The following is a 72,089-nucleotide window of genomic DNA, read 5'->3' as shown; positions in this document are numbered from 1 at the left end:
AAATAATTCTTCTGAAGTTTTGACTAAAAATAAGGATCTTGATGGCGATACAAAAAAACTAAAGAATTCAAAATTCTTTCTTTGGCCAAATTATTGAATATCAAAAACTTATTACGCGAAATCCCATTTTTTTTAGAACGGGTTGAAGGAGTGGGTGTTTTTGGTAGAGAGGAAGTTATAAATTGGGGGTTGTTAGGACCGATGCTTCGGGCTTTTCGGAATACAATGGGATTTACGTGAAGTTAATAATTATGATTGTTACGAGGAATTTGATTGGGAAGTTCAATGGAAAAAAGAAGGAGATTCATTAGCTTGTTATTTAGTTCGAATTGGTGAAATGGTGGAATCCATAAAAATTATTCAACGGGCTTTGGAAGGAATTCCAGGGGGGCCCTATGAAAATTTCGAAATTCGCTGCTTTGATAGAGAAAAGGAGCCAGAATGGAATGATTTTGAATATCGATTCACTGGTAAAAAATCGTCTCCTACTTTTGACTTGCCGAAACAAGAACTTTATGTGAGAATTGAGGCCCCCAAGGGAGAATTAGGATTTTTTTCTAATAGGAGATCAGAATGGTTTTCCTTGGAGATGGAAAATTCGTCCACCTGGTTTTATCAATTTGCAATTTCTTCCTCAATTAGTTAAAAGAATGAAATTGGTTGATATTATGACAATACTAGGTAGCATATATATCATTATGGGAGAAGTTGATCGTTGAAATGATAATTGATACAACGAAAGTCCAAGATATAAACTCCTTTTCCGGATTGGAATCTTTCAAAGAGGTCTATGGAATTCTATGGATACTTGTACCAATTTTGATTCTTGTCCTGGGAATCACACTAAGTGTACTAGCAATTGTATGGTTAGAAAGAGAAATATCTGCAGGGGTACAACAACGTATTGGACCTGAATATGCTGGTCCTTTTGGAATTCTTCAAGCTCTTGCAGACGGAACAAAACTACTATTCAAAGAGAATCTTATTCCATCTAGGGGAGATATTCATTTATTCAGTATCGGACCATCCCTATCAGTCATATCCATTCTAATAAGTTATTCAGTAATTCCCTTTGACTATAACTTTGTTTTATCTGATTTCAATATAGGTGTTTTTTATGGATTTCTATTTCGAGTATTGCTCCCATTGGACTTCTTATGTCAGGATATGGCTCAAATAATAAATATTCCTTTTTAGGTGGTCTACGAGCTGCTGCTCAATCGATTAGTTATGAAATACCATTAACTCTATGTGTCTTATCAATATCTCTACGTGCGATTCGTTGAAACCGAAAAAGCTATTCGATGCTATTACTATGCTCCTCTCTTTATAGTACTATATTTCTATATAGTACTATATAGGAAAGGAGGCTAATAAATTGAATAGAAACCTTCATTATCCTTATTTTCTTTTTCATAATTCTGATTGAAGAACTAAATTAGATAGTTATATGAGTGAAATAAAACAGCTTCGATTTAATCTAATTTCAGAATACTCTATTACTTCTAGTTAGTAGATAGTATGATGATTTGAATGAAAGGGCAGTAAAAATATGGAGTCTCATTTTCTATGTATAAGAATGAAATAAAATGATAAACAAAAGAGGCCATTTAACCCAAGATTGGATAATTTGTCATTCTGTTTTGAAGCGGTCTCAAAAGACCAACCTTATTGAGTTTTAGTTACCATTTTTATGAATTCTCATAGATATATAAAAATAAGGGGGATTAATAAAAAAGAGTGGATGGTTAGAAACACCAAGATACACAAATGATTAGTAACACAGATTTTGTAAATTATCTAAAAGAAAATTTACGCAGAATATAAAAAGAATACTAATTGGGGCTTTAAGTTGGTAGAAAAAAGAAAGCAGTACTCCCCACAACTCCGATCCAGAGTATGCTTCCATCCACTCACTAAATAAATTACTATCAGGAACGGAAAAATCCTTTAAAATTTTTACAAGTCCCTTTTTCATAGCGCAAAAAAGAAGAATAGGAAGAAAAATAATAAGAAATCAAAAAGGAAAAATAGATTTCTCTTTCGTTTTTGATTTATTATATCCATATTCATGGAGATCAAATTTAAGAATTAAGAAACGAATGTGTAATTATTTTTCGCCATTCAAAAACATGAGGATTATTGAGAATTATAAAAGAGTATTTTATTGAAGAATTCAGTTATTACTCAACAAAGTTTTTTTTTAGGGATGGGATCAATTCAGAAGTGCCGTAATTGGATCTTTTTATTAAAATAGATTTCTCTTTCTTATTTCGTTATTTGTAGAACAGACAGAATTGAATTGGTCTAATTTAGAACCGTTCGATAGATTTTAATCTTCTATATCTTAGGGATATATCAAGAGATAAATAATCGACTCGGTCCTTAGATTTACTTAAGGCTTTCCAGTAGCCGTATGAGGTGAAAATCTCATGTACGGTTCTGTAATAGAGATGGGAACAGTAATGTTATCACCGACTAGGATTATCTAACAGTTTAAGTACAGTTGATATAGTTGATGCGCAATCAAAATATGGTTTTTAGGGTTGGAATTTGTGGCGTCAACCTATGGGTTTCATTGTTTTTCTAATTTCTTGGCTAGCAGAATGTGAAAGATTACCTTTTGATTTACCAGAAGCAGAAGAAGAATTAGTAGCTGGTTATCAAACAGAATATTCAGGTATTCGATTTGGTTTATTTTACGTTGCTTCCTATTTAAACCTTTTAATTTCTTCATTATTTGTAACAGTTCTTTACTTGGGCGGTCCAAATATTTCTATTCCGTACATATTTGTTTCTGAATTTTTTGAAATAAATAAAACATACGGAGTTTTTGGAACTACAAGTGATCTCTTTATTACATTAGCTAAAAGCTATTTTTTCTTATTCATTTCTATCATAACAAGATGGTATTTGCCTAGGCTAAGAATGGATCAATTATTAAATCTTGGATGGAAATTTCTTTGACCGATTTCTGTAGGTAATCTATTATTAACAACTTCGTCTCAATTGTTTTCGCTGTAAAACAAAGATGGATCTTTTATATTCATTACTTGTCTCAAATAAGAGAAAGAAATCAAACAAAACGATACTATTCATAGATATTTACGATATGTTCCTTATGGTAACTGGGTTCATGAATTATGGTCAACAAACACTACGAGCTGCAAGGTACATTGGTCAAAGTTTCATGATTATCTTATCTCACGCAAATCGTTTACCTGTAACTATTCAATATCCTTATGAAAAATTAATGACATCAGAACGTTTCCGCGGTCGAATCCATTTTGAATTTGATAAATGCATTGCTTGTGAAGTATGTGTTCGTGTATGTCCTATAGATTTACCCGTTGTTGATTGGAAAATGGAAACGGATATTCGAAAGAAACGATTGCTAAATTACAGTATTGATTTCGGAATCTGTATTTTTTATGGTAATTGTATTGAGTACTGTCCAACAAATTGTTTATCAATGACTGAAGAATATGAACTTTCAACTTATGATCGTCATGAATTGAATTATAATCAAATTGCTTTGGGCGGTTTACCAATGTCAATAATTGATGATTATACAATTCGAACAATTCAAATAAAAAAAGACATTTTTTTATAATTAAATACAATTCTAAAAAAAAAGAATATTCTATATATAAATCGATAATATATAGAATATATAAATAGAATAATCGAAATAAAATATTTTCAAAAATTGTATAAAAAATGAATAATATAGTCGATATCAGATTAGAAATATTCTATAATTATTTCAATGTTATATATGTTATATCTACCTTTATACTTTAGTTTTAATATCGTTTCAAACTACTCTTTCGTATAAAGAGTGGAATGACATTGATTATATAATCCTAACTATATCAATTTACACTACTTAGGTTTTTAAATGCAAAGAAAAATTGAAGTATATAAAAAAAAATTCCTGGTCATATCAAAAAGGTCATGAAATTTATATTTCTTTGTCTTTTTTTACATATAATGGATCTGCCTAAAACGATGCACGATTTTCTTTTAGTCTTTCTGGGACCGGGTCTTCTATTAGGAAGTTTAGGAGTAGTACTACTTACCAACCCCATTTTTTCTGCTTTTTCGTTGGGACTGGTTCTGGTTTGTATATCTTTATTATATATTTTAGCAAACTCTCATTTTGTAGCTGCATCACAGCTACTTATTTACGTGGGAGCTATTAACATTTTAATCATATTTGTTGTGATGTTCATGAATAGTTCTGAATATTACCAAGATTTGAATCTTTGGACCGTAGGGGATGGAATGACTTTGATAGTTTGTACAAGTATTTTTGTTTCACTAATAACTATTATTTCAGATACATCATGGTACGGAATTATTTGGACTACAAGACCAAATCAGATTATTGAGCAAGATTTGATAAGTACTAGTCAACAAATTGGAATTCATTTATCAACAGATTTTTTTCTTCCATTTGAACTAATTTTAATAATTCTTTTAGTTTCTTTGATAGGTGCAATTGCCGTAGCTCGTTAGTAAGAAATCTTTATAGAACTAGTAATAGAAATCAAGATTCCACTCTTTCTTTGATGAATTCGAGTGGGTCCCGTTGAGTTCTTCATAATCAGAATATTTTTTGTAAGTCAGTCAATAGATAACTTTATTCTATGTTTCAAAAAATTCCAGATCCTGTTTTTAGGGTCTGAATGAAAACAAAATCTTACTAGAAATATATTTCTAATATAGACTCATGATTCAATTCTTTTTTTTTGAAGTAAATTAAGAAACTTGTATTTGGTGAATTCAATTCCCGCTCTTTTTTGTTTGTCCATTCCTTCACTACGTATCTATTTCGACATAAACAATAAGGAATCAGACTCTAGGAAAAGATAACTTATCCATCCTAGAATCCTATTTTCCCCTTTTCTATTTCTACTTTACTTAATATTCTGTACCTACCTATTTTTTAGGTTTAGTATCGAGTTAATTCTATTACAATAGAAATTCAAAGATTTCTATTCTAGAACATGAAAATCTGAAAACAGCGACATAATCATATGGTTCGAATTAATTCTATAGTCTTCTTCATAATATACATAATATAACTGACTAATTGTACGGTACAAGGAATTCCCTAAATATAGTATAAAAAAACTAGAAAGAACCAATGGTCTTTACAGAATTTATCAATAAAAATGGAGTTCTTTTTACCATCTTAATATGTTGATAAATTCACATTCCTAAAAATTCATTTCGGACAATTGAACCTTCTCAAATTGTTTCTTTTTAAGAACCAAAAAGATTTGTGCCAAAATAATAGATGCCAAGAAGAGCAAGAGACCTTGGACATGTAATGGATCTTGAAGCACTATTTCTGCATCCCCTGACCAAATCCACCCACATTAGGCTTACTCGTTAATGGTTGATCAAGTTTGATAGATTCACCCTCTGGAACAAGAAGTTCTGGTCCTGGCGGTTTAATATCAATCACTTCACGTCCATTTGATGCATCTACTATCGTTATTTCATATCCACCTTTTTCTTTTCGTATTATTTTGTTTACTACACCTGTTGTTGTAGCATTAGAAACATTATTATTACTCTTGCTTCCGTCGGGATAAATCTGACCCCTTCCCCTGATCCCGCCTACGTATAGAGGATATTTTAAGAAGTAAACATCTCTCTTAGTAGCAGGATCCGAAGAAAGAATAGGAAAAGTAATTTCACTATATTTTTTCCCAAGAACGGGGCCTATGACAAGAATATTTTTTTTGTGGGACGATAGCTTTGAAAAGACAAATTACCTATCTTTTCTTTAATCTGGGGCGAAAGACGATGAGGAGGGGCCAATTCAAAACCCTCTGGTAAAATAAGAACAACTCCTACATTAAAAGCCCCCTTTTTACCATTAGCAAGAACTTGTTTCACTTGCATATCATAAGGAATTCGAACAACTGCTTCAAATACAGTATCGGGATGTACCAATTGTGGAACCTCAATATCTACAGGCTTATTAGCTAAATGGCAATTAGCACATACAATCCGGCCGATAGCTTCTCGAGGATTTTCATAACCTTGTTGGGAAAAAATGGGATATGCATTTGAAATGGGTGCTCGAGTTATTATATAAATCATGAGCAATACGGAAATAGATCGAGTAATCTCTTTCTTTATCCAAGAAAAAGCATTTCTAGTTTGCATGGTACAATCCTTGATCCTGAAAATTTCTACAATAAGATTAGGTAGGTTACTCAGTTCCCTATCCATGATTATGCTATTTACTTGTATTCTTCCTATATTATAGGAAGAATACAAGTAAAACAAATAAGTGAAATTTGGAATGTTTAGCTTTTATATAAAAAAAAACAAATTTTAGAATTGGATCAGTGGGTCGTTTTTCCAATCATTCCTGGAATGGAATTGAATCATAAATCAATACAAGCGACGGAGATACACAATTTAAATAACGGAAAATCCAGTATTTAAAAATTGTATCTAAAATGGCTGGCAAAATAGAAACAAGAAAAGATATAATATGATCATTCTGAATAAATCCAAAATCTTAATACACATACCCAATCATTAGTTCCCAACCACCAATCGAATGGTATCCTACATAGAACTCAATTAAGAAAAGAGATAGAAAAAGCTTTGATTGTGTCACTTAAATTATATAGAAATTCTTGAACCCAAGAGTTAAGAATAATGAGTTCTTGATTACCCCTAATAGAATAAACACTTAGAATAAGGAAACATATTATATTTGTACAGAAATGCAAAATCATATGGATATGATCTTGGTTGTTCGTCTGGATCAATTGGATGGTCTCTTTGTAGATTTCGATACGAAGGTTTTGTAAACGTGTTTCCGGATATTCCTTTAGCATTTCATCCAAGAGGAACAGTTCCTCGAACTCTAGGAATTTCTTTAAAATACTTTTTTCTTGAATACTATTCAAGAAAATTTCGGATTCTTTCATATTGTACCAATTAGTAATCCAAGATTCCAGACTTTTCTTAAATGTAAAAGAGATGCACTAGGGAAAAAAGACTATAGATGTAAGACATAGAAGGGGAATGAATGCTTTCTTTTTTGCCATTTTTCGTCCTCAGTTTCATCTTATTTTTCAACTGTATATATAATAATAATCCATAAGTTCTATTACAAGTAAATACAAGTAATAGAGCAACTTAGCTTATAATATATCAATTTTTAATTTTTTCATATAAATTGATATATTATAGACTATTCTCGCTTTTTTATTCGTCCTTCGGTAGAACATTTTCTATTCGTCCACTCAATAATCTGGGCAACTCCACATTTTTTTAGACGGTTGCATGGAGGACTAGCATTAACAGAACTCAAGGGAATGGTCCCCTTTTCTCTTTCTCTGGTTTTCATAGAAAGGACATCATTACTATCTGGGTTAGTTTTTTCTATGAGGAACTGACTAGCATTCATAGGAACTCTGGGAATAATACAACGATCTCTTCCAGAAAAGCCGGAACGACAACTAAATCTCATTCGAGATAACGTTAGAAAGATCTTTACAATTGCATACAAAAGCAGCCTGACCCTTTCTTCTCGTGGCACACTGGACAACTTCATCTGAATGTAAGCGAAAAACTTCCTCCCAAATGAATGTAAGAATTTGAAAGAACCACATAAAATAGTGAAACTGTTTTGGGACCCTGCTACAAAGGCAATCCATGCGTCTTCTAAACGATATGCAGGAAGACCTTCTGCCCAACAAATTAATTTTCTAGCAAAAACAAGCGATAAAACAATTACTATAATAACCTCTACAGTCCCATCGTACAAAAATTGGACTACTATATATATTATATATATAGTAATCCTTCGAATATTCTGAGTTATCTTTTTCATATATTTAGTTGATTTTTTTTGTGGAAAATAAAAGTCTTTTCTCAACATGAAGAAATAAAGACGCCATTGCAACTGCCGAAAATAGTAGGCCTACTAAAGGAACAAAAAGGGATGGTAAGTTTATCATAAAATGGGATACCTCAATTTCATATTTTATTTATACCTATTATTTTTTATTCTTGTCTTATTACTTTACTCTTGTGTGTTCTAATTTTATTTTTGTATCATAGCCATAGCCTCTTATCTACTCGGATTGGATCTCGTCATCAAATTTGAAAAACATAAATAAAATGTTTGCATTAGTTTTCATTTTCAGTCCAATTTTAAGTCAAAGGAACGAAACCATGGAACTGAAATAACTCAGTTAAAAACTCCTTTAAAAGATGACATGGTATGACTTCATCCAATTAACCCTTGTCGAATAAAAGGTCAGCCGATTGGGAACCTTCAGGCACTTCCTTATTCAACAATTGTTCAATTACTCTTCCAAATTAAAAGTATATGTTCCCGCGCGGATCTCCGCAATTACTTGTTCTGATTTTACATATTGATCATTTTGAACTAATAGAAAACTTTTTGGTGGAATAATGATGTTATGTATAATATCGTCACTTTCAATAGTTACATACAAGTCTATATTACATATAAAAGCAGGATATCCATGACGTGTACGTGTAGGGTGAACTAAATCCTCATTCAATTTTATCTTTCCATTCGAGGGGGCTTGCACATATTCAACAGTACCCCCTGTGAATACTCCACCAGTATGAAAAGTTCTTTATATTAGTTGAGTTCCTGGTTCTCCAATAGATTGACCATCAATAATCCCTACAACTTCTCCCAATTCTACCAGGTCCCCATGAATAGGACTCCGCCCATAACACAATCGGCAGATCCAAGTATTTTCCTACAGGTAAAGGGAGTTCTAATAAATATTGGGTGTGTTTGAAAAGTTATGAATTGATTGATAAGTCCAATTCCAATATCTTGATTTCTAACAACAATGAACCGTGAACCTATATATATATATATTCTCGGCTACTACACGACCAATTAATGTTTGTATCAAAATTATTTTTGGCATCATTCCATTTCGGGTGTTTACAGAAATCTCACGGATGGTACCGTAATCTGTTCGCCGTACAACAATGTGTTGAACCACTTCAACAAGTCGACGTGTAAGATATCCAACATCTGATGTTCGTACAACATTATCTATAACCCCTTTACGGGCTCCGTAGCAAGAAATTATATATTCTGTTAAAGACAGCCCTTCACGTAAATTGCTTTGAATGGGTAAATCAATCATTTGTCCTTGTGGATCTGACATTAATCCTCTCATTTGACTAATTGGTGCACTTGAGATGCATTTCCTCTAGCTCCTGAAAAAGACATTATATGGAATGGATTAAAGGGGTCAGTCATCCGAAAATTGGGATTCATTTGTTGTCGCAAATATTCGCTTGTAGCATACCATATTTCAATGGATTGGCGTAATTTTCCTACCACATGGACATTCCCATAATGATTATGTTTTTCCAAAACGGAACTTTGTTGTTTAGCATCTTGGACTAGCCATCCTTTAGAAGGTATTGTTAAAAGATCATCAATTCCTAATGAAATAGATGTAGCAGTAGCTTGATGGAATCCTAGAGTCTTTACTTGATCCAGGATGTGTGATGTATATGCCATTCCGAAACGATCTATTAATCTCCTAATAAGTCCTTTAATGGAAGTTCCACCTATCACGTTATTGTGAAAGACTAGATTGGCCCGTTCTGCCATAAGTACCTCCCAGTGGTATTCGGTTCGACGACAATGGATTTGAGTGAATGATTGGAAAACTCCCATTTCTTTATGTTTAAGGACGTAGAAAATGGAAAAAATGCTAGTTGACCTGAATTTACACCAGTATCATAAATCATAAATTGACTTAGCGTGGATACCAACACTAACCATCTACATGATTAGATACTGTATGAATAGGCTCGAGAAAAACCTTGTATAGCCAAAAAGGGTTCTAAGGGGGGACCCCTGGTTTACCTATTTCAGTAAAGTCTATGATTGGTTCGAAGAACGTCTTGAGATTCAGGCCATTGCCGATGATATAACTAGTAAATATGTCCCTCATCATGTTAATATATTTTATTGTTTAGGAGGAATTACACTTACTTGTTTTTTAGTGCAAGTAGCGACGGGTTTTGCTATGACTTTTTATTATCGTCCAACCGTTACGGAGGCTTTTGCTTCTGTTCAATATATAATGACTGAGGCTAACTTTGGTTGGTTAATCCGATCAGTTCATCGATGGTCAGCAAGTATGATGGTCTTAATGATGATCTTGCACGTATTTCGCGTGTATCTCACTGGTGGTTTTAAAAAACCTCGTGAATTGACTTGGGTTACAGGTGTAGTTTTGGGTGTATTGATTGCATCCTTCGGTGTAACTGGTTATTCTTTACCTTGGGACCAAATTGGTTATTTGGTAGTCAAAATTGTAACAGGTGTACCCGACGCTATTCCTGTAATAGGATCCTCGGTGGTAGAGTTATTGCGCGACAATGCTAGTGTGGGACGATCTACCTTGACTCGTTTTTATAGTTTACATACTTTTGTATTACCTCTTCTTACTGCCGTATTCATGTTAATACACTTTCCAATGATACGTAAGCAAGGAGTTTCTGGTCCTTTATAGAGAATATGAATCATAGATATTTGTAATCAATCATTTTGGGGAGGAGTCATAGTATTTCATTGTTACAAATATGCATTTTTTTTAAATAAGACATGTATTTGGATATTTCCCTTCAACTTAACAGAATCAATTGGATTCTTTATTTGACATACACGAATAGTTGAAGGGAACTCTCGGAAAAAAGAATGGATTATGGGAGTGTGTGACTTGAACTATTGATTGGGCCATGCAGATATATGACTTAATCTTATCTGCCACATTTGAATTCACAATTAAATGTGTCTTTGTTCCAACCACCGCGCCAGTCCTCTACAGAGGATAGTTCGGTTCGCTTGAAGATAATCTTTTCTATGATCAGACTCGATCATATCCTGCATGAACAGGCTCCGTAATATCCAATAAAATAAGTAAGATGATATAATCAAGATTATGTCATATGTATTTCATTAAACTTAATAGTATGGAAGTGCATTCATTTCCTATGCATTGACTCAATTTATGATACTATCAAAGTTAAACAAGTAGATCTAAAGAAAAAGGGGGGTTGTATTATATTAGTAACAAGTAAATCCTTTCTATGTCAAAAATTCCGAAATTCTTTTTTTGAGGTATAACAGGCGAAAGGTTTGAGATCACCCAGAAAGAACTTTTTTTTTTTGAAAACTTACTTGGGTGAAAAGCATTTACTTAAAAATACGAACTGAATTTTTTGCATTTGCAATGGATAGTTGTAATTTCAAAAAAAAAAAAGAATTCAGTCCATTTTATTACATATTATTACATAGAATCATGATATATGAGTGACTAACATAGAAAGAATTTCTATGTATGCATTCAGTTCGTTTGATTCGTGCTCGAGCTGGATGATGAAAAATTATCATGTCCAGTTCTTTCGGAGGATGCATCTATAAGAATTCACCTATCCCAATAACAAAAAAACCTGACTTGACTGATCTTGTATTAAGAGCTAAATTGGCCAAAGGGATGGGTCATAATTATTATGGTGTACCCGCATGGCCTAACGATCTTTTATATATTTTTCCAGTAGTGATTCTGGGGACTATTGCCTATAACGTGGGCTTAGCGGTTCTCGAACCATCAATGATTGGGGAACCCGCGAATCCGTTTGCAACTCCTTTGGAAATATTGCCTGTAGTGATTCTGTGAATTCAAATGTGGCGGATAAGAATTAAGTCATATATCTGCATGGCCCAATCAATAGTTCAAGTCACACACTCCCATAATCCATTCTTTTTTCCGAGAGTTCCCTTCAACTATTCGTGTATGTCAAATAAAAATCCAATTGATTTTGTTAAGTTGAAGGGAAATATCCAAATACATGTCTTATTAAAAAAATGCATATTTGTAGCAATGAAATACTATGACTCCTCCCCAAAATGATTGATTACAAATATCTATGATTCATATTCTCTATAAAGGACCAAAAATTCCTTGCTTACGTATCATTGGAAAGTGCATTAACATGAATACGGCAGTAAGAAAAGGTAATACAAAAGTATGTAAACTATAAAAATGAGTCAAGGTAGATTGTCCCACATTAGCGCTGCCGCGCAATAACTCTACCACCGAGGATCCTATTACAGGAATAGTGTCGGGTACACCTGTTACAATTTTGACTTCCCAATAACCGATTTGGTCCCAAGGTAAAGAATAACCAGTTACATCGAAGGATGCAGTCAATACACCCAAAACTACACCTGTAACCCAAGTCAATTCACGAGGTTTTTTAAAACCACCAGTGAGATACACGTGAAATACGTGCAAGATCATCATTAAGACCATCATATTTGCTGACCAACGATGAACTGATCGGATTAACCCACCAAAGTTAGCCTCAGTCATTATATATTGAACATAAGCAAAAGCCTCAGTAACGGTTGGACGATAATAAAAAGTCATAGCAAAACCCGTCGCTACTTGCACTAAAAAACAAGTAAGTGTAATTCCTCCTAAACAATAAAATATATTGACATGAGGAGGGATATATTTACTAGTTATATCATCGGCAATGGCCTGAATCACAAGATGTTCTTGGAACCAATCATAGATATTATTGAGATAGGTAAACCAGGGGACCCCCCTTAGAACCGTATATGAAAATTTCATCTCGTACGGCTCAAACAAAAAGACTCAAATACTCGTTATTTGGAAAACAGATATGTGTAATAGAAAGTTTTACACTTCTTAACTTAATCCTATGATTCCAATATTTTTTGAAGATAAAAAAAAAATAGAAATCCAATCAATAGTCTTAGTGTTTATAATGCCAAAATTTCAAGTCGGCTCACTCGTCTTTTCTCTTGATCCTTATCGGCCTCGTGAATCTTCTATTATTTACTTCATTTTTTTTGTATTGTGTCTGTAATAAGATTTTACTGCTGTTTTATTTATTGTTATTATTGATAAGAATTTTCTTGTTAAGACCCTATAAGAATCAATTAAAAACCTGATATTCATACCAGAACCACGATGATTTCCAAAAAAACCTTTAATCGAAGTCCAAGAATTCCCTGAGTAAGAACTGTTGGATCATCATTTATTCAATTTCAAGAAATAGATATAATGAAAAAAAAATACAAAGAAATGGATAAGCGGCGGCGGTTTAAAGAATAAAATTCCGTTTCGTTTTCTAAATGAATTCTTCTAAGTCTTTCATTTTTTTCGTCTGGTTGAGAGGTCTAAATATAAAAATTAAGTATGAATCATAGTTCTAACACTTTAGAATCTATTTATTTTCTATATTCCGTGCTCTAGATACTAGAATAAATATAGGATGGGGTAACGTCATCTATCAAGATAAGATGACGTATCCATTTTATGTTATGTACTATCAATAGGATCCATTATAACAAGTCACACACTCATATTTCGGAAATACAGAAACAAAGAAGTTTCGCGGTCGAACTACCAAATAAATCAAAATGGAATGGGCTAAAAAGGAACGATCTAAATGGTAAACTTTACTTTTCTATTGAAAAGCTAGTTAGTTGGTTCTTGTGAATCGAATTCTCTAATTCATAGAAATTATGTCCAGTAAAATGGACGAATTATAAATATCTAAAATAATAGAGAGAAATACCGCAAATAGGGCCATTGTAATCCCCATCGAAGGGGTAGTTCCCCACCCCGGAGCTAATTTACCATATTCCGAATTCAATGGTTTCAATAAATCTCCTACAACAGTTCGTCTTGGACCAGATCTAGAACTACCCTCAACGGTTTGTGTAGCCATAAATCCTATTTTTTTGATTGAGATCTGTTGACTTTGTATACCATTCCGCTGTAGATAAATGATCTTACCCTATAGATCCATTGTAGTCTTGATATTATACAATCATGGAAACAGCAACCCTAATTGCCATCTCTATATCTTGTTTAATTGTAAGTTTTACTGGGTATGCCTTATATACTGCTTTTGGGCAACCCTCTCAACAACTAAGAGATCCATTCGAAGAACATGGGGACTAGTTGAAGTAATGAGCCCCCCATATTACGATATTGGAGGCTCATTACTTCAATTGAGATAATTTAAAATCATTACGTGTTTTTAGTTGGAACTTTAGGGGGTTCTCTAAAAAAAATAGCGAAAAAAATAATTCCTAAAGTCGAGACTAAGAGGAATATATAAACCAATGCTTCCATAGATTTGATCGTGGTTTACAATTATAACTTTCATACCTGTTTTGGGGTGGGGGGATTATCTCCTGGATAAAGAAAAAGAAAGAACAAGAGTAAAACAAAATGGAATGATTGAAATAAAGACTTGTCTAGTTCCCTATATCAAATTCAAATAACAACAAAAAAAGTCGAATCGAAAAGGAACAAACCTATTTCTATCAGACTCCCTGTTTTTTTGTAGTAGGATCTCCCAGTTTTTGGAATTCTCCAAATTCTACTTGCGCATCCAAATCTGGATCAATACCAGCAAAAACATCTCTGAACAAGGTTCTAGCACCATGCCAAATGTGCCCGAAAAAGAAGAGCAGAGCAAATGAAGCATGTCCAAAAGTAAACCAACCCCTTGGACTGCTACGAAAAACACCATCCGATTTTAAAGTAGCACGATCTAATTCAAAAATTTCACCCAATTGAGCACGCCGGGCATATTTTTTCACAGTAGCAGGATCACTATAACTGCCTCCATTGAGTACGCCACCATAGAATTGAACAATTACACCTACTTGTTCGACACTATACTTCAATTCTGCCCTTCGAAAAGGAACATCTTCTCGAACAATTCCGTCTCCGTCTACCAAAACAACCAGAAATGTTTCAAAAAAAGTAGGCATACGACGTACAAAAAGTTCACGCCCCTCTTTGTCTCTAAAGATAGGATGCCCTAACCAACCAACCGCTATTCCATCTCCATTGTCCATTGAGCCCGCTCTAAACAAACCCCCTTTTGCCGGATTATTACTGATGTAATCATAAAAAGCTAATTTTTCAGGAATTTTAGACCAAGCTTCTGATAAACTTTGATTTTCGACTAGCCCACCACCAACTCTTCGATATATTTCTTGCTGGAAGTATCCCTGATCCCATTGATAACGAGTAGGACCAAATAATTCAATCGGTGTAGTTGCTGAACCATACCACATAGTTCCAGCAACAACAAAAGCTGCAAAAAATACAGCAGCGATACTACTGGAAAGGAAGGTTTCAATATTTCCGCGATCAATACCGTCTTTGTTTTAGCATCATTTATAACTTGGTCTTTATTGATAACTTGAGTAAAGAGTAAACCTTTTTATTTTAGATTAGAGGTTTTCAAAAATTGGAAAGTGGAAACCCCTTTCTTTATCTTTAATTGTGTGTAAATACTTTAGCCGGATGAGAGGAAACCCTCATGTCCGATTTTCAAAGGGGGAGATCCATCTTATTGGATCCTAGCCAAATTTTACTTTTGCTAGGCCCGTAGTTAAAAAACCAACTTTCTTACGATTACGAGGTTCATTCAAATATGAAATCCAATCCTGGATATACAATATCCCACTCTTTTTTGCTACTCAAGGTTTCGATACATTTCGAAATAGAGAAATTTTTAGTGGAGCGGATGCTATACGCGAACAATTAGTTGATCTGGATTTAAGAATTATTATGGATTCTTCATTGCTAGAATGGAAAGAATTAGGAGAAGAGGGGTGTAGCGGGAAATTCATGATCATAAAGTTATTGACAAGCTAGAGATCAATTAATAAGAGTTGCCACCGCGCTTTTATTGTTTCCAAGGAAAAAGGGAAAAAGTACGAACAAAACCAAGAAGTAAGAAGTTTTCAAATAAAAACTAATAAAAGTCAGAGATCACAGGTAAGGGGGTTGGTTACACAGAGGGAAGGTGTTAGCACCCAAAGTGTCCTAGGTACTCCTAGGGAGCCCTTTTTGTGTGCATATGTATTTGGCATAAAGTGATGTTTACAAACAAATAGAATGAGGGGATGAGAAAAGAATTCATTGATTATATTTTTGTGTTTGACAAGACCTTCGGTCTTGTGCCTACGTTCCAACATATAAATGAGGGATCAAAACCTCGTAGTTCGTGCTATAAATTTCAAAATGAGTGTGTCGATTTTTAACAAAATTTAAGTTTGAAAGGCACTAAGGCCTGAAAATGGTTTGAATGAGTTAGTTCTTTTTGGCTTTTCTGGAAGTTTAAGTCAAGTATAGTTAAGTTTATTCACAAGTTTGATTTAAGAAAATAAGTTTGAAAATGCAATGGCATAAGGCCAAAGTTTCTTTCTTTTTTGCAAAATGGTCCAAGTTTAGAACAAAAGTAGTTCACTCAAAAAAGGTTTTGAAAATGGAGGGAGAGATTTTGAAATTAAAGAGATGGGGAGAAGATTAAGAGACTACCCTATGCACAAAAATTAAAAGTTTAAAGTTGAAAAGATCTGACGAAATGGGAGCAATCCAATAGACAAGTATGTCAATAGAAACCCAGAATTCCCTTGGACTTTTAGAATCAAGCAACACACAAATGCATAATTATATCAATCTTGAAGAGAAAAGGCATCAAATAAAGATGGCCTCATCCAATCTTGTCCACTTCATGATCTTGTTCAAAATAGCCTATGTAGCAGATGAATTCCATAAGTCACAGGTTCAACATAACAACTTAGCAAATGATCAATGTTGCTGATGAACTGGAGAAATCTTTAATGATGTATCAGATGAATTCAAATTGCATGCACTTGGTTCTTCAACAAATTGGCATTGGCCAAGTCCATTAGCAAAGGAATGTTGCCTAAATTCTAAGTCCAATTGGGCAAGATCAAACCAACAGTCCACTCAAAAGTCTTTTAGGGTTTTTGTTATTATTATGTGCATTAATGGTCAAAGACCACACAAACAAGCAAAGCAACGAAGTATATCACACAATATGGTCCAAGTGGACAAAGTGAAAATTACATTAACATAAACAATTAGAATGATATGTATAATGGCAAATGAGAATAAAGTGTTAAAAGTAAATTGAATAAGAGTAAAGACTTGAAATTAAAAGTTAATGGTTAGTAAGTTAGTAGTTAGTTTTGTTTTGCTTTTTGATTTCAAGACATTCTTTGGAGAACACTCAACCCACTTGCCACAAGCATGTATCCTTGAACCAAAACATCTTCTAAAGGAAGGAAATAAGGCCAAGTTTCTACACATACCATGGAAGAGGGGAGACTTACAATCTCACTAACTAGAATGCTTATGCCTTTTATGTCACAAATTTAGCGCTATGTTAAGTAATCATAATTGGACTTATATAGAAGTCACAACTATTTGAGACCGGGCAATAGACTTTTGGTGTTAATGCATGTTGAAGACATAGTATTATGAACTATGCTCATTTAAGCATACCACACACAAAAAATATGCAAAGGTGTGGCCTAATCTCATCCATACTCATGTTAATCTTTCAATCAACTAGCATTAGGACTTTGAGATGTCATTGGCCAATTGAAAATGAATGGATGAAGAAGGGGAATTAGATGAAGAGGGAAAGGGACGAATGAGATAACAAATTGGTCAAAGGAGGACTTTTACCAAATTAATATTATTCATTCATTTTGGGAGATGGAACGTACACTCCATCAATCCCCTAAATCCAATAATATTAACTTGACAAAGTCAAATCAACCTTGACCAAGACCCAACAACAAATAAGAAACTCAATTAAGTCAATCCAAATGGTCAACACAATTAAAATGGCATTTATTCAATTAAAAATAGTAAAGTAATGCATTAAATTTAAATATGTTTTGTCCAAATCCTAAAATCTCATAAAAACACCAAATAAATGGCCATGAGATTTATCATAGGTCAAACAAGGTCAAAAGACCTTGGAGGCAAAATTTCATAAATTTTGGACACTCAAAAATATTTTTAAACAATTAAAAACAAATGAAAAATCAATTAATTCATGAAAAATATTGATAATAATCCAAAAAATAATTTTAATTCAGAATATGAAAGAGAAAATATTTGAATTTTTTTGGTGAAAGTCCCATATTTTTTGGATCAATATTAAATTTATTATGAATTATTGAAGAAAATGGAATTAAAATGAAATTCAGAAAATTCAAAAATACGTGGACCATCAGATCTCCCTCATTAATTGAGGTGGCAGATATGATGATCCAAAACACATGTTCCATGTGTTCCTTAGCCAAACGCGTTGCAAACGTGGTATTCACAAGGGACGGCTAAGATTAAAACGTGGAAGTTGGATCCCATGGCTCAGACTCAAGACACATCATCTCCGGAGGCAGAGCTCCGGTTGTCTTCTCTGGTGAGCTTCATCGGACTGGTCAACATGAACCATCACCAAAATTCCAAACAGGGACATGATTTAAAAGAGAAAACATCACTGAGCACGAATATCACCTCCAATTCATCCAATTCCAACTATATTGAGAGATATGTGAAATTAAAAAATGAGGTTCATGATCTGAGTTGCTTCGATTTGACCTCAAAGCAACTCAATCTTCTTGCCTACATTGGTAGGACTTCAGACAACTCAAGAATCAATGGAATTGAGCAAGAATCAAGGAGAATCGAAGAGTTTAAAATTTCTGCAAATTACCTTCAATGGAGGTCTGAGCTTGCTAGATCTTGATCTGAATCATGCTTGGATTCACTTCAATTGCTTGCAGGAGAGGAATGGAAAGGCTTAGAAGCAATGGATTCCTAGAGAATTGAATTCCAAAACAGTGGAGATTCAAGCTGAAATTCAAATGAATTTATCAGGGTTATCCTCTTAGAGTGAAGGGTGTTTAATGGATATTCAAAGCTGGCGCAATGTGTGTGTTAATTCTGAGCATAAGGGCCTCAATTTATAGGGAAATCAAATGATATTTGCACACTCTCTCCACTTTCCAAATTTGGTAAAATGATGATCCCATGTTGCATGGGCGCGCATAGGCCCATGGAATGATGGTTTGCAAGTCTAAATGAATGATCAGATACTTTGAAGATGGATTAGATTGCAAGGTACATGTGCATTGCCACTGGAAGATTGATCCATGCCAAATGATATCAGTTTGTTTGAGCCATGCGCAACCTATGCATTTCTCATCCAAAATGCATGAATTTTAGCTCTTTGGAAAGGTGAGATTAAGAGGAACAAGTTTGATGTTGAACACTTTTGCATTTGGAGCTTGGAACTTGGATATATTTTAGGTGGGAGTTTGGGAAAATTTGACATATCAAAAATTTTCTAAGTGTCAAGCCATATGTCTCAATATTCCACCTTGCTTAACTTTTTATGGGAGCTTCAAATGAGAAACGTGTATTCATAAAATTTGTAGCTCTCTCAAAGACCTTAAAAATGGTCAAAAATTTCATGTCATTTAGATTTAAAATGATAGAGTTATTCATTTTTGAAGTTTGGAAAAATCACTTGATCAATGGTATAGATCAAAAGTGACCTATAATGTAGCCTCATATCACATGTTCAAAGAAGTTTAATTTGCTCCAAATACAAACATAAAAGTTGAAGTAGACACATTGAATTTGATTTTTCAACTTGGAAATCTTTCATCTCATAAAAATTGAGCAAGTTATGGCCTTGGGAAGTTGACTTTCAAATTAGGGTTTAGACAGAATGACCTATAATGTTTCAACATAGAAAATGATTTTCCAAGCAAAACTAGCTCTAGGTCTCAACATGAAAGTTGTTTATAATGTCATTTAGAGTAAGTTTTATCTTGGGATCATTTTCATATGGTGAAAATTATATGAGATAGGGTCTAGGGAGACCCAGTTTTAATCAGATTAATTCATCTGACCAACCACCATCAACCAACTTGCTAATTTCCAGTTCTCTTGACTTTATTGGCTCATGGTAGATCATATATGCATAAGATGATGAAATTTGAAGTGTACCTTGAGAAATTTGATCAATTGGTGAGATAGCTTGTTGGAGAAATTACTCAAGATACCCAGTCAAACTAGGGTTTCCAAGGCAAATCACCCTTAAACTCTTGAAGCAAACTTGATCAATATAACATGTAGAGAACATTGGGACTCCTCTATGATGCTCATAACCATTCTAGGATCAATTCTTGGTTGTGCTCTTTGTTCATGAGGGTCTTAAACCCTAGATGTGATCAATGAATCAAGGAGATCATGCCCTACCTACAAAAGAGTTAGATGGACACAAAGACATATTTTTGGTATTTTGGTTAGTAAAATGATAATATACAAGTATGATATAATCACAAAGTACTTGGTGATCTCTCCCAAAACAAACCCAATGAAAGAGGGGTAAGGAGGATGCAAAGGTATGATCCCAATGCTTATGTTAATGATGAAATTGCATGAGGGATCTTAGGATCAAAATTTGGGGTCTTACAGTTGCCCATATTTAAGGACATTCTAACTGAGGAGGCGAAGGTTAAAATCTTCATGTCGACTCAGTAGAATGGGCTTAAATAACAACAGATAAACAAATTTTGGTCCCTAAGAGACCTCATGATGCATATGATATGAATGCAAAAGTTAATGCTTTGTGGGGAAAATATTGCCACAAAGGAAAAGAAATCAGAGAGACAGCAAGTCCGCAGGAGCATAATGCATTCCATAAGGAAAACTCACTGGGGAGATAGAGACTCTGGGGGGGTAAAAAGGAGTTATGCGTAGGCCAGGCTACGACTTACAACTGCTAGGGGACTTTGAGGAAATCCATATGAAATGGAAAAACTCAACCGGGGAAACAAGCAACGCCTGCAGGGAATACGAATAAGTCAAGATAAAACTAAAATACCTGACTCGTGCAGGGGAACAACGATTTCACTAAGGAAATGCTCACTCAACTCAATTGGGGAGAACATAAAATTTCAACACAGGAGGAGCGGAAATCTATTATCTACTATCTGTTACTGGGTAAGGAGATAATAAAGATCTGACAGAGAAAACATTTGTCATCGGTTAGGATGAACATATCAAGGATGACTCGCTGAGGAAAAAGCCAGGAGGGAGTACTCATTACCGGTTATTGGGTAAGAATAACCTTGCTGGGGAAAACTGCAGGAAATAGGATTTACAACTACCAGTTACTAGGTAGAAAACCAAGGGGGTGAGAGTATCCGTCATCGATTAGGATGAACATATCAAGGATAAACTCAACAGGGAAGAAAATCCGTCACCGGTTAAGATGAACATATCAAGGATAGACTTTCCTGGGGATGTTAAGGGGGATACCCGTCATCGATTAGGATGAATATATCAAGGATATACCAGCTGAACAACAAAAGGGAAATTACATCTATCGAAAACTTGATAGAAAACCGTCAAAGAGAAAAATTTGTCATCGTTTAGGATGAACATATCAAGGATTCACTTTGCGAGGGGACACAACAGGATTTACAACTACCGGTTACTGGGTAGAAAACCATTCAAAGAGAAAATTCGTCACCGGTTAAAGTGAACATATCAAGGATAGACTCTGAAAAGGGGAACAAAAGTAGGGATTACATCTATCAGTTACTGGATAGAAGACCAATAAGGAGAAGAAAACCCGTCATCGATTAAGATGAATATATCAAGGATTAACTCTCGGAGGAACCAAAATAGGAATTAGAACTACCTTTTTACTGGGTAGAATACCAAAGAAGAGAATATGCGTCACTGATTAAAGTGAACATAGCAAGGATAGACTCCACAGGGGAAGAAAAGATATTCGTCACCGGTTAGGATGAACATATCAAGGATATGCTTTTCGAGGAAAAGATCCGCTAGGGATACTGCTGAGGAGAAAAAGGATACTTTTGCCGGGTATTGGGCAAAAAGTAATAAACCACAAGCTAAGAAGAATATTACCAGTTACTGGGTAATAGACTCTTAAGGGACCAAGATATCTATCTAGGTAAGAGCTAAAAAGAAAACGGTCAATCAAAACTCAACCCAATGAGGACATAACTCAAGGGGAGTAATTCCATCCAGAAAATTTGCTGGAGAGGAAACTGAAATAACAATCATCCACGAGGAAACAAACTCAGTGGGGAAACAGAGAAAGGTTAAAGTTTTTCTGCTTAGGGGCTGAAACTCTACAATTGAAAGAGGACAAACACCAGATTTGGTATGGGGATAAAGTACCACCATAACAGAGAATGAAAATTTCAAACAAATCAAATATCAAGATGCAGGATATGCAAATCATGAATTTATATGAATGTATATGCGTATGTATATATGGTGATTATGCTGACGAAACAATCACGAAGGATACAGAGGTGTTGCAAAGAAATTGAACCACCGGTACAATCCTCGGTTAATCCACAAAATCATGGAGACAAACTGCTGGAGAACAGAGAGATCAACATCCAAAAGGCTCAAACCTGGCTGGGGAAGGAGATCTGCTGAGGATAAAACATCCAAATTGTAGGGAATTTTTAGGCAAACACCATAAAAATGGGAGACAACCCTACTGGGGAAGAATCAAAAGCTGCTTAAGAACCAGGAGGAAACTTTGATTGGGAGCAATGATAGAACGATTGGTGGGGGACACCAAAGCGATCTACCAGGGAAAGATCAAACATCTCCGATGACGATCCACATGCTGAGGAAAAATGAACTCCACTGGGGAAGGCCGAAACTCTGTTGGGAACAAGGACACGCCACAACCAACTCAGCTGAGAAAAAGAAAGAAGCTCCTCTGGGGATCAAACACTTTTTCGAGGAACTGAATTAACATAAATGTCTAGGGATACCCGAAGAGTTAACTGCTTGAGGGAACCTCAGATGCTTCTCACTTAAGAACTTGCTTCTTACTGAAATGCTATTAATATTCTTTTTACATGCTTTGGAAATTTTTTTGCTTTTATATTTTAAAGAAAACTTGATTTTGATTTGAAAATTTAATTTTAAAATGATAATAATAAAATTTAAAACTATTGGCTGAAGTAAATAAGAGTAGAAACAATTAGATAAAAGCTCAACTTTATTTATTGGAATGGTAGTTTGTAAATGACAAGACTCCATAGATTTTACAAAGTTGAAAATGGTAATTTACATGGAAAAGGGGTACATTAAATACAAATGATCCTTAATCCTTCTACCAAATCTTGATATCCAGTGTGCTCTTGACCGCTGTTGGAGATGAACCGATATCAACCCTTGTGCTCAAACAAGTCTTCGAAAATTACTGAAGATCCGTATAATGCAGTTAGTTGCCATAATCCCTAATTTTTGCATAAGTTGCCCCAAGGCGGGGTACTCAACTTATCGGGAAATTCCTTTTTGTTTTATGTCTCTAATTTTTGCCTGGATCGCCCTTTCGGGTTTTCAATCCACCGAGACGCTCCTTTTTGCCTAAGCCGCCCTTTCGGGTTTTCAACTTAGCGAGTTGTTCTTTTATTTTTTTAGGCGAAATATTTCTTGACTACATCTGCGTTCACATGACGAGTGAACTCTTCACCATCCATAGTTGTAAGAATCAATGCACCGCCTGAAAAGGCTCTCTTGACAACATATGGGCCTTCATAATTGGGAGTCCATTTTCCTCTGGAATCTGGTTTGAACATCAAAATCTTCTTGAGCACAAGGTCACCTTCTCTGAATACCCGAGGCTTGACCTTCTTATCAAAAGCTTTCTTCATTCTCTGCTGATATAACTGACCATAACACATGGCAGTTAATCTCTTCTCTTCAATTAAATTCAACTGGTCAAACCTGGTCTGACACCATTCAGCTTCAGTCAACTCGGCTTCCATGAGCACACGCAACAAAGGAATCTCAACCTCTACGGGGAGTACTGCTTCCATGCCATAGACAAGAGAGAAAGGGGTTGCCCCTGTTGAAGTGTGGACGGATGCACGATACCCATGTAAAGCAAATGGGAGCATCTCATGCCAATCCTTGTACGTGACAACCATCTTCTGGATAATCTTCTTGATGTTCTTCTTCGCAGCTTCAACAGCCCCATTCATCTTGGGTCTATAGGGAGAAGAATTATGATGTACAATCTTGAAGTCTTTGCAAAGAGCTTCCACCATATTATTATTCAAGTTCGATCCATTGTCAGTAATGATCTTACTTGGCACACCATAACGACATATAATTTGATTCTTGATAAACCTTACAACAACTTGCTTGGTCACATTTGCATACGATGCCGCTTTAACACATTTTGTGAAGTAATCAATTGCCACCCAAATGAAACGGTGTACATTCGAAGCTTTGGGCTCAATCATCCCAATCATATCAATTCCCCACATGGAGAAGGGCGATGTGGAAGAGATAACATTCAAAAGTGTCGGAGGAACATGAATCTTATCATCATAAATTTGATATTTATGGCATTTCTTCACAAACTTGCAACAGTCAGATTCCATTGTCAGCCAATAGTAACCTGCTCGCAACATCTTCTTCGCCATTGTGTGTCCATTGGAATGAGTACCAAAGGAACCTTCATGCACTTCGATTATCAACAAGTCTGCCTCGTGTCTATCCACGCATTTGAGCATAACCATGTCAAAGTTTCTCTTGTACAGTATATCACCATTCAAGTAGAAATTACCGACTAATCTTCTCAAAGTCTTCTTATCTTTCAAAGATGCCCCAGGCGGGTAAATCTGATTTTGGAGGAAACACTACAACAAACAAGACCTTAGACAGCGCTTTTTTTAGCCTTAGACAGCGCTTTAAAGCGCTGTCTAAACCTCCGCTCCTAAAGGTTTAGACAGCGCTTTTTTAAATCTTAAAAGCGCTGTCTAAGCCCCCCCCCCTTAGACAGCGCTTTGGCCAAAAGCGCTTTATAAGACCCTCTTATTTTAAATTTTTTAGGTATACCTTAGACAGCGCTTTTGAAAAGCGCTGTCTAAGCCCCACCCCCTTAGACAGCGCTTTGGCCAAAAGCGCTTTCTAAGACCCTCCTATTTTAATTTTTTTAGGTATACCTTAGACGGCGCTTTTCAAAAAGCGCTGTCTAAGCCCCCCCATTAGACAGCGCTTTTGCCTAAAGCGCTTTCTAATCCCCCCCTTAGACAGCGCTTTTTACAAAAGCGCTGTCTAAGGTATACGAAATTTTTTGAAGCTTTTGTTTTAAACCACATTTTTTCCAGGTTTATAAACCAGAATTTCTACCTGTTTTCAACCAGATTTTGACAGACAATTATCACATTTTATATATGCCATTTTGGCCTTTTTTCTACCAATTTTTGGCTAACAAATATATATACCAATTCAAACCAATTTTGCCTTAAATGTATCAAAATATATACAAATTTATGTACACATTTACAAGTCATAACATATACTACAAATGTACACATTAATTACACAGCTTTATCATGAATTGACACCACTCCTCTTTGATTTCGTCCACTTGATCCTTTGTATAAAATGCACACTTGAATTCATCAAAGTACTACATAATAATATAACATATTTTGAATTAATTCCAACTATTTAATTATATGAGATATGTGTAAATATAAAAATAACTCATAAGTTAGAAATACATACATCGGTGGGAATCTTTAATCGGCCCAAAGCAAGAGTATCTCGCATAAACCTCAACATGAAATACCCGTAATCTATTTGATTACGTTGTTGAGGACACTACATATGAAAAAAAAAATATGGATTATAAATCCTAAGTTTTATCAAGTGTCATCACTAATATAATAAAAAATGTGGTAATTAAAAATATACCGCCACTTTAATCCATGTAATGGAGTTGGTGCCCCTCCTTGAGGTTTGGATATCTCGTTGGGCCCGAAAAGCTTGTAGGACGCTAATAAAATAAAAATGAAGCAATTAGAACAATTCACATAAACTAAGAAAAATTTTGAACATTCTCACTTACGTGTCAATTAGGACCTTCATATCCGGGTATGTTGTCCAATCATTTCCTAACGAGTCAAGATAATACACAATTTCTCGGATAGGATTGATTGCGAGCAACAACCAATGTCCACTGTAATGATTAGGAAAATGTTAGATGGTAACTTGGAAAATAATTATAATAGATGAATTTAGAATGAAATGCTAACCCGGTATTAAACGGTATAAAAAACAACTTCTCCGCATCTTTATTGTCCATGAGGATCCGAAGAACGTACTCCGTCACGGTATCCGGTCTACTTAAGATTAAACCTAAGTTGACGGTCGCGGGTGCTAAGAATCCGAATGACACGTCCAAACCATTGGGGCGCATCAATTTGTCATACAAAAACCTAATATAAAAACATCATTAACACCTCTTTTGAAACATAAAGTAAACCGGATTAACATAAAGTAAACATCATTAACATAAGTTGTTTAATTAATAAAACAAAGTAGACCGGATTTACCTAATATATGTATTGACAACGGTGACGCCGATTTCTTCATGACTAAAAACTTGCATGAAGTCTTCATTACCAATCATTTAGTCGTAATCAAAGCCGAAAATCCCTACCTCCATATGTACAGTCCGAACACCTCCGGTCGGTATATCGGTCATCTCTAGAAATATCCTGAGGCACGACCTATACTTGGTGGTAGGTTTTTTCCTAGCTACGGTCTTCTTAGCACCAGAACTTTTTACCCGTGCGGAGGCGTTACTAACCTCCTTTTTTTGTTGTGCGGAGGCATTGCTAACCTCATTTTCTTGAAGCTACATGTCATATAAATAGTTAGATCAAATTAAGAATGTAACAACTTCCATGAATATATGTCATATAATTGTATATTACCTCTTTTCTTGAAACCGTGGACTCGGTATGCCGTGGAATCGCATTATCTTTTGATTTGGATTTTGTGGGAGTCTATTTAACATAACCAAGGAAAATATGTAAGTAAAATTTTAAGCATAAATTTTAAACTTTGAATATACACATTAAAGTTAACATAAGTTTTAAGCATACCTCATATCCTACGCATATGAGGTTTGTCGGCCATGCAACAAACGAACCTACTGCTTCGTGCACCGTTGTTGCATCCGAATCATCGCTAGGATATGGTAATGCTGCATTTGGCTCAACTGCAATATCAACTGATACCTTCAAACATCTAGCAGGGAGCTCTCTAGTGTGGAGTAATACTCCGCTAACGTTATGCACTTTTCCCTTGCCAACCATCCGATAGTATGGTGACGACAAATACAGCTGACAATGGGAAATGCCCTAAAACCAATAATAACAAGAAATCGTTAATGTGTATATATGTCAAATACATAATTTAAGCAAATAGTTCAATTTAAGACAATTATATGTAATTACCTTTGGAATGTTCGGCTGAAAGGTACAGTTGATACTGTCTTTGTCCGAAGCATCTCTGTATACTGTTGAGGCGCTAGCCTCTCTTTCTCTCCTCAATGCATCAAGCTCAGCTTGCATGGCTTCCAATCTTGCATGAAGCTCCCGATTACTAGGAGCCTTTCCTTTTTTAATACTCAGGGAGGTCGGAGTGACTCCAAATCCCTTACCCCTCACCCGACCAGAATACTCAGGGACATCTAATGCCCGACTAAGTATGCCCTTAGTATCATCGGGAGATAAAGACTGAGATAGCTCCTCCTGAAAAATCAGATGAATACCGTATACTTGTCAAATATTTGTGTATAAAAATGTTATTCAATTAATGAAAAAATGTTATACTTACACATTTCTGGTATACGTGTAAAACTTCTTCTTGAGGAACTCCAGATTTGCCCACACGGGCTTCCTTCCACAAAACATGTGCAGGAAGAGATGTTTCTGAACTTTCCTCCTTCTGCAGCTACACATTAAGTCATACAATTTGATCAGATAAAACTAATATATGATGAACAAATTTGTTATCGCAATTTATAAATACTTACCATGGATTGTTCTAAGCGTCCATATCCGACACGTCCTTTTCGGTACGGATATGCGGCTTGATGCTCTTTCCCGATTTGTAGCACTTATTCTTTGAAAAACCGGGTCTTGTCTTTTGGATTTGAAAGCTTCCCATTCTTCAGCCGATATCAAACTTTCATATTTTTTAGGAAGCTCCGCATCCACAAAATTACCATCCGCATCCTTAAGGAACTTGGATGATAAAAATGTCCGAAACCCTCTTAGAAGCTTTCCGGCCAATTTCATACAAAAACCTCTTCTTTCTTCTTCGATGTTAAAACATCGCTAAGAAAAACATACAGATTGATAGTTAGTATCGGTAATTGAAAAAACATAATTGATACCGTATAATTAAGGGCCAAATGATTGTACCTTTATCTCACTCCAAATTTTTTCTTTGGACTCATTCAGCTCTTTGTTTCTCCAATCATCACATGTAATGGGAATTTCATTCCTTACTAGTGCACCGATAAAACTAGTTAAGGTATGCCCATTAGGTTCTATAAGCTGTCCCTGGTTGTTCCAACAGACATCTAGTATGATGCCTCGAGATCTTCCTTGGACCACCCTTCTCATTACTGTGATGCCTCTTCGAATTTCTTCTTCCGCGGATACTTTTTTACTAACTTCCTCATGTTGGTCATCAGCCATGTCTAACCTGTAATAAACCAAGGAAACCATCAAATATCAAATATAACTTATAATCAAAGCAATTGAAAACAAAAAAATAAAGAAATCATGCATTATCAGATATAACTTATAATCAAAGCAATTGAAAACAAAAATATAACGAAATCATGCATTATCAGATATAACTTATAATCAAAGCAATTGAAAACAAAAAAATAAAGAAATCATGCATTATCAGATATAACTTTCTCGTTAATTTTCTCACCATGAAATATCCAACACTGATAACTTTGATCAATTCCATGCCTCAGCAAATGCGATTTCAATCCATGTGCGTCAACCTTACCAATATAACAACAACGCAAGCAAGGACAATGCATTCGTCTGGGGTTTCAGCGTGTTGAACAGCATACTTAACGAATTCCAAAACCCCACTCTCGTACTCTTTGGTCATTCGATCGGCACAGATCCATGTTTTATCCATGGTTTTCCTACTTATTAAAGTAAACAATTAATCCAGACGAAAATACATAACTAAGGTAGTATCTTTGAATATCCTAACAATTATAAAGTTCAATTCATTTTAAACTTCAAAAACCTATACATAACCAATGTTAATATAAACTTCAATAACGTATCCGATACGCCAATATACCAACTTTAATTACCTCATCACTTTCATTTTTTATATTACAAGAATCAAACTTTTTCTATTACAATATACCTATAACTATACCTATAACTATATTAGAGTTCGTTCAATCATTTTATGGGAGAAATCTTGTTCCTTTAGAATGAAAGTGAGATGAACAACACTTTCACAGTTAAAAAGAAAAAAAACTACCTATTCAATCTTCAAGTATAATCACTAAGGAAACATGAAGTTTGAACAATATTGAACATCTAAATCCAAAATGATATTTAGAGTTTAAAGTCAAGTAGACACAGACACTGTAACAAAACAATGTATGAAATTTAATACTACCTACCTACCTTTTATTTCTCATTCAGTTAGGGTTGGCAATTGAGCATCAACAGTGTATTTTACAAACAAAAAGAGCAAGCATTGAACCAAACAAAATAACAGAGCATGAAAAATACTGATGAAGTTATTTACAAAGAATAATACACTAAACTCAGTCAACAAGATTATGCACATTCTCAACATTAGTAAACTACCGCAAGATTATAAACATTCTCAACAAGATTATAAACATTCTCAACATTCTCAACAAGATTATACAGTAGAAACGAAGAAATGAAGAAATATTGAAGAACATACCGCAAGAAATGAAGAACAGTAGAAACGAAAAACGAAGTCAACACCCAAATGTCGAGACACGTACGATTCTTCAAACACGTTCAATGATTGAAACCGAAAAATGGAAGTGTATTTGTGTTCGCTGTTATGGTTTTCGCCGTTAGGGTTTCAACGTTCGCAGGAGGGAAAACAAAAGAACAGAGAACGAAAATAGAAATGGAGTCTGAAATTTTATTTTAATTAGACCTTAGACAGCGCTTTTGTGGAAAGCGCTTTCTAAGGTATGCCTTAGACAGCGCTTTCCAAAAGCGCTTTCTATACCCCCCCTTAGACAGCGCTTTTGGTTTTAATTTTTTTTTTAATTTAAAGACTTTAGACAGCGCTTTATCAAAAGCGCTGACTAAGGTCTATATTTAAAAGCGCTTTCTAAAAGCGCTGTCTAAGGGGGGGTCTTAGACAGCGCTTTCATTATTTTTTTGGAACATTTTCCGTGTTTTATTTTAATTTTAACCTTAGACAGCGCTTTCTTTTAAAAGCGCTGTCTAAGATGCGCTGTTAAAAGTCATTTTTGGCGTAGTGAAACATTTGATGTCGTAACACCGCGACTTCTCATCTTTGATCTCTTCAACAGCAAACACATGAGTTGGCCTATCAAGACGCATCACAGATAAATTGGGGACTTCATTCCAATACTTCACTACGATCATTGATGTCAATGTTGCAAGAGCATCTGCCATCCGGTTCTCATCTCGAGGGATATGATGAAACTCAATCTTTGTAAAGAAAGTTGAAATCCTCCTTGCATAATCTCTATATGGTACTAAACCGGGTTGGTTTGTCTCCCATTCTCCTTTGATCTGATTCACAACCAAAGCGGAATCGCCGAAGACATCCAAATACTTAATTCTGAGATTCATGGCCTCTTCAAGCCCCATAATGCAAGCTTCATATTCTGCCATGTTGTTTGTACACTTGAAAGTCAATCTAGTTGTAAATGGTAGATGTGTTCCTTGAGGAGTAATAATCACTGCCCGAATGCCATTTTCATATTGATTAACAGCTCCATCAAATACCATGCCCCAACGGGAACTAGGTTCTAGCCCTTCTTCAAGCAATGGTTCATAACAATCTTTCATTTTCAAGTACAAAATCTCTTCATCTGGGAAATCAAACTTTACTGACTGATAATCTTCAATTGGTTGGTGAGCTAAATGGTCAGCCAAGATACTACCTTTGATCGCTTTCTGAGATCGGTATTCGATATCATACTCTGACAACAACATCTGCCAACGGGCAATTCTCCCAGTTAAAGCAGGCTTCTCAAATATATACTTGATTGGATCCATTTTGGATATCAACCAAGTGGTATGATTCAACATGTACTGACGTAGACGCTTGGCAGCCCAAGCCAATGCGCAACAAGTCTTCTCAAGAATTGAATACCGAGTCTCACAGTCGGTGAACTTCTTACTGAGGTAGTAAATTGCAAATTCTTTCTTCCCAAACTCATCTTGCTGACCAAGAACACAACCCATACTATCTTCAAGCACATACAAATACATGATCAATGGTCTTCCTTCAACAGGTGGAGACAAAATTGGAGGTTCAAGCAAATATTCTTTGATACTATCGAATGCTTTATGGCAGTCTTCAGTCCAATCACAAGATTGATCTTTTCGAAGAAGCTTTATATATGAGCACATGTGGCATTCATGTGGGAAATAAATCTGGAAATATAATTCAAGCGGCCGAGAAAACCTCTGACTTGCTTCTCAGTTTTGGGCACAGGCATCTCTTGTATTGCTTTGACTTGGCATGATCAACTTCAATACCCTTCTCGCTGACAATAATGCCCAACAACTTACAAGAACGAACACCAAAAGTACACTTATTGGGATTCAAGCGGAGTTTATACTTCCTCAAACGCTGGAATAGCTTCAACAAATGCTCAACATGTTCCTCTTCATCAATTGATTTAGTAATCATGTCATCGACATATACTTCAATCTCTTTATGCATCATATCATGAAAAAGAGTAGTCATTGCTCTCTGGTAAGTTGCACCAGCATTCTTTAAACCGAAAGGCATCACTCTATAACATAATTTTCCCTAGGGTGTAATGAATGTGGTCTTCTTCATATCCTCGGGTGCCATCTTAATCTGATTATATCCAAAAAAATCCATCCATAAACGAAAAGACTTTGAATTTAGCAGTATTGTCTACCAACATATCAATGTGTGGCGGAGGGAAATCATCTTTCGGACTGACTTTATTCAAATCTCTATAATCAACACACATGCGGAATTTTCCATCCTTCTTCGGCACTGGTACGATATTGGCCACCCATTGCGGATACTCAGCGGTCACAAGGAAACCGACATCAATCTGCTTATGGACTTCCTCTTTGATCTTCATAGCCATATCAGGATGCGTTCTTCTCAACTTCTGCTTGACTGGCGGGCATTCTGGCTTTAACGGAAATCTATGCTCCACAATATCAGAATCCAACCCAGGCATGTCTTGATAGGACAAAGCAAACACATCTGAATACTCTCAAAGAAGATCAATCAACCCCTTCTTAGCATCTAGACACAGTCGAGACCCAATCTTGACTTCCTTCAGATCATCTTCGGAACCTAAGTTGACTAGCTCAATCTGCTCTTCAAATGGCTAAATAATCTTCTCATCTTGCTAAAGAAGATGAGACAATTCATCACTCACTTCTACATCACTTTCCTCTTCGGCTTCAAACACAGGGAATTCAAAATTTGGAGAAGGAGAAGGATCATTGTATTCAATGGGGTTAGGAACCAACCTGCATAATGATTTGATATTTTGATTTTAGAGAAGTGAATTTGTGACCAAATATTATGCAGATGGACTTATATTGTTTATTTAGGTTATTTGTGATTACCATTTTCAGAATAAAGCAAAAAGTAAAAAAAACATCAAAGATGTGGATGAATAGAATTAATTTTATTGATGATCAATTGAAAATGCCCAAACAATGTTCACTTCTCCCTTAGGCATAGGAGAAGGATTTTAAAATATAAAAGCAATTACTTAGATCGATGCAAAATAACAGGAATATCAACAGCAATCCAATTGTTGCATGTCTGTCCATGCGTCACAAAGTTGGTTTAGTCTTCCTCTTCACTATCCTCTAGCACGGCAACTAAGTGTTGTTTGTTCCCATGAATGAAGCCTCTGCTACGGAAACTGAGTTGCATCCCTTCAGATCTAACGGTTGACGAGCCCTTCTGGAACCGCAAACCAAGTCTTCCTTTGTTGTCGGCGACCTCTACCACACGCCCCCACTGATCAATAGGACCTTCCTCAACAATCTTCTGCGCATCTTTCAGAGAGGACATATGTGCCCCAACTCTCTTATCAGCAGATAAGGCTTGGAATGGAGTTCCAACCTCATCCTCAGCTTCCACATACGAGAAAGATGACAGATGGCTGACTAACAACGCTTTCTCACCTACCACGATCACCAACTTGCCATTCTTGACAAATTTGAGCTTCTGATGTAGAGTGGAAGTAACAGCTCCTGCTTCATGAATCCATGGCCTTCCTAACAAACAGCTATAGGCCAGGTGAATATCCATTACCTGGAAAGTAATCTGAAAATCACTCGAACCTATCTTGACTGGAAGGTCCACTTCTCCAATAACTATCTAGCGCGAGCCATCAAAGGCTTTGATAATTACTCCACTATACCTCATGGAAGCTCCTTGATAAGATAACTTCGACAATGTTGACTTTGGAAGCACATTGAGCGAATACCCTGTGTCAACTAGCACATTTGACAAAGCATCTTCTTTGCAATTCATTGAAATATGCAAAGCCAGATTGTGATTTCTTCCCTCCTTAGGGAGTTCTTCATTGCAAAAGCTCAAATTCTTGCATGAAGTGATATTAGCCACTATATGATCAAATTGAGCCACAGTAACATCTTGCTCCATGTATGTCTGTTCAAGAACTCTCTGGAGTGCTTCTTTGTGCGCTTCAGAATTTAAAAGCAGAGACATCACGGAAATCTTTGAGGGAGTCTGGAGCAGCTGCTCAACCACGTTAAATTCAATCCTCTTGATCAGTCGGAGCACCTCATCATCATCACTATTGGCTTTCAAATTGCTGGATTCACCAGACTTATCTCTTGAACAACTAACGGAATCTACACTAGGCACCTCCGCCTTCTTACCAACAACTGTTTCTTCTCTATTCTCCGGGATCACCGGTCCAAAAACTCGACCATTGCGGGTCACCTTCGTAACATCTGCAATGCTTACCACTGAACTGGTTGTAGGCAATGGGACCTCTTGACCATTCTCCATCATCGTAGCATTGTATTGATACGGTACAACCTTATCAGATACACACGGGACTGGTCCCACTAACCATATTACCAACGACGAAACTGATTTATTGCTGACGTTCTGGTTACTACTGCTATCATACTGAATCACCAACCGCTCCGGTTGCTTCAAAATAGGCACTATGACATTAACATCGTCATCTACATGACGAGATTGGACAATCTGGATCGTGCCTTCATCCATCAGGCGCTGGATGTCCCTTTTCACTACAACACACCCCCTTGGGTTCACGCTACAAATATCACAACCATCGTGATCATGTTCACAGTCACTCACCAAACAGATATCTTTATGCATTTGCACCAAAGATCTTCGGATAAACATGACATCAAAAACTTTGAATTCACCTGGACAACCATCCACCATGTTCACTGAGGTATTCCCATGAGCGGGCAAAGGATTAGCTTTCACATTAGGCGCGTGGTCTTCAAAAGAGACCATGCCACTCTTCATAAGCTTTTGCACCTCATACTTCAGTGGATAACAGTTCTCAATATCGTGTCCAGGTGCACCCTGGTGAAAAGCACAGTGAAGTTCGGGTTTATACCACCAAGGAAGTGGTTCTGGGATCTGCGGTGGATTCCTCGGTTGAATCAAATTTTTGAGGACTAATGATGGGTACAGTTCTGCGTATGACATAGGAATCGGGTCAAAAGAGACCTTCTTCCTCTCAAAATTCTGTTGCTGGTGATGATTGTTGTTGGAATTGTTGTTGTTGTTGTAGGTGTTTGTTCTTTGTTGCGGTTGTTGTTGTTGACGTTGATGTTGATACTGATGTTGTTGTTGTTGAATTGGTGTTATTTGCTTATTTGAAAATACTGGAATGACGGAAGATACTTGATGATGATGATGTTGACGGGGTGGTGGATTTCTTCTTACTTAAGGCCTCCTCTGCCTCCCACTAGAAATTGCGTTTGCTTCACTATCCTTCATCTTGCTGAAACTACTCCCATACTTCTTGCTCGTCGACGCCTCCTCTTTTGACAATCATCCTTCACGGACCCCTTTTTCAAGTCTCATCCCCATGTTTACCATCTCGGTAAAATCACTGGGGGCACTGGCAATCATTCGTTCATAATAAAATGAACTCAGGGTTTTCAGAAAGATTTTTGTCATCTCTTTCTCTTCCAAAGGAGGAGTGATTTGGGCAGCCAACTCCCTCCAACGCTGGGCATACTCCTTGAACGTCTCCTTATCTTTCTGAGATATGGACCTCAGCTGGTCCCTATCTGGCGCCATATCCACGTTGTACTTGTACTGTTTCACAAAAGCCTCACCTAGGTCATTGAAAGTGCGGATGCTTGCACTGTCTAACCCCATATGCCAACAGAGTGCATCACCTGTCAGGCTATCCTGGAAATAGTGAATCAGCAACTGGTCATTATCTATTTAAGTTGACATCTTGCGGGCATACATCACAAGATGACTGAGCGGACAAGAGTTCCCTTTGTACTTCTCAAAGTCAGGCACTTTGAATTTCACTGGGATTTTCACATTGGGCATTAAGCACAGTTCAGCAGCACTCTTCCCAAACAGATCTTTTCCTCTCAGCGTTTTCAATTCCTTGCGCAGCTCAAGAAATTGGTCCTTCATCTCATCTATCTTCTCATAGACATCTGGGCCCTCAAACGACTCGGAATGATAGATGATGTCCTCTACACGAGGCAAAGTGTTCACAACTGGAGGTGGCACAGACATGACCGGGCTAGATGCCAACATGGAAGCAAAAGTGGGAGTGAAACCTTCTGGCACAAAATTAGGTGGCATTCCCCAAGGGAATCCAGCAGGAAGATTGGGAGCGATGTCGGCAGTGGCAGCAGGCACTGTAGATGTAACCACTTCAGAAATGACAGTCCTTGCGGGAGGAGTTGTAGGAGTTGGAGAAGCTTGGCTATGGGCAGCAAGTACTGACTCCATCATGGCAGTCAGTCGGGCAATCTCCTCTTTCAAATCTCGGTTCTCTTGCTCAAGGTGTTCCATGATCTTTGGACGATTAGCTATGGTGTTGTACCGGTGAGTCAGCTTGGCTAAAACACATAACCAATCAGACACTTGGCAAAAACCTGCTTATGCAAATGATGCATGAAATGCAATGCTTGATTATTTTTTATTTTCCAAGGAACTTACTATATCATTTGCAAATATATAATACTGAAATGGCAATTGCAATAATTTTGATATGACCAAAAATCTCTTTTTATTTATATAAATTGGAAGGATTACACTGAGTACAATTTCAGAAACCAAAATAAAAAGATACAAAAGAAAAGGAGACTAGTCATCCTAAGGATCCCTAACAACAATGTCAGAAGATCTGGCTGAAGGCGCGTACTTCCTTCGAATTCGATAAATCTCGGTCTCAAAAGAAGCCTTCATCTGAGTCTTCTCGAGGACAAGCTGGTCAACAATCTTCTTCCAAGCAATGGAAGGCTAAGGCATGCTAGAAGATGAAACCTCTGGCTCTCTTTGTCTCTTCGTCACTCGGTCTTCAAGTAGCTCGATCAGTGCATCTTTGTCCTTAGACTCCAACTTTAACTCTTCATGCTTCTTGCTCAAAGCATGGAAACACTCTTCCCACATATCCTTCTCTTGCTTCATCTTGATGAGTGTGTCTTCCAACTCCTCTACACCTTGGTTAGGGAGAGTTAATGGCTCAACCGCAACCATAGACATAGGTCTTTCATAAGGATAAGGCATCTTCACCTCCATAGCTCTCTTATTCACCCAAAGAGTGTAAGCTTCCAAAGCTACACAATTGCGCGGACCGAGCTTGGATCTTCCTTTCCTATGCATATTATGCTAAGCATTCATAATCTTCTGCTTCAAATGTTGGGGATCTTTACCCTCTTGATAGAAAAGACCTTCTAACAACATGTTATTAGGTTTTTCTCTCAAGGGGAACCCAAGTTGACGACGAGCCAAAGCAGAGTTGTAGTTAATTCCTCCTTGTGTACCAATGAGAGGCACATTAGAGAATTCACCACAACTATCAATAATCTCCACACTGCTTAAGGACGGATCATACCAAACTATATCATCATTAGTGAGAGACATAAGTCTTTGAGACCACCTTAGACATTGTTTGTTCTCCACAAAAGCAGGCGTCTGAGGCAAGTGCGAAATAAACCACTTGTACAGAAGAGGAATGCAACAGACAATAGTTCCACCACCTTTAGAATTCCTTAGATGCAAAGAGAAATACATATCACCCAAAAAAGTAGGTACATGATTCCCAATCAAGAAAAGTCTAATGGTGTTAACATCAACAAAACCGTCAATGTTAGGGAACAAAGTTAATCCATAGATGAGCAACACAAAGATAGCTTCAAAAGCGTCCACACTACCAGCTTGAGAAAAAGTGGTAGCTTCCTTGATGAGGGAAACAGATGGCAACCCAAATAATCCTCCTTTCTTCACCCAATGTGTCTCTATTTCAGACTTCTTCAAGTGAAGAGCTTCAGTAATAATATTAGATCGGGGAATCTCCTCCAATCCATTAAAAGGTACTCTACTAGAAACAGGTATCCCCAAAAGATGAGAATACTCCTCCAAGGTAGGCACAAGCTGAAAATCTGGGAAAGTGAAACAATGGTATAGAGGATCATAGAACTGTACCAATACACTCAAGAGTCCTTCAACCATATCGGCAGACAAAATGGACAGACCCGTGACGTTGTTTGAAGTCCAAGGGATCTAATACAAAAGATGCTAGCTTCCTTAACTCTTTCCAATCTGGACATCTGAAAACTGTACTTCTTAGTGTTCCTTCGTCCATAATCCATGGTCTGAAAATATTTGCAAATGATACCTTAGTTCCTTGAAATTTTGTGTGATGAATGTCATGATGCGCATGAAATGCATGAATGTAACAATCACAAATAAGGGATCACACACAAGGCAAACAAAGGTCAAGGGATGAATCAAGTCATTGTCAAGATCAAACATCCATTTTGGTTGATTATGGTTTACACCTTATCAACACCCAAGTTCCATTGATATTGACAAGACTTGATTGGATCAACCAAGAATCAAGGGTTTGTTGCAAGTCACGAGCATAGAGTCTAGGTAAGAACAATCCCAAAGGAGTGAACTAAGGATAAAAACTTGTATATCATGTTCTAAAAAGTTCCCAGAGTCTTAATTCCATCTATCGGATATTACAGGTTAAGATGATTGACTCATCGACCCATAATATTCTCAAGAGAAACTCGTCTGAGTGTAGTATCGCGTAACAACTGTTATCAAGTCTACAACTGAACAGTTTCCGCACTATGTCCTAAATAGGCCAAGATGGGTTAGGTGTTCTAAGGTCCTCAGCTTCTCAGGCCCAATTAGAAATATTAATGCCTAACCATAAATACTTGTGTGACATTTCCAAATCCAAAGGAGTCTCCACTGAGCAAATGGAATTAAAATAAAATTCAGAAAATTCAAAAATACGTGGACCATCAGATCTCCCTCATTAATTGAGGTGGCAGATCTGATGATCCAAAACACGTGTTCCATGTGTTCCTTAGTCAAACGCGCTGCAAACGTGGTATTCACAAGGGACGGCTAAGATTAAAACGTGGAAGTTGGATCCCATGGCTCAGACTTAAGACACATCATCACCGGAGGTCTGAGCTTGCTAGATCTTGATCTGAATCGTGCTTGGCTTCACTTCAATTGCTTGCAGGAGAGGAATGGAAAGGCTTAGAAGAAATGGATTCCTAGAGAATTGAATTCCAAAATAGTGGAGATTCAAGCTCAAATTCAAATGAATTTATCAGGGTTATCCTCTTAGAGTGAAGGGTTTTCAATGGAGATTCAAAGTCGGCGCAATGTGTCTGTTAATTCTGAGCATAAGGGCCTTAATTTATAGGGAAATCAAATGATATTTGCACACTCTCTCCACTTTCCAAATTTGGTAAAATGATGATGCCATGCTGCATGGGCGTGCATAGTCCCATGGAATGATGGTTTGCAAGTCCAAATGAATGATCGGATACTTTGAAGATGTATTGGATTGCAAGGTACATGTGCATTGCCACTTGAAGTTTGATCCATGCCAAATGATATCAGTCTGTTTAAGCCATGCGCAGCCTATGCATTTCTCATCCAAAATGCATGAATTTTAGCTCTTTGGAAAGGTGAGATCAAGAGAAACAAGTTTGATGTTGAACACTTTTTAATTTGGAGCATGGAACTTGGAGATATTTGAGGTGGAAGTTTGGGAAAAAGTTGACATATCAAAAAATTTCTAAGTGTCAAGCCGTATGTCTCAATATTCCACCTTGGTTAACTTTTTATGGGAGCTTAAAATGAGAAAAGTGTATTCACAAAAGTTTTATCTCTCTCAAAGACCTTCAAAATTGTCACCATTTTAATGCCATTTGGATTTGAAATGATAGAGTTATGCATTTTTGAAGTTTGGAAAAATCACTTGATCAATGGTATAGGTCAAAAGTGACCTATAACGTAGCCTCATATCACATGTTCAAATAAGTTGAATTTGCTCCCACTCCAAACATAAAAGTTGAATTAGATACATTGAATTTGATTGTGCAACTTGGAAATCTTTCATCTCATAAAAATTGAGCAAGTTATGGTCTTGGGAAGTTGACTTTCAAATTAGGGTTTAGACAAAATGACCTATAATGTTTCAATATAGAAAATGATTTTCCAAGAAAAAATAGCTCTAGGTATCAACATGAAAGTTGTTTATAATGTCATTTAGAGTAAGTTTTATCTTGGGATCATTTTCATATGGTGAAAATCATATGAGATAGGGTCTAGGGAGACCCAGTTTTGATCAGATGAATTCATCTGGCCAACCACCATCAACCAACTTGCTAATTTCCAATTCTCTTGACTTTCTTGGCTCATGGTAGATCATATATGCATAAGATGATGAAATTTGAAGTGTCCCTTGAGAAATTTGATCAATCTATGAGATAGCTTGTTGAAGAAGTTACTTAAGATACCCAGTCAAACTAGGGTTTCCAAGGCAAATCACCCTCAAACTCTTGAAGCAAACTTGATCAATATAACATGTAGAGAACATTGGGACTCCTATATGATGCTCATAACCATTATAGGATCAATTCTTGGTTGTGCTCTTTGTTCATGAGGGTCTTAAACCCTAGATGTGATCAATGAATCAAGGAGATCATGCCCTACCTACAAAAGAGTTAGATGGACACAAAGACATATTTTTGGTATTTTGATTAGTAAAATGATAATATACAAGTATGATATAATCAGAAAGTACTTACTGATCTTTCCCAAAACAAACCCAATGAAAGAGGGGTAAGGAGGATGCCAAGGTATGATCCCAATGCTTATGCTTATGATGAAATTGCATGAGGGATCTTAGGGTCAAAATTTGGGGTCTTACAAGGGGTCCACTGACAAATGGGAAGATCGAAAAGTTGGAAGAAGAAAGAATTTTTTGGTTTGACGCATGGAATTAGCTAAGCATTTTCTCCGAACAAATATACAACTAGAATGGATGGTTTTATGTCTATTACCATTTCTTCGTCCCGAATGGAGACCAATTATTCAAGTAGATGGCGGTAAACTAATGAGTTCGGATATTAATGAACTCTATAGAAGAGTTATCTATCGGAACAATATTCTTATTGATCTATTAACAACAAGTGGATTTACACCAGGGAAATTAGTAATGTGTCAAGAAAAATTGGTACAAGAAGTCGTGGATACACTTCTTGATAATGGAATCCGCGGACAACCAATGAGGGACCGTCATAATAAAGTTTACAAATTGTTTTCCAATATAATTAAGGGCAAAGAGGGAAGATCTCGAGAGACTCTTCTTGGAAAACGAGTTGATTATTCGGGGCGTTCTGTTATTGTCGTAGGTCCATTACTTTCATTACATCAATGTGGATTGCCCCCCGAAATAGCAATAGAGCTATTTCAGATATTTCTAATTCGTGGTTTAATTCGAAACCATTTTAAGGGGTGGCTCGGCCCATCTGACAATGCATGTTTTGCCCGCACTTTTTTATGAGATGGGCCAAAGTTAAACCCCACACTCTCTAATGTTTCTATTCTGTCCCGTCGCGTTTCTGTGTGAGTGTCGACATTAACAAAAAAAATACATTTTTAAACTTAAAAGAGGTGCAGTGCCTGTGGGCTCGCTCTGTCCCGCCCTATCTTTTTTTGAGGGTCGGACCAAAGTTTTCGATATGCACGCATAACTATTTATGTCCTGCCCCGCCCCATTTTTTGTGGGCTTTTGCGGGACGGACCTAAACGGGTCGAGCATGCCCATTTTCCACCCCTAAGTGAATCATGCCCATAGCAATTTTACATAGCTAAATAGAGTTTTATCCATATGGTGAGAAAATGATAGAATAATTCAGAGTACTTAATAGAGTTATTCAAACTTTTTACATATAAAGAAATTTCATACTTTGAAACAAATAACAATGAAAATCAAAATATTGGTTCCTTAGGGATCAAAGCTACATGTAAGGAAAGATGAAAGAATACTCCTACCTACAGGATGAGTTTTTCCTTGGTAAATGTTGAATTCGAAGCAGACAAAGATGAAGACGAAGTCGCTGCACTCAAGTAAGCTTCAAACCTCCCTACTCTTTCCCTTCAATTCTTTCTTCTTCAACTTCTACACCTTCTTAGTCTGCAGGAATCATTGATGTATTATTCTTGATGCTGATGCATGTGATTCTCTGTGCTTGAGTTGTTCTCGATGTTGATGCGTGTGATTCTCTGTGCGTGAGGGAATTGAGAAAATGTAGAGGTTGAAGATTCAGAGTGAATTCACAGTGAGTTGATTGCAAAAAGTGAGTGATAAAGTGAGAGAGTTTTGAAGAGTTTTGTGTGCAATGATTGAATAATTGGGAAATGATTGAAAAAATAATGATTGAATGATGATTGAAGAATTTATAGAGTTGAGAGTGGCATAACTAAATCGGGTAGTTGGGCAACTGTTAGGGCAGTGTTTAACCCTATTAGATTTCATAATGTAAGTTTGTTAGGATTTGACACTGTTAGATTTTCATTCAATTCTGTTAGTGTTCATTGCAAGTTGGAATTCCAGTTAGGGGTTATAACAGAGGTAGGAAAACGGTTAATTTGGTTAATTTCTGGTTAGGATTCAGTTAGTGCAATTATAGTTAACTTGAACTGAGTTTATAGATTTATGTTAAAATTGAATCAGTTAGTTCTTGTTGTTAAATCAATTGTTATATGTTAAATGGTTAAACTCTATTAATTGTCATGAATTGGATGGTTAGTGAAAATTAGAGCTTCAGTTATAGTCAATTATTATATGAATTTTAGTGAGAAAAATTCCCCTGAATGATGTTGATCCCCTTGGTTTTAACCATGCGAGGGTTAGCTCGAATTTGATTAGCAATATGTGACAGTTAGGATCAAATGAATAGATGTGTTAATCATATAATGCTTGAGACTTGTTACTGTTATGATTTTGACCAATGGAATCTTTAGGGATGAAGTCATTTTATGCTTTGCATTGTTTTGTTTTGAACTGCTAATGTGAAGTTAGATGTTGAATTTTAATTACGCATATTTGGCCTTAACTCAAACTGCAACTTGTTATGGGACGGTGGGACGAATTTGGTATATCATGGCTTTGAATTTTGAACTGTATGGGATGCTGGAGGTTATTGTGAGATGTTGGTAATTTGCAGGTGTAACCGGTCAACCACTTTGGTTAATCGAATACCAACGCGATGGTTTGTTTTTTTCTATGTTATTGGATGTGTTGTCTTGGTTCCTTTTGTGTGGCTATCTATGAATTGTAATGGTTATGTGTGAGTTATAATTGTGCATTATGTATGGTATAGTTTTGCAGGGCTGGTGGGATCATGGAGTGGAACAATGTGCTCATGAAGATTTTGGTTAGGAAGGCATGGATCATGAAACAAGTCATGGCATGAAGGTTTTGGAGACTTGAATCTACAAGCAATGAAGTGTCTTAAGGATGAACATGGAAAGTAGACTAGGGTTTAGGAGTAGGTTGATTTTGGTCAACAGTTTGACCAAAAAGCCAACTCTAGGTCAAATGTGTAATTTTGTAAATTGGCTTTTTTAATGAAATGGATGCTTTTGTAATGACAATTGGCCTTTTGAATGGTGTATATAACTTGTATTTTAAGAAACACACATTTCCCTCCAAATTTCATTTGAAAATTTGAAATTGAATTAAACTTGAATGAATTCTTAACCTTTGAATTTGAACATGAATCTTGAACTTAACCATGAATTGTGAGCCACTAATGGACTAGTGTATTGAAAAGGGCCCATAAAGAGATTAATCAGTCAGGATATAATATTTCATGGTTGACCAAGTAAACCTACAATCCATAACCAAATTCAATGCCAAAATGCAAACCTTGTGATCCGCACGTGCCAAATACCAAGAATTAGGGTTCCACAAGCATCAATCAATAAGGTATGAACCAAACATCATTATTGTGCCAAAATAGTGAAGACCTAGCATAAGTTTGATCCACTGTCTTTGTATCATAAATAGCAAGACTCTTTAAATCAATGATGCTTATTCGAAAATGCATGTGTTGTGATGGATGATTAGGACATGTGGATATGTAGATGCAATGAGCAATAAACCAGACAAAAATTGAAAAAAGTAGGGAAACTTTTGGGGTATGAGAGATATACTTATTTTCCTCTCTAATCCCAAACATCTAACTCTGATAATTTTGGGGAGAAATGTATTCTGACTCTGACAATTTTGAATGATCAAGGAACTTTGAAAAAGTTTACTAATGTTACTAGTCAGGCTATCCAAGAAAAATCCAGATAATTATGAATAAGGAATCAAAAAGTCATATCTCATAAGATTAAATCAAACTCTAATACAAGCCAGATTCTGATATAAAGAATCAAGAAACTTTAATCAGACTCTCGTACAGGGAAGTTTTTACTTTCATGATGATTAAAATGTTTAATGTATTAAAAAAAATTCATAAGTCTTAAAACTCGGGGGTAGTCTACAAACTTCACTCTAAAGAAGTTGAGAAAATTTTGATAGTATAAAATTCAGGGGAAGCTTACTATCTTACTCTAATAAGTTTTATGTGATTAAACCAAATAAAAATTGTTCATCAAAATACATGGTTTTGTCATCATCAAAAAGAGGGAGATTGTAAGAACAAGATTTGGTTATGCATCTAACCTTAAGTTTTGTTGATAAAGGTTCTTAAAGAACAATTTTGTACCCTAATAGTTTTGTTAAGTGTGAAGTTACTAGATACAAGTTCTGGCTCTGAGAAAGTGATGTGTGATGTCATCCGACTCTGAACCTAGTGCACTTTAATTTAAGGCAAAAAAACGATGTGTTTCTCTACAAAGATAATCAAGCTTTAGATTACTCTGCTCAATTCTATGATCATCGTTCATCCAGAAAGCTTCATTAATGACTCTAATAAAAAAACCTATGATGTTATCAATCTCTGAACTTTTACGCTTAATAACTCTGATGAATTGTGTCACCAAACTCTGAAGACCAGGTTCTGATGAACTGGATCAAGACTCTGAAGATAAGGTTCTGATGAACTGGATCAAGACTCTGAAGACAAGGTTTTGATGAACTTGATCAAGACTCTAAAGACCAGGTTCTGATGAACTAGATCAGTACTCTGAAGACCAGGCTCTGATGAATTGGATCAAGACTCTGAAGACCAGGCTCTGAAGACTCTCTCATACATACTTTGATTCTTCTATGCATGCTTCATCAACTCTTTTTTTGAAGCCTCTGAATATTAGAATATAAGATCAAAAAGTTTTATGTTAGAAAATAGTACATAGTACAACATTAATATTACTTCCACTACCTGATTTCGTGCGAAAAGGATTGTATTGTTGTACCATTATGTCTCCCATTTTCACAAGCTTCTATGCAAGGATACAAATCTTATGGAATTCCATTTCTTCCCTCCAACGGATCTTTCTCTTATCTATATAAAGGAGTCTTGGAAGAATGACACAAAAACGAAATAACAACATTCACAATATTCACAAGAAGAACTATTACGTGAACAATGCTATACTTTTGAGAGAAAAGAAAACATACACGCAAGGAACTTTTGTTCATACACTGTCGTTAAAAATATTGTTTGTGTTTAAATATTTGTAATACTTTTGTGTAATCTGCTTTCATAGAAGCATCTTTGTAACACACTTTATTTCTCAACTTTTGAGTTATATTTCCTTGAAAGACTGGGTTATAGTCAGAATTTATCAAGAAGACATTGACGATTTATCTTTGTGGTTGTACTCAAGTTTGGTTATAGTGGATTAAGTCCTTGTGATAAGGCGAGATCACCTTGGCGGGTGTACTGGAGGTAGCTTCGTAACAGCGAACCAAGATAAAAATATTTGTGTTCATTATTTTTATTCTAAATTCTTTCCTTGTTGTTTTGGGTAACAAAATATTTTCATTCTAGAAACGTAATTCACTCCCATTTCTTGTGTTTCCATTACCTTCAATGTCGATAACCGGGCAATGATATGTGGGTAAGGCGGTCTAGGTTTGGGTCGCGTGTATGAGTGGTCTAAATGCCTTGGGTTGTTTTAGGCCTCAATTGGACTTCTAGGATCCTAAGAATTCATAAATATAGTTGTTTATCACTTTTATTGATAAAAAAAATGGTGGTGAAATACTAGTGAGAGAAATTTAGAGAGACAATGTTAGAAATTCTTAGGATTCATTGTTCTAAAAATTGCTAGAACTTTATGGTTATCTAAGGGGATTGAAAAACACTTCTAAACATCTTGGACTTGTCTAATCAGATATTGAAAGGAATAAATACCGGACAAAAAAAGAACTTGTTCTTGTAAACTTTGAATACTATTTTCTTATAACTCATCTTGTAGTCTTTTGTAACATCTTTTTAGATATAGTGAATCAGAGAGTTGTTATCTCCATTAGAGTTGATTGTTTTATCGAACATGGTACTCAAATTGTGTGTGTACTCGTCACATTATATCTTCTTTTTATTATGATTTTGCTTACATTTTAGGATAGATTAATAAGTTTTGGTTTTAATTATTCTTTATACCATTTAACAAATTCCTAATGTGTTTGATTACTCAATTTTCACATCATCTAAAATGAGAATATTAAGCACACGGTGATACCAATGATAATGACCATGAGTCTAATAACGAGAACAACTGCTCTCGTGATCATGAATCTAATAATGAGAGAATAAAATGAGCAACAATTCTCAAGTCAATGATAAGAAATTTGTCCAAAACTGTTAGTGTGTGAGACACTTTTAGTAAGGGAGAGAGAGAGAGAGAGAGAGAGAGAGAGAGAGAGAGAGAGAAAATGAAAAGTAAGGATTGTTATTATTGAATGTTGTAAAACTGAATTACAATATGTATATATATACAACGATGTTACTTGTATACTAAGTAACTAACATAACAAACCCTAACCCTAACTAACTTGGACTTGGACTACAACTTGGATTATATCACAACATACCCCTTTATAATCCAAGTTGTCGAATACAAACTAATCACATTCAATCTGAACTATTCGTAATTTCTTTCTCATAGTTAGGAATATGTTGATCTTCAATCATTTGGTGAGAATGCCGACCAATTATGCTTCACTTGAGCAATATCTTACTTCAAGTTCACTATGGTTTACCTTCTCCCTTAGGAAATGAAACCTAGCCTTAATGTCCTTACTTCTCCCATACATAACTAGATTCTTTGCAAGATTAATGGTTGACTTGTTGTCGTTCTGCAGCACTAGAGGTTTCTTCACTTCGACCTCTATTTCTTCCTGCACATATCTGATGATAGTTGTTGTCGTTCTGCAGCACTAGAGGATCCTGCTGTATATTCAACCTCACATGATGATAGTTCCACCACATGTTGCTTTCTCGAGCACCGTGATATTGAGGAACCAAATACTTGAAAGAAGTAACCAGTTGTGTTTCTTCGATCTTCCTTGTCTCCGCACCAATCAGCATCTGAATATCAAGTAATCTCAGCTTCTTAGATTTCATAATCTCGTGGAAATATAATTCCATAGTCTGTCGATCCTTTTAAGTATCTCAGGATTCTTATTGCAACCTTCATGTGTGACACCCTTAGTTCACTCATGTATTTGCTCATTAATCCAACTGAAAAACCAATGTCAGGTCAACTGTTGGACACATACCTCAGAGATTCGACAATTTGTTTGAACAAAGTGGCATCGGCTTTGTCTTCCTTTCCATGCTTCTCCAACTTCAAATTTGGTTCGACAGGTGAGGATGCAGAATTCAAGTCTTCCATCCTAAATCTCTTGAGTATCTCTTTGACATACTTTCTTTGATGTAGCATCATACCTTTCTTTGACATTTGAAATTCCATGCCTAGGAAGTACGACAACATTCCCAGATCCGACATTTCAAATTCCTTCTTCATCAGCTCTTTGAAATTCAACAAGTTAACCAAGCTATTTCTAGTTACTAACTTGTCATCAACATATAAGTAGACAATTTTTATATCTTGTGCCACAACCTGGACATAGACACCATACTCAGATTCGTGTTTGACGAATCCTAGTTTGACCAAGTATGAGTCGATATTCTTGTTCCATGTCATAGGTGCCTGTTTGAGGCCATAAAGCGCTTTGTGAAGCCTGTATACTTTCCTTACTTCCTTCTGTATCAAAAACTCAGGAGGTTGTGTGACATATACCTATTCATCTAAAGGACCATTTAAAAATTCTGATTTCACATCTAAGTGAAATGTCGACCAGCCTTACTTGCATGCCAAGGCTACCACCAATTAGATAGTTCCCAATCTTGCTACTGGTGCATATACTTCAAATACTCAAGTCCTACTCTCTGAAGAAATCATTGAGCTATTAATTTTGCCTTATGTCTTACTATCGACCCATCAGTATTATGATTCAACTTGAACACCCACTTAACTTTCATTGCTTTTGTATGTGTTGGCAATTCGACTAACTCCCATGTGTTATTTCTTTCGACCGCTTGTAACTCTTTATCCATAATTGAGTTCCATTATTTATTAGTTAAAGCCTCGTTATAGTTGATTAGTTCAACATATGCAAGTGAAGCAAAATGAACTAACTCTCCATCTATTGTGACTTCATCATCACCAAGCACTTCATGGTCTTGAAGCCTTGCTGGAAGAAGTCCGATTCTTTGAGGTCTGGTGCTAGCCACACCCTCTCGGTTGTATGCTTCGACTTCGACAGTGGCTAGAACATTATTGACGGGAATTTCTTCATGCTCATTACTTTCTTCATCAACTTCATAGCCCATCAATGAGTTGTTAGTCGCATCACCTGAATTCCGATCTCAGGAAAAATTCTCATTAATCACAATGTCTCGACTCATCACGATATTATCATTAATTGGATTGAATAGCATGTAAGCTCCAGTTTTGTGATATCTTACTAGAATCATAGGTTCTTTTTTATCATCAAGCTTCCTTCTCCTTTCATCAGTAACATGTTTGTAGTAAATAGAGCCAAACACCTTTAGATGACTCACTGATGGCCGTTTGGCACTCCAAACTTCTTCTGGAACCTTGTTTTTCAGCTTCTTGGTAGGGAACCTTTTTTAGAATATAAATATTTATGGTGACAGCTTCACCCTATAAGGACTTTGGCAAGTTCTTCTGTTTCAGCATGCATCTCGCTATATCCAATGTGGTCTCGTTTTTCTTTTTTTCTATTCCATTATGTTGAGGCGTGTAAATAGCAGTTACCTCATGATCAATACCATGTTTTGCAAAAAACTCTTCAAACATCTTGGATGTGTATTCTCCACCTCCATTTGTTCACAGAATCTTGATTTTCTATTCACTCTGGTTTTTGGCAAGCATTTTGAATCTCTTAAAGATTGAAAATACTTCATCTTTCTGCATGATCGCATAGATCCAAAGCTTTAGACTATAGTCATCGACAAATAAGACAAAATACTTTTTTCACCAATGGTATGATCTTCAAACGGGCCACATGCATCTGAATGTACTACTTCTAGTACACAAGAGGACCTCAATGGCATAGTCGAAACGAAATACTTTCTGGCTTGCTTCCCTATTAATCATCCTTCATTGAGTTTGTCAGGCATCTCAAGACTTGGTATAACAGTTACCATATCTTAAATAATCAGTTGGTTTAGTGATCTAAAATTGAAGTTGTCAAACCTCAAATGCCACAACCAACTATTTTTATGGTCGACAACTGTTTTGAGGCATTGTATCTGATCATTCACCATTTATGCTATGTATTTTGTCACTTATTCGGCGAGAATCCATGTTACTTGTATTACTTTGTTTTAATTAATGTTTTCTTGAGTCTATTTCCTTCATCGATAGCTTATTTTACTGTTTCATCATTATTAATGTCATTTCTATTTATTTTTTTGTCCCATTTTACACTTTGGGTGTGTGTGTTGGTGTAAGCCCTAGAGGCCAATACTTTTGGTACTTGTATCGAATTATTTAAAGGCATTTTCTTTATTATGGTTGATTAATAAAGTCCCTGGAAGAGATAGTCCGTTTAATGTATTAAGTGTGACTTATCATGAGAACACATTAAACATAAGGACACTATTCTTAAAGTATCCGTAGTTGAGCTTTAGTGTGAAGTGGGATAACATTAAAGCATTAAGACTATTATGTTTGTAGACTGATGATCACATCTCATGGATCATGGATAAAGAGTTATCAAGTCTTAAACATAGGTATGAATATTAGGAGTAATATTTATACCGGATTGACCCACTATGAGAATACTATATAGAAAGTTATGCAAAGTGTCATAAGTTATTCTCATGGTGATAATAGTGTATACCATTCTTCGACCTGAAACCACTATGGATCCTAGATGTAGAGTCGAGTGCTTTATTGCTGATCCAACGTTGTCCGTAACTGGATAACCATAAAGACAGTTGATGGGTACTCCACAAAGCATGCTGAGGGACATGAGTGTCCTAGATGGAATTTGCCCATCCTGCGTAACAGGATAAATATCTATGGGCCCAATATTGAACTGGACAAGGATGACACGGTTTATGCCTTGTGTTCAATATAGACATAAGGGCAAAGGGGTAATTATACACATAATTATTATCACAGGAGGTTTTGTCAGATCACATGACATTTTCGTGACTTGGGTAGCAGTGATGTGTTGCTAGATACCGCTCACTGTTTATTATGTTAAATGTGTGATTTAATATAATTGCCAACGCCGCGAAAACCTATAGGGTCACACACAAAGGACGGATTGATGAGAGATAGAGTAACTAAGAAACACCGTAAGGTACGGTGCACTTAAGTGGGAGACAAAATATGGTAAGGTACCAAATACTTAAGTGATTTTGGGCATATTATAAGATATGGGCCAAAATACACTTAAGTGGGCTTTTTAGCTTGAAGCCCACACAAGTGGTTCTATAAATAGAACCCTTTGGGTAGAAGCATTGTCACTCCAATCCACTCAGACAGAAATTCAAGTAGAGACTTGGAATTTTGTTTCCCTCTTTCTCTCACTCAAAGCCTTCATTCATAACAGCTGGCACTGCGATTGAAGGAATCTGTTCGTGTGGACTGAGTAGAGACGTTGTCATCGTTCAACGTTCGTGATCGCCCCGTGGGTCTGTATCAAAGGTTTTGATCATTATCAGAGATCTGCACCAAAGGTTTGAATCGCCACAAGAGGTAACGATTCTATCACTGATCATGCCCATTCGTAAGGATCACTAAATGGAGAAATTTTTAAATTCCGCTGCGCCTTGGATGGCTATTCTCCAACAGTGGTACCAGAGCCACTTACGAAACCATGAATCTGATAACTGTTTTTGTTCTGTAATAATATGATTAAAGACAGAATGAATCAAAGGTTAAATTGAGATCGATCAAGTTACATATATGTGATATATGTAATCCTGATGCAAAATACATTATATATGATATAGTGTTCTCGTTTCGTTCATTCAAACCCTCGATGATTGTTTTCCTTTGAGCGATCAATGGTCGTTTGCTTCTTGATCCGACATTAGTATGGTGAAGCAATGACGTGTTGATCAATCATACTGAATTAACAATTGAGATGTGTTTAACGGTCTGAAATTGGTGCATCAGGGTTAGTGACGGCACAAGGGTTGTGTTGTCAGAGAGTTATGCGATTGGGGTTTGACTGCACAAGAGTTGTGCGTTCTAAACACTTTTCCGAACAGTGTTATCCGGTTAACGCGTATGGTTAACCGGTTAACGAGAAACTGAATACAGCCTTCTAAACATTTTTTGGAACAGTGTTAACCAGTTAACGCATATGGTTAACCGGTTAACGGAATGCGAAATAAATTTTTTTGAGATTTTCAAACAGTGTTAACCGGTTAACGCATTTGGTTAACCGGTTAACGCAAGGCGGAAAACAGTTTTCCAAGAAATTTTTCAACAGTGTTAACCGGTTAACGCATATGGTTAACCGGTTAACGCAAGGCAGAAAAGAATTTTCTAAAAGTTTTCAAACAGTGTTAACCGGTTAACGCATATGGTTAACCGGTTAACGCAAGGAAAAATTCACCCGTTCGGCTAGAAAAAGTGCTTTGAAGTATCAAGTGTTGATACGAAAAACGACGTCAATTTTAAATGAATTGTTCATTAAAATTTTCGAGCAGGGGCGCTGCCCCTTCGACCCCGCAAGGGGAGTTGCCCCCTTGACCCCTGTCCGCTGAACGGTCAACGGAACCACCGTCCGCTGACCGGGCAGCGGAACACCCGTTCCCGCTGTCCGGGCAGCGAACCCCCGGCTAACTCTGCGTAGTGTGATCAGTCGTCGAAATTTAATTTGATTTTAATTAATTAAAGGAATTAATAATAATAATAATAATAATAATAATAATAATAATAATAATAATAAAGTGTTTATTATTGTCTTGTGGTGATCGGTTATGGCCTTAGTTTTCTTTTATTTTGCTTTGGGTTTTAAAATATGACCTGCGTGTCGTGCCTCTCTCTTAATCTCCCAAATGTAACTTCTTTTCTCATCTCACTCCCTCGTATATAAAACGAGTTTCTTTTGTAATGTAATGATATGAAGAAAGCAAAGAAGTCAGTGCCAAAGGAGGACAACCTTGAAGATCTTGCTTGGAGAAGCTTAGATCGTTGTAGGTTAGCTTAGGTTCTCTCATTGGCTTGGGAAAACAATTGCGCTAGGGGCCATAACTGTTTCATTATGTATGTATGTATGATGCATGTGAATGTATGTTGATGCATGTGAGAGACGATTTATATGATAAACAAGCCGGTGAGATCAAAAAAAATTGTAATTCCCTCAAAATAAATATTAAGTTTTAAGCTTTCCAAGTTTTAACACTCATCAAGACTAGTATCGAATAATGTAGGTTTCGCCTACGCGAGGTGCATGTTCTATATTAGTAAGGTGCGATGGGATAATTGTAATATCCAACTGTTAAAACAATGGGTCAAACTTAACTAAACAAATTATAATAAGATTATATATATGTTTAGAAGCAAGAGATGGGAATGATCCATATATGGATTGGAATAAGGAGTTATTCACCCAACTGAAATTTTCGAGAGTTGTATGAGATACAATTGGAAGGAGTTCCTACCTAAATAACCTAGTTTTGTGTAATCCGCCTACGCGGACTTAGAACGAAGTGAAATATGGATCTCGACCCACTAGAAAATCTTCCAACGGGATTTTCCGAATCAAATGATGAGGGTCATTTGTTTTGAGTAAAATAGTGGGAGCATATTTAATTAAAGGCCTAATTGAATATGTCAATGATACTTATATTTCCATTAATCCTTATGTAGATTACCATGACAGCAAACACCTCTAACAACATCCTGCGATCAATCCTTGATAAGGAAAAATTGTCTGGGACAAATTTTTTGGATTGGCACCGAAACCTGAGGATTGTCCTCAAACATGATAAAAAGTTGTATGTCTTGGAGACACCTGTTCCTGAAGAGGAACCTCCTAGTTCTGCACCTAAGGCAGAAAGAGATGCTTATAAGAAGCATGTCGCTGATGCCAATGAAACTGCTTGTCTCATGCTGGCTACCATGAACTCAAAATTGCAAAAGCAACATGAGAACATGTCAGCATTCGATATGATCGAACACCTGAAGTTGCTCTATCAAGAGCAAGCAAGGCATGAGAGGTTTGAAGTTTCAAAAGCCCTTTTTCAAAGCAAGTTAGCTGAGGGAGCCCCTGTAGGTCCCCATGTACTCAAGATGATTGGATATGTGGAAAACCTTGAGAGATTGGGTTTTCCCCTCGAAAAGGAACTTGCAACTGATTTGATCTTGCAATCGTTGCCAGATAGTTTCAGTCAATTTGTCCTAAATTTCAATATGATTGATATGGACAAATATCTTCCTGAACTGCTCGCCATGTTAAGAACTGCCGAGCAAAATCTGAAGTCAAAAGGGAAGTCCATTCTGATGATCGAAAATGGAAAGAGGCAGAACAAAAGGCCCACTAAGCAGAGTGGTAAGGGGAAGGGCAAGGAAGTTGCCAATCCCAGACCCACTGCTGCTTTGAAGCCTAGTGGAGGCATAGCAAACGAAGGCATCTGCTTCCATTGCGGTAAGACCGGATACTGGAAGAGGAACTGCCCAAAGTACCTGGAAGATAAGAAGAATGGAGTAGAGACTTCAACTTCAGGTATTTTTGTTATTAATTTATCTACTTCTGCATCATGGGTATTAGATACTGGATGCATTTCTCACATTTGTACAAATGTGCAGGAACTAAAAAGGAGTAGAGATTTGGTAAAAGGTGAAGTCGACCTACGAGTTGGCTATGGAGCAAAGGTTGCTGCTTTAGCCGTAGGAACTTTTGTATTGACTTTACCTAGTGGTTTAATAATTCAGTTAGAGAACTGTTATTATGTTCCTGCAATTAGCAGGAATATTATTTCCATTGCTTGTTTGGACAAGTTTGGTTTTTCATTTATAATAAAGAACAATTGTTGCTCAATTTATTTGAATGATATATTCTATGCTACTGCACAAATGAACAATGGACTATATGTCCTTGATCTTGAAATGCCTATTAATAACATTAATACAAAAGGGTGAAACCTAACGAGTTAAAACCAACTAGGTAAGAATATTAAAACTCTTAGATCAGATCGAAGTGATGAGTATTTAATCCTAGAGTTTGATGACCATCTGAAAGAGTGTGGGATCCTATCCCAACTTACTCCTCCTGGAACATCCCAATGGAAGGGTGTATCTGAGAGAAGAAATCGAACCCTGTTGGACATGGTCCGATCCATGATGAGTCACACCAATCTTCCAAACTCCTTTTGAGGACATACACCATTGACATCAGCTTACACACTTAACCGTGTTCCATCCAAAAGGTTGAAAAGACACCATATGAGATATGAAGTGGTAAGAGACCACATATATCTTACATGAAGATTTGGGGTTGCGAAGTTTATGTGAAACGACAAGTTTCAACTAAGCTTAAGCCCAAATCTGACCAATGCTTATTTGTGGGGGTATCCTAAAGAAACAAGAGGATATTACTTCTACAATCCTTCGGAGGGCAAAGTGTTTGTCGCTCGAACTGGAGTTTTCCTAGAAAAGGATTTTAATTCCAAAGGAACCAGTGGGAGGAAAGTAGAGCTTGAAGAAATTCAAGAATCACAAAGCATCGATACACCTATGGAGGAATTAGAGCAGGAAACACAAGTAGTTGTGTAAGAGCAACCTGCTCAAGTAGAACAAGACCAGCGTAGGTCAGGAAGGATATGTCACCTACTTGAGATATATGGATATCTGATTAAGGTGATGTATTACTCATGGATCAAGATGAGCCTGTGACCTACTCATGGAATCTTCGCCTTGATGAAACAGTAAAACTGTATGGATTCATCAAGAACGAAGATGAGCCTTGTGTCTACAAGAAGGTTAGTGGGAGCATGATCGTATTCCTGGTATTATATGTAGATGACATATTACTCATTGGAATCGATATCCCTACCCTGCAACAAGTAAAGTCTTGGTTGGGGAAATGCTTTTCTATGAAGGACCTGGGTGAAGCAGCCTATCAGAATCTATAGAGATAGATCATGAAATGCTTGGCCTAAGTCAGAGTACATAGACAAAGTGATGAGACGCTTTAATATGAATGATTCCAATCTGGTTATGTGTTTTGCTTAAATGGTGGCACTGTGAGCTTGAAAAGTTCAACGCAAGATGCAGTTGTTGATTCTACAATTGAGGTCGAGTATATTGCTGCCTTAAGTGCAGCAAAGGAAGCTGTTTGGATCAATAAACTTGGCATAGTCCCTAGCATTATGGATCCCATTGGTCTCTATTATGATAACAATGGTGTTATCGCACAAGCTAAGGAGCCTAGATCTCACCAACGATCCAAACACATACTTAGACGTTGTGTGAAAATATGTAAAGTACCTACACTTGACAATGTTGCTAACCCACTGACAAAGCCTCTTGCGCAGCAGAAGCATGATGGCCATGCTAGATCAATGGGCATACGGGGTATGCCTGATTGGCTCTAGTGCTAGTGGGAGATTGTTGGTGTAAGCCCTAGAGGCCAATACTTTTGGTACTTGTATCGAATTATTTAAAGGCATTTTCTTTATTATGGTTGATTAATAAAGTCCCTGGAATAGATAGTCCGTTTAATGTATTAAGTGTGACTTAATCATGAGAACACATTAAACATAAGGACACTATTCTTAAAGTATCCGTAGTCGAGCTTTAGTGTGAAGTGGGATAACATTAAAGCATTAAGACTATTATGTTTGTAGACTGATGATCACATCTCATGGATCATGGATAAAGAGTTATCAAGTCTTAAACATAGGTATGAATATTAGGAGTAATATTTATACCGGATTGACCCGCTATGAGAATACTATATAGAAAGTTATGCAAAGTGTCATAAGTTATTCTCATGGTGATAATAGTGTATACCACTCTTCGACCTGAAACCATTATGGATCCTAGATGTAGAGTCGAGTGCTTTATTGCTGATCCAACGTTGTCCGTAACTGGATAACCATAAAGACAGTTGATGGATACTCCACAAAGCATGCTGAGGGACATGAGTGTCCTAGATGGAATTTGCCCATCCTGCGTAACAGGATAAATGTCTATGGGCCCAATATTGAACTGGACAAGGATGACACGGTCTATGCCTTGTGTTCAATATAGACATAAGGGCAAAGGGGTAATTATACACATAATTATTATCACAGGAGGTTTTGTCAGATCACATGACATTTTCGTGACTTGGGTAGCAGTGATGTGTTGCTAGATACCGCTCACTGTTTATTATGTTAAATGCGTGATTTAATATAATTGCCAACGCCGCGAAAACCTATAGGGTCACACACAAACGACGGATTGATGAGAGATAGAGTAACTAAGAAACACCGTAAGGTACGGTGCACTTAAGTGGGAGATAAAATATGGTAAGCTACCAAATACTTAAGTGATTTTGGGCATATTATAAGATATGGGCCAAAATACACTTAAGTGGGCTTTTTAGCTTGAAGCCCACACAAGTGGTTCTATAAATAGAACCCCTTGGGTAGAAGCATTGTCACTCCAATCCACTCAGACAAAAATTCAAGTAGAGACTTGGAATTTTGTTTCCCTCTTTCTCTCACTCAAAGCCTTCATTCATAACAGCTAGCACTGCGATTGAAGGAATCCGTTCGTGTGGACTGAGTAGAGACGTTGTCATCGTTCAACGTTCGTGATCGCCCCGTGGATCTGTATCAAAGGTTTTGATCATTATCAGAGATCTGCACCAAAGGTTTGAATCGCCACAAGAGGTAACGGTTCTATCACTGATCATGCCCATTCGTAAGGATCACTAAATGGAGAAATTTTTAAATCCCGCTGCGCCTTGGATGGCTATTCTCCAACAGTGTGCATTTTTCGTGTTTCAGGTTCAAGCAGGTAATCAAGCAGGGTCGAATGTAAAAACCAAGAAGAAGCGAACAGAACCGGAAAGAGGATTTCATGGTCCAATATGCCTACTACGGCCATCCATAGCACCTGCTACTGGCCGTAGCAGGAAGCCCTGAAGACAGAGAGAACACAATCCAAATAGTGACCTACTACGGCCACCTGTAGCACCTATTACAGGCTGTAGCAGGAAACCTAGACCTAGACCACTCAAATAGTGGCCTGCTACGGCCACCCGTAGCACCGGCTACGGGTCGTAGCAGGCATGCGATAAAAAGTCCAATTTTGACTTTTCTGTTGCTATTCTTAAGTGAGAGGTATTTTGGTCAATTCTGAGGCAGGTGTGATGGACTTTTATGGATTTGTTTGAAGGAAGAAAAAACTTTTCTATAAGAGGGCAAGTTTTGAGATAAAAGGGGGGACTTTTTGAGAGAACAAGAATTGGTACGATTAAGAATTAGAGAAATCAAGGTTTTGAGAGAAACATGATCTTTCATAAGCGAAAGAAATTGAAGATCACAGTTCATATGAATACTTGTAATGTCTCCATTTTATATTTTGATTTGCTTGAAAATTATGAGTAGTTAAACCCCCCAATGTTATGGGGTATCCCTGATTTAAATCTGCAATGATGTTGAGTTTACATTTGTAATAACAATATTGTTTTTCAGAATTACTTTAATCTTTTGATGTGCTTAATGCTTTCTCTTTTTGGAAAAATTGAGATTTTTCTATGATTATCAATTTGGCTGGACCGCCATTGATAATGCTTTCATAAGATTAGTCTACAATAGATATCACCTAGGACTAGGGATACCCTGTAGGAACCAAATTATTCTCGATATATTAAGGCTTAATTTCACTGGTAATTTTCTATGGACATAGAGATTAGGGCTGAATGATTGAAGGTTTTCTCACCAAGGCCTTGGGAGAAAATATCCTTGAGAACTAGTAGTAATTAATGGATATTTGTTGATGAAATAGTGGCTCAGAGTTGTTACAGGGACAAATCACACACCTTCCCTAGCATATTACTTTATCTTGAAAACCCTTTTACAACATTATTTATTTAATTTTCAATTACTTTTATAAATTTGAATCTAAAACCCCCAATGCAAGTTTTTGTTTAATTGAACAACAATTAGAACTCAATATTTGCGAGCAGTCCTTGGGATCGACATTCGGGGAACTTCCCCCATTATTACTATACAGGAAAAATAGTACACTTGCTATTTTTCCGATCAAGTTTTTGGCGTCGTTGTCGGGGACTGCCAAAATATAGAGTTTAAATTTAGTTCAATTGAACTAAAATTTTATCTCTGTCATTTAATTTATTTCGACCTTTATCAACTAATCTATCTCTGATATTTTATACGAGGTAAGACCTCAGCTGAATTTCCTTTTAACACAGAAATCGAAAGAACTTTACGTGCAAGACTCAAACATGCTAGATTAGCAAAGTCGGAATCAGAGAAAGAACAACCAACCGTTCATTCAAAGCCAGATTCAGAGTCGGATAAAGAGCCAGAAAGAGAGGCCAAAATGATGGGTGAAAATACACCACCACCAGAAAGACTTCTAGGTGACTATGGGATGGCAAATGCACCGGGTAGTAGGCTAACTATTCTGAACCAACCGGTGAATATGCCAAACTTTCACCTACATCCCAGCACTATTAATTAACTTGAGAGGAAACATTTTTTGGTAAAAATCAATGAAGATTCCAATAAGCATTTACAAAGGTTTCTAACTATGAGCACCACTCTCAAAATAGAGGGGCATACGGAAGAGGAAAATAAGCTACAAATGTTCCCGTTCACCCTATCCGAAGATGTAGAAGAATGGTTATACTCATTACCTACTGGGAGTATTACCACCTGGGAACAAATGGAAACTGTTTTTCTGAATGAGTATTTTCCAGCTTCGGTTTTCCTCAGGAAAAGATACGACATCATGAACTTCAAACAAAAAGAAGATAAATCACTTGGTGATCCATACAAACGATTCAAGAGGATACTTGTTGTGTGTCCTACACACAACTTGGATCAGATAAAGCAAATGCAGATGTTTGTCAATGGTCTTTGACTGAAAACTAAACAATTGATTGATACAGCAGCCGATGGCTCATCAAACTTTTCAACAGCCACATGTATTAAAAAGATCATTGAGGAAATATCTGCAAATGAGCACTTGGAGTTATATGATAGGTGTTCAAGCAAATCTGAAGGAACTATTGATCTGAAGCTTGAAACAAATAAAATAAGAATCGAAGACATAGTTGCTGCAGAAGTGGAGAAGAAACTAAAGGCTATGAGTATTGGTACCCAACAGGTAGCTCAAATTCAGCCAGTCCATAATGTAAATTATGAAATTTGTGCAGGACCTCATTTGACTGTGTATTATGTCACAATTGCGCAATAAATTGAAGAGATAAAATTTCTGAAGCAGAACAACCCTTATTCTAACACTTATAATCTAGGGTGGAAGAATCATTCAAATTTTTCCTGGAAAGATCAGTAAGGGAATGTTCCAAAGCATGGTCCCATTCAATATCAGAACCAACCACAGCAGTACCAACAACAACAACCGTACCCGCAACAACATCAGCCATATCGGTAACAAGCACCCAAAAAGGCCGAGTGTGAACTTGCCATTGAAAAAATGGATGCTCAAAATTCCTAGTTCCTAGAGGAAACAAGAAATAATCACAGGAACATGACCGATTCTATCAAAAAATTTGAAGTTCAGATGGGTCAGATAGTACAACAAATAGCAGGTTCTCGAATACAAATTCCTTACCAAGTGAAACAGTACAAAATCCAAGAAATCATGAGAATGTTAATATTGTCACAACAATAAGTGAGAAAGTTGTTAAAGATGAAGAAGTTATACCACCCGAAAATCCAATTGAAGAGAAAAATAAAAAGGAGGCTAAACCTGTGATTAAGTTACCATATCCTCTAAGATCAACAAAGGAACCTAGAGAGACATACTTTGAGAAAGTCATGACAATGTTCAAAAAGATAGAGAGTCATATGCCTTTTTTTGAAGCACTCGAGTGAATGCCCATGTACACAAAACTCATGGAAGAGGTAATCGCTGAAAAGAGACCAACATGAGAGGGATCGGTAGCCTTGAAGGAAAAGTGTAGTACAATATCACTAGGTAAGAGAATCTCAAACAAGCAGAAGGATCCTGGAACGGTCACAGTCCCATGCACTATAAAAGAAAGAACTTTAAAAAAGGTACTAATTGATTCTGGAGATAGTGTGAGTCTGATGCAATTATCAATGTACCACAGGCTGGGTATTGAAAATGTCAATGATACAAGGACAAATCTGAAGTTTGCATATCACTCGATAAAGAATGCATATGGAATAACAGAAGATGTGCTGGTGACAATAGAGGATTTGAGTTTTCCTGTTGATTTTGTAATCATAGACATACCTAAAGATGAAGATACACCTATCATCCTTGGTCGACCATTCATGCGGACAAGTCGATGAAATTTCGACATGGAACAGGGCACACTAACTTTAAAAGTTTATGATGATGAAATAACCTTGAATGTTATTGAAAATAGGAAGCTAGAGGTAGAAAAAGAAAATCACTATCAAGTAGGCATGATCAGGACAGATGTGAAAAGGCAAAGTAACATACCAACATCAGAAAAAGACGCAAGAAGGCCTTCTCAACTACTACCACCTCCATTAGCAACTCCGAATGAATAAAGAAAGAAGGATAGGCCTTATCCTCAAGGACGAGGATTTAACCTGGTGAAGAATGTTCATCTACACAAATAGTGTGGTAAATCGTCGAGTCATGTGACGTTAAATGAAGAGCTTCGTGAGAGGCAACCCACACTTTTACTTACTGATGATTTTTAGTTTTTATTATTTGTTTTGTTTCGTAGTTAGGTGGTATACAGTCCCTGAACACGGGGAGGCAGAAGGGAATACATGCAATTAAAGAAGAATCGATACGGAGAAAGGTACCCGGAATAGAACAACCACGCAGTCAGAAAAACAAGTTTTGAAGGAGGTACAGAGACCTACTACGGGCACCCATAGTAGTGGCTACAGCCCGTAGTAGGTCTGGAGAAGTGGATAAGAATCTTGGAAAATAGAGGCCTACTACGGGCACCCGTAGCAGAGGCTACCGCCCATAGCAGGCAATCCTCAAAAATCTGGTTTGAAACAGAGTCCTACTACGGGCGCCCGTAGTAGAGGCTACAACTCGTAGCAGGTAGCATACTGGACATGGGGAAAAGTCAGAAACCTACTACGGGCACCCGTAGCAGCTGCTACGGCCCATAGCAGGTCTACGGGTAAAAATGCAAAATGTTTGAAATTTTGAGAGTTTCAATTCTAACCCTCCACCTTATCTCACCTTGGACCCACTCACCATTCATTACCCAATCAACTTCCATCACATCTTATTCTATCCCTTTAACCACCAATTATATCTCATCATTAACCAAAACCATTACCTTTATATTTTATTTCTCATTCAAAACCTTCCATCTTAATCACTTCTCTCTCCAACTTCTCACAAAAACCCCATTATTGCCATCACCTAAAGCTCTCAACTTTCTCCATAAAACCACTCAAAACTTTAAACTCCCTTTATTAAACCTTCATAAAATCCCATCCTCGATATTATTCTGGGTACAAACTTCTCTTCAACTTAATTTTTCAATCGACAATTTTTTAAAAGATGCCTCCAAAGAGAATCAATGTCGCAGAATCATCCAGAACGAGACAGTGAGTGCCCGCAACTCAAACCCTTACAACATTGTTTTCGAGGACGAGGAGCAAGCCAAAAGGTATTCGGTGCTCGCACGATGTGAAATTACGCCCTCCAGGTATATGTGTGAACGGACTCTTACTGATTTAGGGTTGAAATATGAGGTAGATAGAATGTTTCATGTTATTGGATTATTGGAGTTCTTGCATTATTGGAGTTCTTGTTATTCGATCGTCTTCCCCAACCCTTCGCACCAGAGCATAGCGGTGACCAGCGGCGTCGCCGCCGCCTTCTATGACGGCTCTTCAACTCAAAACCCTAAGACCTAAACATGACCCGCCACCAATTTTTGTTGTAGATTTTGAATCCGTCCTCTAAAATAACAAAAAAACAACTATTCTTCCGGATCGAGAGAGAACTAAAACCCTAACCTAACAAATTACCAATTAACGACCTAAACACAAAAAAGACCTCCATTCAAAGTGAGACAAGTAATAAGTAGTAAGGAAAAGAATGTAATGCACGAAGACAGAGGCGAAAACGACCTCGACAGAGTTTTCAGACTCCGGCGAGGTTCTCTGACCAACCTCGAAGGTAAACGTTTATGGATCTCTCTCTCTGCTTTAGTCCAATTCAACTTCTTTTTGGACGATTTTTGTTTCCTCTGAGATGAAAAACTGTCTTTTGTGGATGAGGTTTTTTCGACTGCTGTGGTTTTTTAACGAGTTTTTTGGTGTGACTGCTGGAACTTTTTTATTCTTGATGGTTGCTAGTTTGTTTGAAGGTTCTTAGTCTTTTTCTTATCTGATCTTTGGTGGTTTTGTAACTCTTTATCTCAAACGTTTTTTCTTAATTTTTTTCCTCCCCTTTCTTTAAGAAAAGAACTCCAATTTATACTAATTTCCCATGCTTTGGATTAGGATTTGCAGTAGTTGTTGTTCATTGACATAATTGGATATGCAGTTTGTTACTTTTGAAGTGTGAGAGTTTGTTTTAATCAACTAGTATAAACCTCTGTTATATTTGAAATTGTGATAGCATGTATTTGCTTTCTTCATATTTTGGATCTTTGCTTTGTCTCTTATTCTGAAATGGTGTTAACTTGATGCTCTGTTTTACTGCAGGTAGAAGACAAAATTTTGCTCCACAAGTGTACTAAGGTTAAGGTGTAGAGATGGTAGCATGGCCTAGTCAATTTAAGCCTTGAGAGATCAACTTTTTTTGTGTACTTATTCTCTTGTTTTAATGTAGTTTGTTACTGTAAAAACATGTACCTTATTATAATGTAAAAACTTATATTAATATTTTTTTTTGAAATCTTTTTATTTATTTTTGATGTAGAAGACAAAGTGAAATTAAATGTGACTACTTTTTTTTGAATTTTAAGATAAAGAAATGATATTTATTTATCATATGTGACCAAATATTTTCTTAAATCCAATTAATAGAATCAAATAAATTATCATGACTAAGATTATCCCCCTTTTTTTTAATTCTTGACTTAATTATATCCTTTGTCACTTAGTTCAAAATCTCAAACCAACCTAATTACTTATATTTCCAAGCCATGAAAGAATTATGTTAAAAAATCTAACAAAGATTAAAACCAAATAGGTCCAAATAAAATCCAAATTAATTGAATTTAAAAAATGCAAATCAAAGCCAAATGGATGCATGGAAAGAACAATTATATGAATGGCATGGTAAATGAAGAAAAAAATTCTAATAAAATTAAATAAATGCCATTAAAATGAAATAAAAAAAATGGAATAATTTATGTCAATGAGTGGATGCAAGTTGATAAATACAAATGTTTGAAATGTAAATGAATGCCTTTAGGTGGGGGAAAATTTAGGGTATGACAGTTGCCCCTATTTAAATATCTTTACCAGATGGCATGAGTGATGATAATCCTCATGGTATCCAAAGTGAAAGGTATTTAAATACAAAAGACCCGAATTTTTCCCCTAGATTTGATGACATGTCGTGCTATGAGTTGAAGGATATTTTTTGGTTTGATGGGGATATGATGGACCCTAGCGTGATTTTTATGATGGATGATGGACAGACCTGTGGGGAACGAAGGGGATACGGTAGCGGTATTTCATAGGAAATGTCAAAGGCAATGGGTGGAGACTCATTAGGGATGACAATTTGTTGGGGAAAAGACACTGGGGGACATCCAAAGTACACTTTATCAATAGGTCCAGACATGACCTGACACTTTAGAATACTTTTGACAATTCTGGGGATCTATTATAAGAAATATATCCAATCAAAGACTTTGGAGATTTCTAACATAAAATGTAGCCAAAACAAAAAATAGACGGTATTCTTCTTACGAGAAGATTATCCATATAACATATTGGAGTTTTCTTACTAGAAAATCATCCACACAAACTAGATTAGGATTCTTCTTACGAGAAGATCATCCACACAAAACATTGGAGCTTTCTCATTAGAAAGTCATCCGCACAAAACATTGGAGCTTTCTCATCAGAAAGTCATCCACACAGAACAAAGTATTACAATTCTTTATGAAGAAATCAATTAAAACAAACATCATTGGAGTTTTTCAACAAGAATAACATCCAAGCTTCTGGGAATTCCTTAAATGAAGAGTCACTCGTGACTTTCTAGGAACCATCAGGAAAAACAGGGTGATTAAACTCTATATATATGCCAATAATCGGACTTGGACCGTAAGCAATGGATTACAACCAGCTTTTAATGGATTGGTGACAACTTCAACTGAACTTTAAATGATGTTGGCAACAACCAAACTTCAGGTACCAATTACGATTGGATTTTCAAATGGAGTGCCAGTTGTAACTGGACTTTTAGAGAAAACCAACAATTGGTTTTTTAAGACCAAAGTGCCAGTTACTACTGGACTCTAAATAAACTCCAATGACCATGGGATTTTGAAAAGATACCAGTAACCACTAGATTTTTTATGATAATGTCAGTAACAATTGAATTTTGGAGATGCCAATGACAATGAACTCTTGAAACGATACTAGTGATAATTAGATTTTAAGGGTACCAAATAACAATTGGATTTTTGATAAGATATTAGTGACAACTGAACTTGACAAACCAATGAAAATCGGTTTGGAGATAACACCAGTGACAAATGGACTTTACATGATGCCAATGATGATTGGACTTTGGATGGAGTGCTAGCGACAAATGGTCTTTGGGTCAAGGGATAACAATCAACGACGAGACCGAAGGGGCAACACAAACGAGTACAAAGTACATTTTGAATCCATGCATGATTTAAATTTTGTTTTATGCATGATATATGAATGATCATGATATACAATGTTGACAATAGGCAGACTGGGAGTTTGTAGGGACTAATTATTGAGATTCTGATTCCCCAACACCAATAACTCAAAACCATACAAGTAATAGGCGTATCTAGAGGAGAATCTATCAAGATTGACAATTATAAATAACCAAAGGCCCATCCTTCCAGAGGATTAATAAGTTGTGTTCCATGGAGATTTTTGTTGGTGATCCAAGAGTATTTATGCAATCTTGAGACTTTCGGAAAAACAAATGATTTTCTCTTGATTTTCACATATATCAAAGTAATTTTGTTCCTTTCACTAAATTTCAAATTCTTTTCAAGTTTCAAAATTTCATTATTAACAAATAAATGACACTTTTCATAACAAAGAAAAGCATAGAAGAACACAATTAACAATGATTGATAGGCAAAACTTGTATTTTATTCAAGGATGGTAGCACACAAATGGCGTAGCTCCATGGAATGTTACAATTTTGAAAATGGCAATAAGGAAAGGTTTACGTTGAATTCAGTGACCACTAATATTCCTAATAGATATGATTCCCCAAAATGTTGCTTCTAAGGGGAGTAACTGGATTGATCTTCCGCCTCGAATTCTTCTGTGTCAATCAGTAACAACTAATGCAGTTTATGCCTTTTGCCCCTAACTTTTTCCTGGATCGCCCTTTCGGGTTTTCAATCCAACGGGACGCTCTTTTTTGCCTAAGTTTCCCTTTCAGGTTTTCAACTTAGCGAGCTATCATTTTTTATTCATCCCTAACTTCTGCCTGGATCACCCCTTCGGATTTTTGATCCACCGGGATACCCTTTTTTTTCCTAAATCGCCCTTTCAGGTTTTCGACTTAGCGGGTTTTTATTAGGCATAGTATTTTTTAACTGTATCAGAGTTCACGGGGTGTGAGAGCTCTTCATCGTCCATAGTTGTGAGAATCAAGGCACCTCTGGAGAAGGCTTTCTTCACAACATATGGGACTCCATAATTGGGAGTCCACTTCCCACGTGAGTCCTTGTGTATTGGCAAGATCTTCTTGAGCACGAGGTCTCCTTCTCTGAATTCCCGAACATGTACTTTCTTGTCAAAAGCCCTTTTGAGCCGTTTCTGGTATAACTTTCCATGGCACAAAGAAGTCATTCGCTTCTCATCTATGAGGTTTAACTGATCAAATCTGTTTTGGATCCATTCATCCTCTTCTAGCTTTGTTTCCATCAAGATTCTCATTGAAGGTATCTCCACTTCAATTAGGAGAACTGCTTCCATCCCATATACCAAAGAGAATGGGGTTTCCCCTGTTGAAGTGCGGACGGAAGTCCGGTATCCATGCAGTGCAAAGGGTAGCATTTCGTGCCAATCCTTATAGGTTTTCACCATTTTCTGCAGGATCTTCTTAATGTTTTTATTAGCGGCTTCAACAGCGCCATTCATCTTTGGACTATATGGTGAAGAGTTATGGTGCTCAATCTTGAAGCTTTCACATAGTTCTTTCATGGTCTTATTGCTCAGATTCGTCCCATTATCTGTAATGATCCGGCTTGGAACTCCATAACGGCAAATAATCTCTTTCTTGAGGAACCGTGCAACCACTTGTTTTGTCACATTAGCATAAGAGGCAACTTCTACCCATTTGGTAAAGTAATCAATGGCAACCAGGATGAAGCGGTGATCGTTGGAAGCTTTAGGCTCGATGGCGCCAATCATGTCAATGTCCCACATTGAGAACGACCAAGGTGACGTTAAAACGTTTAGTAGGGTCGGAGGCACGTGTACCTTATCTGCATAGATTTGGCATTTATGACATTTTCTAGCATAATTGAAGCAATCGGATTCCATGGTCAACCAATTATAACCAGCTCTCAAAATCTTCTTGGCCATGGCATGCCCATTAGCATGAGTTCCAAAGGATCCTTCATGAATCTCCTTGATCAACAGGACCGCTTCATGTCCATCCACGCATCTGAGCATAATCATGTTGTGGTTTCTCTTGTATAATACACCATTGCTTAAGAAGAATTTGGATGCTAACTTCCTCAATGTTTTCTTGTCAAGGGTTGTTGCATCTGTTGGATATTCTTGGTTTTGCAAAAAGCATCTGATGTCGTGAAACCAAGGTTTACCATCGGCTTCCTCTTCAATCAACTGACAGTAGGTAGGCTCAACCTTCCGCTCTATCTGAATGAGAGGCGCTTCATTATGGAATCTAACTCGGTACATTGAAGCCAACATAGCCAAAGTATCAGCTATTTGATTCTCAATCCTCGGGATATGACGGAAAGTGATTTCGTCAAAGTATTTTATTAGCTCCATGACATAGGAACGATATGGGATCAACTTGGTATCACGGGTTTCCCATTCTCCCTTGACTTGGTATATCACCAAGGCTGAGTCTCCACATACTTTGAGGATTTTGATTCTGAGGTCAATTGCTGCTTCGATGCCTAGGATGCACGCCTCATATTCTGCTATATTGTTTGTGCAATCAAAACATAACCTTGCTGTGAAAGGAGTGTATCCACCATTCGGATTCAATAGAACAGCTCCTATGCCATGCCCCATGTAATTGGAGGAACCATCGAACATGAGCTTCCACCGAGATCCGGATTCCGGTCCTTCATTAGGTCCTGGGATTTCACAATCTTTTATTACCATAATGTCTTCATCGGGGAAGTCAAATTTCAACGGCTGGTAGTCTTCAACGGGCTGGTTTGCCAAGTAATCAGATAACACACTTCCTTTAATGGCTTTCTGGGATACATATTGGATGTCATACTCAGACAGTAACATCTGCCAACGGGCGAGTCTCCCAGTTAAAACAGGCTTTTCAAAGATATACTTTATTGGATCCATTTTTGAGATCAACAAAGTAGTGTGAAAAATCATGTACTGCCTTAGACGGCGAGCGGTCCATGCTAAAGCACAACAAGTTTTCTCCAAGAGTGAATACCAGGTTTCACAATCGGTAAACTTCTTGCTCAGATAGTAGATGGCATGTTCTTTTCGGTTGGTTTCATCATGTTGTCCCAGCACGCATCCCATTGACTTTTCAAGCACAGTTAAGTACATAAAGAGTGGTTTCCCCTGAGCAGGTGGAATTAGAATAGGGGGCTCTTGTAGGTATTGTCCGATCTTCTCAAAAGCCCTTTGGCAGTCAGAGTTCCATTCAACTGCTTGATCTTTTCTAAGCAACTTGAATATAGGTTCACACGTAGCAGTCATATGAGATATAAACCTAGAGATATAGTTCAAACGTCCCAGGAATCCTCTAACTTCTTTCTCTGTACATGGAGCAGGCATTTCTTGTATTGCTCTAACCTTGTCTGGATATACCTCAATTCCTTGTTGACTAACAATGAAACCAAGAAACTTTCCAGATCGGACACCGAAGGTGCATTTAGCAGGATTCAACCGTAGTTGAAATTTCCGAAGACGCTCAAATAGCTTTTGCAAGTGATCTATATGATCCTCTTCACTTTGGGATTTTGCAATCATATCATCTACGTAAACCTCAATTTCCTTGTGCATCATATCATGGAAAAGAGTGACCATTACTCTTTGGTAAGTTGCCTCGGTATTTTTTAGACCAAATGGCATTACCTTGTAGCAAAATGTTCCCCAAGGGGTGATGAATGTGGTCTTTTCCATGTCTTTTTTTGGATGCATCTTAATTTGATTAGAACCCAAGAATCCGTCCATAAAGGAGAAGACCGCGAACTTAGAAGTGTTGTCCACCAGAGTGTCAATATATGGCAGGGGGAAATCGTCCTTTAGACTAGCTTTGTTTAGATCCCTGTAATCAACACACATCCTGACCTTGTATTCCTTTTTGGGTACTGGTACAATATTAGCTACCCATTGAGGGTACTTCGCAACTGCTATAAAACCGGCATCAAATTGGCGTTTCACCTCATCACAAATCTTTATAGCCATGTCGGGTCTTTCTCTTCGGAGCTTCTGCTTCACCGACGGGAAATCTGGCTGTAGTGGTAGCTTGTGGACAACAATATCAGTATCTAAACCTGGCATATCCTGATACGACCAAGCAAATACATCTATATATTCTTGTAGCAACTTGATCAATCTTTCTTTGATGCTTGCCTCAAGTGTAGTCCCAACTTTGACCTCTTTCTTGTCTTCCTCAGTGCCAAGGTTGATTGTATCCACTAGTTCTTGATGCGGCTGAAGGGCCTTTGACTCGTGCTCGAACAACCTTTCCAATTCTTCAGGGAAATCACAATCTTCCTCACTATCCTCTTCCGCTTGGTAGATGGGTAGTTCAAAGTTATAGGAAGTAGTGGGGTCATCGAATTCAACTGGTTTATTGATTATTCTGCATGTTTTTTAAATGATGGTTTTTTAGAAAAGTGGAAATAAAATGCAAAAGAATTAAAAATATTTTTGTAGTTTTTGAAAGGATTTCCATTTTAAGGAAAGAAAAACAAATAAATGAACGATAAGAATTTGAGCAAAATGCTCTTTATTTGTCATAATGATTTTGAAATTTAAAGTGGCCCTACAAATGATCCGTTAGCCTTGGGCAAAGCTAAGGATTTTGAAAAAAAACAAAGGAAAACACAATTACTTTGACACAGGAAAAACTTCTGGAATCTCAACTGCTTCCCAATTTGTTAAGGCTGCTTCACACCGGTATATCAGATTTGATGCTTCTCCATCTTCAGTGTCATCTTCAACTACACCAACTTGATCCCCATGGATAAATCCTGTGCTTAGGAAAACTTCTTGTATGCTCCGCATGCGGTCCTTTGCAGGGGCCAGGGCTCCTTCCTTAGCAGAAGGCTTGTACCCCAAACCAAAACGATCATTTTTCTCGCTGACATTGATCACTTGCCCCCAACCTGTAGAACCTCCACTTTCAACTGTTGACCTTGCAATATTCAAAGAGGCGAACGACAAGCTGGTTTTCTCAATAGGATCCTTTACTTCTGCAAGTGTGGCATTGGATATTTCAAGTGCTTGGAAAGAGGTCTCTAAGGCATCTTCATCAGCCTCGATATAACGGAAAGAGGAGAGTTGACTAATGATAAAATCTTCTTCACCCGAGACAATGACGAGCTTGTCATTGACGACAAACTTCATTTTCTGATGCAAAGTAGAAGTCACTACCCCAGCGACATGTATCCATGGACGTCCCAAAAGGCAGCTATAAGCGGGATTTATGTCCATGACTTGGAAATTGATGGGGAATACATGCGGTCCGATTTGGATTGGTAGCTCTACCTCCCCAACTATTGTCCTCCGAGAACCATCAGATGCTTTTACCACAAGTGCACTAGGTTTCATTTCCGAACCTTGGTAAGATAATTTAGCAAGCACCCTCTTTGGTAGAACATTGAGGGACGATCCAGTGTCAACTAAGACCCTAGCCAGAGCATCTTCTTGGCACTTTATGGATACATGTAAGGAGCGGTTGTGATTCTTCCCTTCCTTTGGTAGCTCTTCATTGCTGAAACTTAGAGTGTTGCAGGCTGTGATATTGGCGACCACCCCATCGAATTGGCCAACCGTTATATCTTGGGTAACATGAGCTTAAGCAAGCACTTTCAGTAGAGCCTCCCTATGAGCTTGGGAATTCAAAAGCAAGGACAAGATAGATATTTTTGACGGTGTTTGATGTAATTGATCGACTATCTTGTAGTCGCTTTTCTTTATCATTTTTAGAAATTCAATCGCTTCATCTGATTGCACTGCCGGTTGTACCCCTCCATACTTTGGGGCAGGATTTGCAGTTTTATCTTCCCTTGTTGGTTCTTGAGGGATTATATTGACATCGGGAGTATAAATCTGACCGCTGCGGGTCATCCTGCTCGTCCCTGCGATGTTAGTGATATTGGTGTCAACATTCTCCAAGCTTTTCTCACCATCAACATCTTTGGGTTCTTCATCTATCACTCCATCTACCACGGTTATGTCATATTTCCAAGGTATCGCCTTGGTGCTTTCAAAGGGAAAGGGGGTAGGCATACAAACTACCACGGGTGATGGATGAACAACATCTTTTCTTTGATAAGTTATTCAACAGGTTCTGGTAGATTGAAAAAGGGTTCAATGACTGAAATTTCCTCGTTTGTTGCAGGACCACAAACTTGTAAAACACCTTGGTCCATCAAGTTTTGAATATCAGTTCATACCACTTTACATCCCCTTGGATAAACGGCACATTCTTCACAGTTGTCGTGACATGTATCAATCAAACTAGCTCCCACCAATCTTGCATGGAGTGCTAGCAACGGAGTTTTAACATCCTCAACATTTTCGATTATACAAACATCAGAAACATCCTCAATGGAATTAACATCACCATGCGCCGGCAGAGGGTTACTTTTTACGTTGGGTCCAACATCTCAGAATGAAAGGATCCTTTTCTCAACCATCTCTCGCACAATATGCTTCAAAGCATAACATCCCTCTAAATCATGCCCAGGGGCACCCTAATGGAAAGGACAATGGGTATCTTAATTGTACCATGGAGGTAAAGGATTTGGCGGGGGACCCAAAGGTATGGGAGTCACCAGCCCTTTATGCAGCAATGATGGGTATAACTCAGTGTACGTCATAGGGATTGAAGCGAAAGGAGGTCTTCCTCTTTGTACCCTATTTTGATTTGGAAGATTTTGTGGACGCGGAGCCTGTGCCCTTGGCTGTTGATAAGCGGGTGGCATGGGTGTTTGCTGGTATACTGGTGCTTGTTGAATAGGTTGATAGACAGGAGCTTGTGATTGGTAGAAAGTTGGCGTGACTGCTGCCACATACGGTTGTTGAATATACTGCACTGGATAAGTTGGTTGTTGTTGAGCAATTTGTTGTTGTTGCTTCTTCCATGAGTGACTCCTTCTTTGACTGGTCGACACTGTGTTTGTTTCGCCCTCTTTCTTTCTTT

The 72,089-nt window shown here is 36.9% G+C and overlaps 3 protein-coding genes and 6 pseudogenes across 3 annotated transcripts; 5 read left to right on the top strand and 4 right to left on the bottom strand.

The window, feature by feature from the left end:
• LOC127095821 (NAD(P)H-quinone oxidoreductase subunit H, chloroplastic-like) overlaps nucleotides 1-719 on the top strand; it is a 1,393-nt pseudogene extending 674 nt beyond the window's left edge.
• On the top strand, nucleotides 712-3,735 carry LOC127094329 (NAD(P)H-quinone oxidoreductase subunit 1, chloroplastic-like; annotated as a pseudogene).
• Nucleotides 3,736-3,993: 258 nt separating this feature from the next.
• LOC127094328 (NAD(P)H-quinone oxidoreductase subunit 6, chloroplastic-like) lies at nucleotides 3,994-4,521 on the top strand. Its single transcript, XM_051033173.1, has one exon. The coding sequence runs from the start codon at nucleotides 3,994-3,996 to the stop codon at nucleotides 4,519-4,521; it is 528 nt and encodes a 175-aa protein (XP_050889130.1).
• A 393-nt stretch (nucleotides 4,522-4,914) lies between these two features.
• LOC127094326 (cytochrome f-like) lies at nucleotides 4,915-6,337 on the bottom strand (annotated as a pseudogene).
• Nucleotides 6,338-6,388: 51 nt separating this feature from the next.
• LOC127094327 (chloroplast envelope membrane protein-like) lies at nucleotides 6,389-7,307 on the bottom strand (annotated as a pseudogene).
• Nucleotides 7,308-7,396: 89 nt separating this feature from the next.
• On the bottom strand, nucleotides 7,397-9,815 carry LOC127094325 (DNA-directed RNA polymerase subunit beta''-like; annotated as a pseudogene).
• Nucleotides 9,816-9,895: 80 nt separating this feature from the next.
• Nucleotides 9,896-10,762, top strand: LOC127094324 (cytochrome b6-like). The gene has a single exon (XM_051033171.1). It carries the CDS (start codon nucleotides 10,080-10,082, stop codon nucleotides 10,566-10,568), a length of 489 nt encoding a protein of 162 aa, XP_050889128.1. The 5' UTR covers nucleotides 9,896-10,079; the 3' UTR covers nucleotides 10,569-10,762.
• Nucleotides 10,763-11,957: 1,195 nt separating this feature from the next.
• LOC127095819 (uncharacterized) lies at nucleotides 11,958-15,277 on the bottom strand (the record flags this gene model as incomplete). Its single annotated transcript, XM_051034452.1, has 4 exons — nucleotides 11,958-12,669; nucleotides 13,634-13,826; nucleotides 14,260-14,290; nucleotides 14,432-15,277. Coding segments are annotated over 4 exons (1,740 nt in total), but the record flags the coding sequence as incomplete, so codon positions are not given.
• Nucleotides 15,278-15,419: 142 nt separating this feature from the next.
• Nucleotides 15,420-41,163, top strand: LOC127095818 (DNA-directed RNA polymerase subunit beta'-like; annotated as a pseudogene).
• The last annotated feature ends 30,926 nt before the right edge of the window (nucleotides 41,164-72,089 follow it).

Source organism: Lathyrus oleraceus, chromosome 6, assembly GCF_024323335.1.
Source record: "Lathyrus oleraceus cultivar Zhongwan6 chromosome 6, CAAS_Psat_ZW6_1.0, whole genome shotgun sequence".
NCBI classification, from domain to species: Eukaryota; Viridiplantae; Streptophyta; class Magnoliopsida; order Fabales; family Fabaceae; genus Lathyrus; species Lathyrus oleraceus.
This window is presented reverse-complemented; position numbering and strand designations above follow the sequence as displayed.

Excerpts from the sequence above, each read along its gene's own strand:
- LOC127094328 (XM_051033173.1), top strand. The coding sequence starts at position 3,994 with ATGGATCTGCCTAAAACGATGCACGATTTTCTTTTAGTCTTTCTGGGA.
- LOC127094324 (XM_051033171.1), top strand. The coding sequence starts at position 10,080 with ATGACTTTTTATTATCGTCCAACCGTTACGGAGGCTTTTGCTTCTGTT.